Source organism: Pogona vitticeps, chromosome 1 (assembly GCF_051106095.1).
Source record: "Pogona vitticeps strain Pit_001003342236 chromosome 1, PviZW2.1, whole genome shotgun sequence".
Classification (NCBI taxonomy): Eukaryota; Metazoa; Chordata; class Lepidosauria; order Squamata; family Agamidae; genus Pogona; species Pogona vitticeps.
In genome coordinates, this window is record NC_135783.1 from 169,580,799 (window position 1) to 169,641,746 (window position 60,948).

Below are 60,948 nucleotides of genomic sequence, written 5' to 3' on the forward strand. Positions count from 1 at the left end.
CCAAGCCAGATGCAACTAGGTACTCCGGCCAGATCCTAAGATCATAGTGGGGAGACCCAGAGCTAGACTGGAACACGGCCAGGTGCTCCGGCAAATCCTAAGATTATAGGAGTACGCTTAGGCCAAAACAAAAAAGAAAAAAACCTGGATGCAAGGTCCAAAACAATGTAGGCAGAGTCATTTATGCAATCCTAAGATTGTGAAATGACCTGCTCAACTTGGGTGCAAGCACTCCAAAAATAAAGGACATGCATCTTGGAATTTCTTCACTACAACGTTGTAACAACCTGCACATGCCTACTGATTAAATCCAATTGTTTCCTAACAGTTTGCTTGTCCCACTGGGAATCTCTTTCTTAAAAGAGCACCCCAGATTCTAACACACATTACCACAGCCTGAAGATTTAACACCTCTCACCACAGCCTTTAGATCCAACTGCTGGCAAACAGCGTTTCCTAGGAAATTACTGTTTACACCCAGGGAAGCACCTAGCTCCTTGAAGCCTCAGTGTCCCACTGCAATCAAAACTTAGCTTGTGGATCAGAGTCACTCAAGCTGCCAGATAGAACAAAAATTGGTCATCCTGAGGTACTACAAAACCCAGCACGTGGTCCATCGCGCAGCTGCCACCATGTGACGAACACGGGTTCGAAAACACACGTGTACGCTTGGACAGAGAGCAATCAAGAGTTTGCACATGCTAAAATGAGCTGAAAGAGTCCAATTCAGCCAGCCATGCTACAACACTCCTTCTCACAAGTCTGCCCACATAAGAACACCCTGGTACTCTCAGATATTATTATGAAAAGGTCAAGTGGGCTTTGTAGTCCTTAGACTTAACTTGCACCACTGACAGGACTCTAAGTAAGCTAGGCCGAGGCAGCACTCTCAGATGACCCTATGACAAGTGTACTGTTCAGGTAACCAAATGAGTTTTATAAACTTTATTTTATTAAAGAAAAAGCATGTTACTAGATATTCAAAGCCAAATTAAACCAAAACAAATAATCTAGCATTGTGCTGTTTAGTTACACAGATGTAGTGAGGCAAAGAAAACATGAAAAATATAAAAGAGTTCAAAAATCCAAAAAGCCATTAAAAAGAATACAAACAGTTCCAGTCCAGGAAATCATTAGTAAACAAAATAATCCAAGTTGGTTATAACAAGGCTATAGTCCTCAGTGATACTATAGAATAAAAATCCCTAAACAAAAGTAAAAATCCATTATATGTCCCATAGTCCTTAGAAAAGAAAAATCCAGTAAATATACCATAGTCCTTACTAAATTACAAGGGCATAGTCCATATGGAGTATTCCAAGAAAAGAAGTCCATAAAGAATATTCCATAGGTAACAGTCCATAGAAAATAGTCCATGTACAGTCCTTAGGAAAATCCCATAAGTTCAAAAGTAATCCAGCAAATCATAGAAACCAGTCCATGTAGGTAGGCCACCAAACTCTCTCTCAAGACATCAGGGTAAGTCCCATATGGCTGAAATGTAGGTCACGAATCACTGAAAGGTCGGTCTTGGAAAGACAAAGTCCATAGGTAAAAAGTTCCTTTTTCAAGAGTAACTGGCAAGGGCCTAATGCACCTTCCCACGATGTCATCCAATCAGAGTTCGTTACTAGGCAAACAGTCCTGTTACATCACATGAATTCTTTCTCATACACACCAGATGGTATTTGGGTTACGGTGGTGTCTCAAAGAGTCACAACAAATTCCATCTATCTTATCACACAGAGTCCTTCTCAGGCCTTCAGAATAACATGCTCTCAGCTCGCCTAGAAAACAACTTGTCAGCACAGCACAGATATTATATACAAAGAAACAAAATGGAACCTCTCTGGCTCACTTCATAATTACAAAACCCATATGCCTTTAAAAGATTTTAACTTAAAAACCCATCTCATCATGCTATCTTATAATTACACTAAACTGAAGAGATAGTCCTGTAGACAGGAAAAATTATAACCAACCTGAGTGGTAAGTTTTGATATGTTTTGGTTTCTGTGAGACTTGAGCTTAAGGATTTTCAAATCTCTTGGCAGGTATTGCAAAATTAGAAGAAGGAGATGAGCTTCAGCTTACTATACCACGAAGAGAAGCCAACATAGTCTTAAATGGAGATGCTACTTTTTTTGGAGCAGTCAGACTTCTGTAATTCCCTTTGCTTGATCCTTCATTTCCCAACATCTTCCTATTCTCCAGTTACACACAAAATTGTTTTTTTTTCCTTCGTCTTTAGTTAGTTGAATTGTTCATTGATTTTTTTTTGTTTTATTAACTTATTCAAAACAGGAAACTGACCAGATGTGTTTTTGTTACACCAGCCTCCCATATGGATTACCAGAAATGAAACTGTCTTTAGGAGAATATAAATAGCAGCTGTTATGTAAGAACCTAAGACAAATTGTACTGGATCTGATCAAGGTTTCATCTAGTACAGCAGCCTGTTCCTGACGGGCCATTCTAGAATCAGGGCACAAAGGGAAAGAGCCCTCTTTGCTCAAAGTGGCTACTATTGGACAGAGATGGCTCACAGTTTTAACAAGAAAGAAACAGCATTCATGAACTCTGTATAAGGTGTTCCACAGTAGTCAATTAAACTGTGAACTCTTGCTATTAGTGTATTGTCTTCTTAGGAAAATATAAGCACCAATGGTCACAGTCTATAACTGTGGGTTGCAACCCAACCTAGTCATACTTAGAATGTACTGGTTTGAAATTGATGGGACTTAGATGCGACACAAAGTAATCTCACTGATTTCAAGGACCCCCAAGTACTCTTTAAGTTTGGACTGAACTCATACTTATGTTAGACAAACATGCTTATAATTTATACCATAAAGATTTGCTTATGAATAAGTTGAAACAATTCCAGTGAGGTTTGCATACAAGTAACTGAGCAAAAGGGTGCACCTTTAAACTAGAAATAGTTGGAAATGTCAAAAAAAATGTTTTTTAAAAGTATGTATGTTAATGTATGCTATTTGCTACAGTAGTTGCAGATGATTATCAAAGCTATTCAGATATATAAGATGAAAATGCTTACTCACTTCCTGGTGGGTTTTGAATATCTGTATTGAAATTCTGCCACCCTGTTTTATTCATATGTTTTCACATTTGTACAATGAAATATAAACGAACAGAGAGATCCCGTTGCAAGTTGTCAAATTCTAATGTACATTATCCAAAGGTAGACTCAGCCCTCTATAGCAGCGGTGTGCAATCTGCAATCTTATCCTAAATTAAGATTCAAAAAAACCTTCCCCTAAAGCCTAACTTGATCAGCTGGGTTGTGGGTTGTCGTGTGGGGAAATGCTGCTTCTTGGCTTCCAAAAACATCTGTTAGTTTTATTTGCTTGATACTTATTTATTTAAAATATTTATACCCCATCTTTCACCCAAAAAGTACCTGAGGCTGGCTTACAGTATTAAGAAATAGACAATATTAAAAGCTAAGACCCATAAATTATTACAATATTAAAAAAAAAGAATTAAAGAATTTTCTCTACCTAACTAGTAGGAAAAAAATTACTGAAAACAATATAAGAACAACACAATAATCCAGTTTTAAGAATCCCCTCTTAGATAACCAGTCACTGAAATAAAGCCTGCCTGAAGAGGAGTGTCTTTATCTGCTTGTGGGGGAACAGCAGAGCTTCCCAGAACCTGGGAGCAGCAACAGAGAAGGCCCTCTTCTGGGTTCCCACCAAACACAACTCAGTTATGGCCACTGTCACTAGCGTGCAACTTGACGGCACATAACAACAACATTGATGAATTACTTATAATGCAAATTAAGCTGCCCAGATATGAACTAGAATATGGCAGCCTTTGGAGTGGGGAGGAGAGGCTTTGACTGTTAGGTCTACCTTCATGTTTCATAGCATTTCTACCAGGGCATTTCAATGGCAGTGCTAATTAACTGTGAGGATGGACTTATCGACTTATTAATTTAAAATACCCCACACTTCCTGCTTGAGAGGACCCAACATGCCTTACAATACTACAGTGCTTGGAGGGAAAGATGCCCTGGGGACGCACCCAGACCCTCAGTCGGCACAGAGAGAGGGGCATGGGGTCCAGGGCAAAAGTGAGGCCGGTTGTTATCCCACGGTCATTAAAAAGGGGATAACGGAGGCCAGTTTGGATGGCCATTTGAGAACCTAAGGTGGAAGCCTGAATCTGCACTACAGCAGGACCCCCCCTTTGCCAAAGGATTGGCAATATTGATGAGAACTGAATAGAGTTTAATAAAGTGTGGCCCGTGTTTAACCCATATGCTTGGCCTTGCGTGGTTATTCTGGGGTAAGGGGGCAAAGGTATTTGCCTGGCTGTGGAAGGGCAGTAAAGATGGGGCTGTCTTATCCTCCCTTGAGAGGGAGTTCCAGAGTTTGGGAGGAGCGAATGCAAGGCCCTCTCCAAATGCAGGTGAGGGTGGCAGGATGGAGGGAAAGGCCACTTCCTATGATCTTAAAACATCATAAAAGGAGAAGTGAACTAGAGATTTAGTCTAGAAGTGTGTCTCTTTCCCTCCAGTCTTAGGCATAATCTGGACTTTCTGGGCTCATATGCCTGGATTAGATGCTACTCTTTTGGTTCCTATGCAGCTTGAATATGGTGTCAAGGTTTTGATATTGTAATACAGTTAGAATTTATTAAGACAAATAGATATTTGGTCAAGCACAGCAGGTGCAATTACTGAGGAAAAAGTGAAGAGTCAAGCTGTATAGGCAGATGATGCAAGACGTTGATCTAATGTCATTTGCCATTGGCTACTGTGAGTATACTGTATGTTTGTATGGATACATGTACAATTTGGTTCAGTTTGAGAGCCTATGCTATGCTGAACTCAACTGCTCTGACAGTTCATTTACTCAGATGCAGGGATGCTGCCAGCTTATCTGTTTGTCTTTGTATATATCATATCATAGAACCATAGAATCACAGAGTTGGAAGAGACCACAGGGGCCATCGAGTCTAACCCCCTGCCATGCAGGAACTCCATCAAAACACTCCCGACAGATGGCCATCCAGCCTCTGCTTAAAAACCTCCAAAGAAGGAGACTCCACCACACTCCGAGGCAGCCTATTCCACTGTCGACCAGCTCTGATTCTCAGGAAATTCTTCCTGGATTCAGGTGGAATCTCTTTTCCTGTAGTTTGAAACCATTGCTCTTTGTCCTAGTGTCTGGAGCCCTGGAAAACAAACCTGTCCCTTCTTTGACATGACTGTCACACCCCCCAGTTCCCCTGTTTGTTCTTCTACACAGCCCAGGTTCACTTTCGGGCATGAGATTTAATCTTCATTCTTTTCCGCTGCCACCAGTGGATTTCTTTTATCCACAATGTAAATTATTTCACTCAAACACTGGCTGTCAATCATTGAAAGTTTTTATTAAAATTACAGATGTTCTTTCTTTATTTACTGAAAATCACCATCATTGAAATGTCTTCTTTTGTTTATTTATTTGCCATTTAATCAACTTGTGTACTGGAAGATTCTAGAGCTAAAAGTAACAATTTTATGGTGTGATCCTCCACGAGGTATATGCTCCTCCCACCCACCATCTTCCCCAGTTCCTTTTTTCCGCCGAGCTGAACGGTTCTCAGGAAAGATTGAGCGCTTCGCTATTTGCCTTTTGGCTATTTTTCTAGGCTCTTTTGAGCTTTTGTTCGCTTATCTCTATTTAATTATCTACTTAGTGATCCTCCGCATCTTTTTGTTTGCCTAATCAGCTTCCCGCAGTCTTTTTATTCCCTTCCCCTTTCTCCTCCCCCCCACTAGTCCTTTGCTTATGGCCTTGCCGTCTCCTTTTAAATGTTGTAAAACTTGTGCAAATAAAATCGCACTTTTGGACAGTCATAGCCAGTGCCTTTTTTGCCTGGGCGAGGAACATCTGACCCATTCGTGCCCTGCTTGTAAGAACTTAACCAAGCCGGCACTTAAACACAGGCTCCAAAGACTTCGGCCTTACCTTTGGCAAACAGCCATGAATCCTCCTACTACGTCTTCAGAGGCGGCTAGATCTCCTGCCCTCTCAGCCGATAGACTTCCAGCGGGCCAGTCTACTTCTGACTCTACCTCTGTGCTACCAGCTAAGGACACTGCTGAGAAAACAAAATCGTCTGGTAAGCACAAGTTGCCCTCCTCTCAGAAGTCTTGAGCGCACGATCCAAGCTCGAAGAAAAAAAACTAAACCTGCTCCTAAGAGGCTTAGAAAGGACAGGCTTCCCTGCATGGAGCCCCCTCAGCCTTCTCTGCCTTCCCCTATCCTCGAGGAATCATCCAGAGAAGCCCCTGACTTAGCCTCGGATGGAGATGAAGCCCATGATGTCGGGGCTCCCCCCATGTTGCCGCTCCAAAACCCGAGCATTGGCCTCAGTGTGGCTGCACCACAGTCCAGCCCGGCCTCAGCCCACTCCAACCCTGACTCAGGGCAGGCAGCTGAAAGCTCGGCATCTGATCTGGAGGTTCCCCCTTTCCCTCCACAGAAGAGAACAGAAAAACGAAAGCACCTTTCCCCACCGAGGTCTGTGCCATCGCAAGGCGATGTATGCCCCTTTCCAATTGTACCATACCATTTTGACCCCTTCATCTGGCAAACCCTGTATGAAAGGTACCAGCCTGACCAGGCTAAACAGCCCCGAACGATGCCGGAACTCCTCCATGCCATCCCCTTTATGGACTCGAATCGCTTCCACGCGTCCACTTTGGCCCCGGCAGTTTCGGCTCCATCTGTACCCCTCCTACCCCATCTAAGCCAACTCCACTACCTCAGATGCGAGACAAGGCTCACAAGGCTTTACCCCTACGTCCCGCACCCTCGATGCCGGACCCAATTACATCTCAAGACCCTTTTGAGGTCCTGCCGACCCAACTGCACCAAGCTCCCCTGACAGACAGCTTCGGTCCATCAGACTACCCTTCATCTCCAGGCTCCCCTGCATATTCAGAGGCAGAACACTGAGTCCTCCCATGAGCCCGAATTTCCCCCTCCAATCCCAGATACGAGAGGCAGCCATGCTTCGTCCTCTTCGGATGACTTCTCCTCATATTCTACCCTTATTTTCCAAATGGCTCAAGCCCTGAATCTCGACACCGAACAGCCCTCGTCCGCTGATGCCGATCCAGTGTTCGACGACATCAACCAGGAGCGTCCTGTTCCTTTGAGTCTTCCCTTTAACAAGTCTATCCTTCAACTTATTAAAGACACTTGGGCAAAGCCTCCTTCCACTTTGCAGATCTCTTGCCGCACCGATGGCCTCTATAGGACCCACGGTGTCGATGCCGAATTCCTTAACAAGCATCCAGTGCCTAACTCTATCATCGTCGAGTCCAGTCAGGCTGGAACCCAGGCTAGATCCAAACCTACCCTTGCCAATAAAGACGGCAGAAAAGTTGATACAATGGTGAAACGAATTTACTCTCTGCAAGCTTTTTTGCTCAGAAGTATTAGCTACCAGGCAACTATGGGCGCCTTTCAGCGTCATCTTTGGAACCAAGTCCTTCCTCTGATTGACTCAACCCCTGAACCCATGAGATCTGATCTCATCAACATTCATTCACAAGCCATTTCTCTGGCCAAGTACCAGAGGATTGCGGTGCGATACTCCACTGAGACCACTTCTAAGACTTTAGTTACCTCTATTTCTATTCGACGCCATGCCTGGCTCAAAAGCTCAACAATCTCTGATGACACCAAGTCAAGAATCGAGGACTTGCCTTTTGATGGCGCCGGCCTGTTCAGTTCTACAACCAACGATGCCATGGAGGACTTCCATAAGAAGCGCAAGACTGTGCGCTCTTATTCTGCTCAGCCATCTACTTCCTATCAACGGCCCTTCTACCGTTCGGGCCAGTTTCACCCTAAGCAGTACCAGAATCAAAGGTTCCAGCCTTACAGACAGTATCGCCCCCATCAAACCGACAGGTTCCTACCTGCCCCTCAACCTCTGATGGCATCGTACCGGCCTCAAAGCCTACCTCGTCAACGTTAACCCTTTCATAAAGTACAGCGAAAGGGTAAGCAATATTGACAACTACCTTTGCCTCTTTTTCCTCACATTCCTCTTTACTCACTGAACTGTACCAGACTGGCCCCATTTTTCCATCATTGGCAAGCCATTACAGTGGGGTCTTGACTTAAGAACGGCTCGAGTTAAGAACATTTTGACTTAAGAACCACTCTCATAGGAAAATATTGACTTGACTTACATACTTAGATTTGAGTTAAGAACTGAAAAAAAACCATGTGGGAGGCAGGGAAAGTGCAAAATTTGAACTTTCAGTTAACTGTTGGCCAGTGAAAAGGGTGCCTGTCTGCTTCCTCACTCCTCCCAGCATTTAGAGAGTGGATTGGGAGACAGTCCTCAGACTGCCTGGTACTGTACTGCCTGGACTGTATTTTCCCTGCCTTCCCTGAACCTTTCTTGACCTAAGAAAAAAAGAAACAAAATATCCCCCTCTAGTGGTCGAAGGCAGAATAGCAGCTTCCCATTAGTTTCTATGGACGGAAAAGAGCAGATACGGATCAAATGGTTTTCAATGCATTCCTATGGGAAATGCAGATTTAACCTGAGAACTTTTTGACTTGAGAATCGCCTTCCAATATGGATTAAGTTCTCAAGTCAAGACCCCACTGTACGTCAGACAAATGGGTTCTATCCATCATAGCATCTGGCTACCTCATAGAATTCTCCGATTTGCCTCCCTTGGGGTTCATTCGGTACACCCCCTACTCCTCTGCTCTACAGGATGAGGTTACCAAACGTCTCCACAAACATGCTATTTTTCCAGTCCCTACTTCGGACTTCCTCAACGGTTTCTACTCAAAGTACTTTACTGTTCCTAAAAAAGATGGAGGCCTCTGCCCCATCCTTGATCTCACTCACCTCAACCGTTTCATATCTCCCCGCAAATTCCGTATGCTTACATTGGACTCTATTATCCCTTTGCTTTTGCAGGGAGACTGGTTCATAATTATCGACCTGCAGGACGCATATTTCCACATCTCCATTCATTCAGACCACAAAAAATTCCTCCGGTTTCATTTCAACGGCACCGCCTTCCAACACCTGAACCACCTCCAGATTCTCCTTCCACAGCAGACAAGCTTCGGGCCAGGCTTCAGGAAAGACTTAGGACAAGAAGATCAGAGGAGCGCTCAAAGGCTGTCCACAGAAACCTACGTTCATCCAGTCCTGAGTATTAACAGGATAGAAAGCTTTCCAGCAGCTCAAGGAGCTATTTTACTATAAAACAGCTCCCAGTGAAGCCAGAAATTCTGTGGAAGCAAAGAGTCAAAACCTTGGCTTGCATCCACGCTTCTTGAACCGTGTTCCTGACTCTGAACTCTGGACTCTGCCCCTGGACTACGCTGGTATTGGACTTTGGACTCTGACCCTGGACTACGCTGTGTATCGGACTCTGGACTTTGACACTGGACTTCATTCTGTGAGTTGATTTATGGACATTGGCTTTGCATTCTTGGTATCCTTGACCCTGGACTGGTTTATCGGACTTCGGCTGTTGAAACCCCCGGGAACGTGACACTGGCTCAGTCGCCTACCAACGAGGACACACGAATGGACTCTGAACGATGTCATATTTCAGCGGCTATGCCGACGATGGTGCACGTCTTCAATAGACCTCTTTGCAGCTGATGCCAACAAGAAATGTCTCCGATTCTGCTCCAGAGCGGGACGGGACAGCAACTCTCTGGGAGACGCATTCCTGATGGACTGGTCCCAAGATCTCCTTTACGTATTTCCCCCTCTACCTCTCATCCACCTGTAATCGTTCGTCTCCGACAGGACGAGGCCAACGCAATCCTGATAGCCCCGTACTGGCCCCGCCAGCCATGGTTCACTCACCTGGTCTCGATGTCGTCGGACATGCTCCACCTTCCTCTCCACCCAGATCTCCTCTTGTTCGACCACGGCCTCGTTCTTCACCCAGACGTCGCCTCTCTCAGTCTTGCAGCATGGAGGATACTCCCGATGTGATGCAGGTCCTTCTTCAAGCCTGAAAAACTTCCACTACTCTTCTATATGAAAATAAATGGAAGTCCTTTCTAAAATATACTCATGACAATTACTTACCTGCTCTACCTGTCTCTTTGAAGACTTTACTCACTTACCTCCTGCATCTCTTCAGTTTCGGCCTTTCCCAGTCCACACTGAAGGTCTACCTATCAGCCATTATGGCCCACCAGCGGGACGACTCTCCCTCCTCCAAGTTGTTTTTTCACCCAACTGTCAAGAACTTCCTCAAAGGCTCAACAATGTATCACCCCCCAGTGGTCACTGCAGCTGGTTCTTAATGCCTTAATGCGGCCTCCATTCGAGCCCATGGCGTCCATCGACCTCAAGTTCCTGACCCTTAAATCGGCCTTCCTTGTTGCAATCATGTCAACCAAACGAGCTAGTGAGCTCGCCGCTCTTCAAGCCGACCCTCCCTTTCTCCAGTTTCACCCTGATAAAGTGACTCTTTATTTTGACTTTTCCTTTCTCCCGAAGGTGGTCTCCGACTTCCACCTCAACCAACCCATCATACTGCCCTGCTTCTTCAAATCTCCTTCATCACCCCTGGAACATATGCTCCATAATCTCGATGTCAGACATGCCCTGGCTTTCTACATCAAAAGGACAAAAACCTTTAGAAAGTCCAATAAATTTTTTCTTTGCTTTCACAGCCCAAACAAAGGGGCCCCAGCCTCCTCTCAATCCATAGCACACTGGATTGTACAGACTATCTCCCTTGCTTACAGCTTGTCGGGGAAATCCCCTCCAGAACATTTGACAGCTCATTCTACCAGGGCGCTGTCCACCTTCACTGCCTTTCAACGTGGCAACGAGGTTCCTGACATCTGCTGTGCCGCTACATGGTCCACACCGTCCACGTTTGTCAAACACTACCGGCTCAACATCAGAGCACGCCAAGATGCTGCATTTGGCAGAGCTGTCCTGTCATCCTTCTTACTGTGACAACCCACCAACCGGTAAGTGCAGCTTGCTAGTCACCCATATGTGTGCATTCACAGAGGCTACGAAAAAGAAAAAGAGGATACTTACCTATAACCATAGTTCTTTGAGTGGTCCTCTGTGAATTCACACAACCCACCCATCCTTCCCCTCTATCCGTCACGGGTGAATTATGTAATTAATTAATTCTTTCCTTCATACCCAGCGGATAAAATTCAGGAACTGGGGAAGATGGTGGGTGGGAGGAGCATATACCTTGTGGAGGATCACACCATAAAATTGTTACTTTTAGCTCTAGAATCTTCCGAGACAGCGCAGGCGCAGACAATACCCATATGTGTGAATTCACAGAAGACCACTCAAAGAACTATGGTTACAGGTAAGTAACCTCTTTTTTGTAAGGCTAAACATTCCCAGCTCCCTAAGCCACTCCTTATAGGACATGGCTTCCAGACCTTTGACCATTTTGGTCACCCTTCTCTGGACATGTTCCAGGTTGGCAACATTCTTCTTGAACTGAGGTGCTCAGAAATGGACACAGTACTCCAGGTGAGGTCTGACCAAAGCAGAATAGAGTGATACTATCACTTCCCTTATCTAGACACTATACTCCTGTTGATGCAACCAAGAATTGCATTGGCTTTCTTGGCAACCGTATTACAGTGCTGACATGTTCAGTTTGTGGTCTATCAAGACTCCTAAATCCCTTTCACAGATACAATTGTCTAGGCAGGTGTCTTCCATCCTATACCTGTGCAGTTCATTTTTGTTCTGCCTAGGTGTAGGACCTTACATTTCTGCCTGTTGAAATTCATTTTGTTAGTTTTGGCCCAGGACTCTGATCTGTCAAGGTCATTTTGAATCTTAATCCTGTCCTCTGGGGAATTAGCAACCCCTCCCAATTCGGTATTGTAGCGAACAGCCCTGCCCTCACCTGTCCGTCACTGCGGAACATTGGAGAAGGAGCCTATGAGTGGACAGAAGGCAGAGCCAAGGGGGGAAGGAGCTGGATATAAAGACTGGTGTATGGAATCTATTGATATTAAAGCATCTGGTGGCAGCGACGAAGAAAGAAGAGCGAGAACCTTGTGAAGGCCTGGAGGGGATAGGGACTTTGGAGGAGATCACCACAAAGTGGTGACCAGTGGCAGGATCCAATTTAATCCAGTAATGCCTAAGAACAGAAAGGTTCCCAGACCAGAAAAATATATTTTAGTCAGGGGATCTGAAGGGAACAGAGTGGATAACTCCCTATAGCTTTTCAGGGGGAAAAGCTTAGTAGGAAGGCTCCTAAGCTCAGATTGGGGGTCTAAGATAGGGATAGGCATTGAAGAAACCATTTCTGGCGTAAGTGTACCTCAAGCAGAAACTGGGACCAGTTGGCTAGCTTGTCCTGAGCTCAAAGGACAGAGTTCTGAGGGGACTAAGTGGAGGCCAAGGTCAGAGAAGCTGAGGTGACTCAATCAGCAAAAACTGGAAAGAGTTAAAGCTGATATTTCTGTTTATTTGTTGCCTAGAGGCAGGGAGAAACTTTGTCTCAGGCAAAAAGGCCTGGCTGGGAGCCAGAGATCTAAACACAGTGTCCTGACAGTGGATGATCACTGGAGAGGCAACTTTATTGCACAGACTCTCACTCACAAAAGAGAAAGAGAGAGAGAGAGAGAGAGAAAGTGTACCTTTTAAATCCGAGGCTTGTAAATTGAAGCAGAAGCCTAAATAAATAGACATGCCTTCCACACGGGGGAAAAAGGTGGCAGGGTTGCCTCATGAGGGATCAGATGCCTCAGATCAGGAGGGAGAGGAAAGTCAAGGAGGAATTACCTCAGAGGGGGAAATGGAGACCTCAAGGGAAAAGGACTCTAGAATTTTAAAAATGGAAATTAGAGAAAGAACAAGAAAGGGAATAGAAGCTAAACCAACTAGAAATTCAAGCTCGAGCTGAGGAAAGACAGCTGAAAATTAAGGCTAGATCTGAGGAGAGACAGAGAGAAATAGACAGGGATTTAGATTTAGAAAAGGAAAAGATGGCTTTAAAGAAGGAAAAGGAAAATATGGCCTTAGAGAAGGAAAGGGAAAAATTTACCTCTAGAGAAGGAAAAGGTTGTCCTAGAAAAGGAAAGTATGTCTTTTGAACTGAGGAGGTTGGAGCTGACAGCTCAGATCAATAATAATAATAATAATAATAATAATAATAATAATAATAATAATAATAATAATAATAATAATAATAATAATAATAATAATAATAATAATAATAATAGCCAGTCTAATTCAGAAGAACGACATTTGTCCAAGGCATACCTTAAAAGAGTCCCTGTATTTAGAAAGGATCCTGAATCTTTCATTATTCTATCTGAGTGTGCATGCGAAAATTTTGAAGTGAGGGGATCAGAACGTATGATTGTGATGAGGTCCCAGATAAGTGGCGAGTTAGCAGGTATATACGCCCAGATGTCATTGGATTTAGTGACAGATTTTGAAGAATTTAAAAGGTTGGTATTCTCATGGTATGGCATCAATGCTGAGCATTTGAGGCGGAAGTTCAGGGCACTGACAAAAAAACCTGAAGAATCCTACTCTCAATTGGGGGCAAACTTGATCAAATATCTTGACAAATGGCTTCAACAAGAAGGAGTTGAAACTGTACAAGATATTAAGAACCTCATGGGTTTAGAGCAGTTCTATTCACTTCTACCTGGAGACTGAGGTAACTAGTGAGAGATAAGAAGCCCAAAGACGTTCAAGAAGCTGGAGGGGTCGCAGATTTTATTTGACATATTCAAAACCCAAATTTTTCTGAGATAAAAATGGGAAGAAAAACCTGGGATGACAGTGAAAAGGAGCCCAAGGGTTATTTCAAGAACCAGCAGGCAAGTGGTGGCTGTTTTGTAGGCAAGCCCACAGAACTGAGCCAGTATAAAAACAAGAACTGAGAAGGCAGGGGAGATAAAACTCTTAGTTCAGAACAGAAAACCTTCAGATCTTATTTTGGTTGCGGAGAGAAAGGCCATTTCATTTCACAATGTGCTAAAGCTAAAGAAGGAGGTCAAAGGGCCAATTTACTCAAGCCTAAGTCAGTGTACTGCATACAGCAAAACAAAGTTACATCAGAGAATGGCGAAACAGTAACTCATAATACAAGTGCAGCTAAGGCAAAGTGTCAGGAACAGCAAGCAGGACAGCTGCCTGAGGCTGAGATTCTCCATTGCTATTTAGTTGAAACCAACCAGGAGCTGTTTAAAAGTTCTGGAGACAGCATTTATGTAAATGGGACAAAATGTATGGATATCAAAGACTCTTGCTCTCAAGTTATTTTGTGCCATCCAGACATAATCCCTCCAGAGTACATATTGAAAGGTGAAAGCCTGACAGTTAAAGGGATAGGTGCAGAACTAATTACCATGCCAGTGGCTGAGGTACCTATAAGATATCAATGGTGGAAAGGAGAATAGGCATAGCTGATCGATTGCCTGCACCCTGTTTGATTGGGATCGATCTCACTGAGCATGTCAAAAGTGTTTTAGTGCAGACTCGTTCCCACCAGAAAGAGGAAGAAAAGGCAAAGGAGAAATGTGAAATTCATACAGAACTGGTGAGAGGAGAGGATTCAGCAACTGAATTAATACCTATTAAAGTTCCCCTAGAAAGTACATTTAAAAGAGAACAGAAAGCAGATCCCACGTTGGATCAATGTTGTGAGAAAGTTGACGAAGGTCAGTTAACCCCCGAGATTCCAGAAAGGATCTTCCTAGAAAAAGACCTTTTCTACAGAGAGACCTTAGTGAATCCCAGAGGGGGAGGGGGACTCACCTCCAGCAACTGATTATTCCTCTCAAAGATCAAGTGGGGATAGAGGAGCAGGGGCACACTGGTACCTTGGCAGCTCTTTTAGGTATCACAAATACTGACCAAAGATTAGTTCAAAACTTTTCTGGCTTGAAATGGAGGGGCAGTTAAAAGAATTCAGCCAGAGGTGTGAAGGAGGTCAGAGGCAAGGGGATGACAGTGACATAACTGACGCCAAGCAGTGTCCTTTACCTGTCATTTTGAACCCAGTCCAATGCATTGGTTTAGACATACTTGCACTGTTGCCCAGAGTTACCCTGAGGGGAAACAGATTCATTCTGAATATCGTTGACTGTGCAACACGTTATTCCGAAGCAGTTCCCCTGAGAAATATTGAGACTCAGACCATTGCAGATGTGCTGCTGATATATATGGGTAGCATGGGGTTTACTTCTGAGTTTGTCACATTTTTAAGAACCTGTTTCCTGTCCAAGATGCAAGTAACCTCCCAAGTGAATGAGGTAGATTACATTAAACTGTTGGAGGGAAAGGCAGGCAAGATAGTGGACCAGATGAAAATGATCAAGCCCTACTATAGAAAGGAAAATGTTGTCTTGCTGGCATTGACAGAAGCAGACATTGAAAATCTTGAGTTACCTTATGGGGAAGGGAGGGGAGGGCCCCAATACACCCCAGAGGAGGTCCAAATCAGTCACTCACTTTCCCCAGAACAACAAAAAGAAGCTAGAGCCGTGCTTATGAAATACAAGCAGGTTTTCTCCACCAAGCCCGTAGCCAAGCGTGTAGTGCACAGGGTTGACACTGGGGATGCACACCCACAGGCGGTTACATCTTATAGAGTTCGGACCTATCTTGTTAAACTTTGGGGCCAAAAAGCGAAATTTGGTCAATATAAGAGAAGGGAAGAGCCCAAGAGAAAACATGCATGGCTGTATTGGTAAGGCAGAGGGGGTGACCTATCGAAAGCTAAATAGGTTGAAACGTAGCCTAACCCTGCCAGTGGTGCAAAATGCAAAAGGATTGAGAGGCTCGATCTTGCTAGGTCCTATCTAAAGGGTTTAACCAAGAGCATCACAATATCAGCTCCAAAGGAAGAGGTGAAACTCTGTAGAGCAGCTAAAATAACATGGTGGAAAGAGAGATGGAAGACCGCGCCGGTGGCAGTCTGCGTACGGAGAGGTCCCGAGTGCCAGAAAGGCTTAACATCACAGAGGAGTCAGGATTCGAAACAGGAGCTGTGCCGAGCCAGGCGGATGACTGCAAGATCTTTCATCCTAGGACATTCCTGAGAGGGAAGCTGCAGGTTGGTGAGAGACCCCAGCCATCAGTGATTCGTGAGTATCGTGAAGGTTCTGAGGGAGTGGGACTTCACCACATCTCAAGCCGTGCCGGAGGGTAGGACAGTTCTTTTATAAGCACTACCACCCCACCATGACTACGATGCTGGACTTTCGAAAAGGACAAAACCGTGTTGTGGAGAGAGAATTCTAATGCCACAAAACTTGGACTGAAAAAAAAAATGGAACGAAAGAGACTCAAAATGTGGTAGCAGTCTGCTGTAGACTGAAGACGAAGGGAATGGACTTTGATTAAAATGGAGATATCCTGAAGTTGCCCATGTACAGTGGTGCCTTGCAAGACGAATGCCTTGCGGCACGAAAAACCTGCTAAGACGAATGGGTCTGGCTAGGGTTTTGGGGCCTCGCAAGACTAAAGTTCCTATGGCCCTCCTTCGCAAGACAAAGCAGGGCCACTCCCCACCCAGCACCGCTTTCAGAGGTCCCCCTTTCAGAGGTTCCCCGCCAGTCTTACCAGCACCATCGGAGCCCGGACCCAGCAGGGAGATGACAGCCATTTTGTTCTCTTCTCCGCTCCCTCCCGCCTCACAGCTGATTGGCGCTGAGTCTTAGAGGTTTCCGAAAAAGAGCTGGAAATAAAAAATTTGTGCTTTCTCCCTGCCCCTGGGGAAGCCTCTGAAAGCCATGGGGGGTGGGGGGGAACTATTTCCAGCTCTTTTTCAGTGCTGGGCAAGCCCAGGGAAAGCTTCTAAGACCCAGTGCTGATCAGCTGTGAGGCAGGGAGGGGCGGGAGCAGAGAAGAGCACAAAATGGCTGCTGCCTCCCTGCTGGGTCCGGGCTCTCAGCTGTTTGGTGCTGTTTTCCCTGCTTTTTGGGGCTACAAAGGCACTGTGAGGAGCTGGGCTCAGTCTACAGTACCTGGTAAGTGACTTTAATTTTTTTTTGGACTTTCCCCCCCATAGGAATGCGATAATTAAATTTCAGTGCATTCCTATGGGAAACCATGCCACGCAAGACAAACTTTTCGCTAAACGGCATTAACCGTGGAACGGATTAATTTCATCTTGCGAGGCACCACCGTACAGCTAGTAGTACCTGGACAGAAGATTTGGCAGATGCACTCCTTGAAATGTATTTCTATTAATATTTTTTAAAAAAACATATCTGCTTTTATTTATTAATTTTATTTATTTATTAAATTTATACCCCACCCCTCTAGACCATGTCTACTTTTGCATATATACTGTATCTTCATAAATTACTACATGCTATTTGGTGCAAACCAGTGTCCCCTGTGTGTGTGAGGCATGTTCTCTGTTTGGTGATGTGTAAGTAGCCACTCTATTCCTATCTGCTTCTGCTATTTTCATTATACTACCAACTTGTAGTGGAACATGTGGATAATTTTTCCTAAATATCTTCCAAATTCGCATACTGTATCACCCTGTTGTTTCATTTGAAGCATTAAGAAACAAGTTAACTCGGCCATTCTACATCTGCCTATTCAAAAGTAGGTCTCACTGTTTCAAAGGGGCTTATTCTCTGGTGATTATGTATAGGATTGTAGCCTAATTTATATAATTTAATCAATATCAGTGAGCCTGTAAAAATGATCACCAATTTGGAATTGCCCAAGTGGTCTGAGACATATAACATTTTTCCCAGCCGCAATTCTGTTTGTAAAATAGAATTGAATTCAATCTATCTCAGAGCAAGATTGTGAAGGTAACTATATAAATGGTTTAAAAACAAATCTCTAAATACAAATCTAAAGTTTGAAATACTGTTTGTAAATGAGTTGATAGTTAAAAGTGGCTTACTGTCACTGAAGAAAGCATTATAGTTGCAGTTGAATTGTTGAGTTTTCATGCCCTTTCTCCAAGGATAATAGTAATTTATCTTTTAAAAATCACAGATATATGTATAGAGCTGCCTTGGAGCCTCTTCAGGGAGAAAGGTGGGCTGAAAGTAAACTAAAGTAAATAATCCGTGTTGAGCAAATGAAAAGAGAGACCTATTTAATTCAACATTGTGATATGCTTCATGCACAGAATTTTATTTTATAATTATTACTCAGCAACCAAATGATAATTATACTGTCAGATCAATAAGCACAACAACCAACCTCTTGCTGTGCTCAGTGTTGTTTCACAGGAACTCCCTAAGGAGGCGCTTCCGCCATCAATCCATTTGGCTCCATTTAGGAATGAGAACAGGAAGGCAGTTATTGCACAAGATTAGTTTCCTGTATGTTTCGGTTGGCAGCAAGAACAAAACACAGGATTAATGTGTTCGCTTGGAAGGTCACTTAATAAAAATCAGATCATACCATTCGGCCAGCTGCTTGCTTCATATGGGATTTATTGTCTCTAAATGAGGTGAAAATATTCTTTGCGTTCATTGCTCTGAGGCTTGCAGCTAGCTAATTGTTCAGTCACTAGGGATTGGACTTGTGTGTGTCCAAACACAAAACAGGCTCTTTTATTCATTTTTGTGTTCTTTTGTCAATTATTGAAAGAGAGCCTCTTAAACATGCATGATTTGTATTAACAAAGGTTTAATAGCTTTTCCTGTTTCCCCTGCTTTCCTTTAACCCTTTGTAGTAAAGGACTATTTGAACACAGATTCTAAATCTGACAGCAAAACTTACAAATTAATATCCTGCTGGATCAAAAACAATTAGCTTCCTCCCTATCTGTTTGGCAAAGACTTATGTTCTAGAACATTCTGAGTCTATATGGATGGAACTGGGGAGGAAAAATGTAAGTTATTAAACTAAAATACAGTTAATTTCCAAGGCAGAACTAGTAAGAATTTATGTAAACCAAAGAAAGCCAACATTAAAAAAAAAACCCAGTTACTCTGGGGCATTAGCTGCCACTAGTGATGGAAATGGGACCTAAATTGTCATATTGGAGATTTAAAAATGATACTTTCATAAAACAAATAAGAGAAGAGATGGATATATTCTTCAAACTTAATATGCTTCCAGAAACATCAATGGTAACAGTATGGGAAACAAGTACAGTGGTGCCTCGCACAACGAGTGCCTCACACAACGATAAATTCACACAACGATGGCTTTTCCTGAAAAATTTGCCGCCTCACACAAGGATCTTTCTTATGGGGAATTTTCGCACAACGATGTCCCTTTTCGCTCCTGTAAAAGTGCCTTAAACTGGTTGAAAAGTGTTTTAAATGCTTGCTGTCGTTAGCCCACCTCCTGAAACCTATGCAAACTTAATTTGGTGTTGTTCTGAGGCGTCCTTAATTTTTGGTGATTTTTTGTTTTTTCTCTCATTGAACTCTATTGAACTGTCCGTCCAATGCATTTCAATGAGAGAAAAAACAAAAAATCACCAAAAATTAAGGACACCTCAGAACAATACCAAATTAAGTTTGCATAGGTTTCAGGAGGTGGGCTAACGATACCAAGCATGCAAACCCATTCAAATGCATTGAGTCGGCTTCAATGCATTTCAATTGGGGAACCGCGTTTCCCTCAACGATGTTTCCTATGGGGATTTTCGCTTAAGGACGGCAATTCGTTCCAATTGGAACGGATTAACCGGTTTTCAATGCATTCCTATGGGAAATGGTGTTTCACAGAACGATGTTTCACAGAACGGTTTTTTTTTTGAACCAATTAACATCGTTATGCGAGGCACCACTGTAAAGCCTTTTTTCAAGGCTTAATAATAAGAATTGCAGCAAGACAAAAAAAATAAAAATAAAAGAGAGAATGGCAAAACATACAGAACTGGAAAAGTCTTCATGTGAAAAACAGTTAAAGCAAAACCCAAATATGATACAATTGAGGATGAAGATAAAATTAACATAACATAAACTGAATTGAATTGAATTTATTTGCTATGGTCGGGATACCAGATAACATCAACTGAATGTCTTGACAGAAGAAATCGCGAAAAGGACAACATTTGCAAGACAAAATGCTTTTGAAAATGCAAACAAGCAAGGGAGATGGCTGGCATATAAATTATGAAATGGAAGAAGAAAATCTATAATCCAAGATCTGAAAGATGAGGAAGGAATGATGAAATATAGACAAGAAGAAATAAAGAAGATTGTAGAGAAATTCTATAAAAATCTGTATTGGGAAAAAAAAGATCTCCAAAGAGAAACAGAGCGACTATCTGGGGAAATATAATAGCATCAAGTTAAAAAGTGAAGAGGAAAAGATTTTGAATTAACCATTTTCACTTAATGAAATAGTGGAAGCCTTTAGGAAGCAAAATAATGAAAAATTCCCAGGAAGAGATGGGATCCTGTAAGAATGTTATAAAACCTTTGAGTACATACTACTTAAAGCATATTAAAAAAATTACAGGGGTGATAGATCAAGAAGGCACAATGCCACCAACATGGACAGAAGCATTAATTACTACTATTCATAAAGAAAGAACTGACCCTATGGAAATTAAAAATTACAGACTAATATCACTCTTAAATGTGGATTATAAAATCTATGCTACAATATTAGCAACTAGACTGAAAAAGGTCCTTTCACAAGTAATCCAACCCGGTTTCCTTCCAAAAAGACAAATGAGAAATAATCTTAGGAGGATTTTAAAAATACTGGAATACTATGAAGTGCATCTGGAAAAATCAATGGCTATGATTTTTTCTGGATGCAGAAAGGCATTTGACAACCTGAATTGGAATTTCATGATACAGCAACTAGAAATACAGTGATGTCTCACAAGATGAATTCCTCGCGCAAGGGAAAACTCGCAAGACGAAAGCGTTTTGCCATTTTTTGTGACTCACAAGACAAAATTTTTTATGGCCATGCTTCACAAGACAAATAGGAATGCAGTAATTAAATTTCAATGAATTCCTATGGGAAACCGTGCTTCGCAAGATGAAATTTTCACAATACAAAACGACTCATGAATGAATTATTTTTGTCTTGTGAGGCATTACTGTAATGGAAATGGGGGAAAGATTTATTAGGTTAATAAAGACTATATATACTAAACAAAAAGCTAAAATTAAAATTAATGGAGACTTTACAAAAGATATTCAAATACAGAAAGGTACAAGACAGGGCTGCCCATGGCCCTCATTACTATTTATACTTTCAGTGGAAGTCCTTAATGAGCAAATTAGGGCTAACAAAAACATAAGAGGGCTAAAAATAAGGGGAGAAGAATATAAATTACAGTGATTTGCTGATTATCTAGTTTTTATTTTGGAATAACCCAGTACTGATGATAACACAAACTTTGGGGAAATGGTGGCAATGAAAGTGAATCGACCAAAAACAAAAAAATTTAGGCAAAATATTTGAACAGAGGAGATTCACAAATTGATAAACATGACAGGCTTCCAAGAGGAAAAAAGAATTAAATACTTGGGAATCCAAATAACAAACAAGACAAGCACATTAATAAAGGACAATTATATGAATCTTTTTAAGGAGATACAGAAGGATTTGGAAAAGTGGGATGAGCTACAACTTTCATTGATGGGAAGAAGAGCTGTAATTAAAATTAATGTTTTACCTAAACTGATCTTTCTTTTTCAGTCAATGCCAATGTTGTTAAAGCAAACACTTCTACAGGAGTTCAATAGAAAAATAATGAAATTTGTTTGGCAGGGGAAAAAAACCCAGGATGAAAATGAAGGCGTTACAAGACTCTAAACAAAGGGTGGGTTTTGGTCTTCTGAACTTCCAAAAATGATTATAGGTCTTGTGTACTGGTATGGATTAAAGAATGGATTACTCTGGATAATGAGAAACTGCTTAGATTGGAGGGACATGACTTTAAACTAGGATTGCATGGTATCAAAAAGCTAAAGAGTAAAACATAATAACCATATGATAATAAAGTCTTTGTTATGGACTTGGAATAAGATACAAAAACAAATATATAATACTATTCCAGGCTGGGTGTCACCATTGGTAGCATTCACACAGCCTCCTTTAATGGGCTCAACAAGATATACAGAGATTTGCTTAAGAAAGAGGGGATGTTAAAGACTAGAGAGGAGTTAGAGGAGCAGAAATTTGTTTTAGATTAGTGGATGAGATTACAATTAGACCCTAGGTAGGTACCACCACGGTAGGAAGGTAATGGTGTTCTGTGGCCATGTGACCACGGAAACTGTCTACGGACAAACGCTGGCTCTACAGCTTGGAAACAGAGATGAGCGGTGCCCCCTAGAGTCAGACATGACTAGACTAAATGTCAAGGGGAACTTTTACCTTTACCAATGCAGAATACAAAATAATGGGTCTTCATGAAGAACAAATTACATTTGATAAACTGCTGCTAGAGATAAATGATAAAAATAATTAAAAGAATGTATGAATAACTGTTCCAGATATAAAAAAGAAGTTATGTCCCTTTACTTCACCACTAAAATTAGTGACTGAAATAGAACATTTTCCAGTAAACTTGAAGGGTTTAGCTGATTTGTTTAAGGATAAAAAAGTTGCCATTGAAGGATTGGATGATTAAAATGAGATCGAAGGATCAGATTATAGTTAAACTTCAAACTATTTATTTATTTATTTATTTATTTATTTATTTATTTATTTATTTATTTATTTATTTATACCCCGCCTTATATCCAATTAGATTGTTGGACAAATGAATGGTTGAAGACTAATGGCAAATGTAGAGAATATACTAAGTATGAACAATTTCTATAATCACATGAAGACATGCAGAAAGATGCTTTGAGGAAGGGAGTAGTAAGTAGAATTTATAACCTAATTTTTGAACAAGAGGAAAAAGAGACTGAAATAGGTTTGAAATAAATTTGGGAACATGATTTAAAAACAGAAATTAAAACAGAGGATTGGACAAAAATTTGGAAGATGAGGGTTTTAAGATTAATGTTGGTAAGAAAAAAGGAAAATGTTTTTAAAATTAGTTTAAGGTGGTACATGGCTCCGGTGAAATTGAACATAATACATTCAGACTATTCTAAGGTCTGTTGGAAATGTGATGAAGAAATTGGCACATATTATCATATGTGGTGGGAGTGTAAATTAATTCAGAAATTTTGGAAATTGATTTTTAAGGAAATATGTGATATATTTGGAAAAGATATTGAATTCAATTCTAAAATTGTTTTGCTGTCAATTTTTTATAAGATATAACTTGATTATTGCTCAAAGGAAGTGATTTCTAATTTTATAACAAGTGCTAGAATATTAATAGTTAGATTCTGGAAAGATAAAATGATATTAAATTAGAAGATTGGTATAATGAAGTATGGGACATTGTGTTAAATGATAAATTGACTACTGAACTTAAAATGAGAAGAGGGGAAATAAGTTTAAATATTTTTTATGCTATTTGGGGTAGATTTATTGAATTTGTATTAGTGAAAGGAAAGGGGAAAGCCTCTAAGCAACAATCAATAAAATTTTGGAAAGGAGGTTCGTAATAAAAGTATTGCTCCAAAGCGTCCTGTGGGTATGGGGGTGCACTGTGTTTTAGATTGTATTAGTAAGTATTCTTGTATTTGTTTTGGATATTAAAATAATAATAATAAAAGAATGTATGAATAAATATGAAAATAGAAGATGAAGTGGTGAAAGACTGTATGATAAAATGGCCCCAAAATGTTGGTCATAATATTGACTTAGACACTGGGCACAAATTTGGCAGAATAATATTAAACTTATAAAACCAGTACATGTTGAAGAAAAAAAACAAAATATGTTTTATAGATGGCATATGACTCCAACTAAATTGTCTAAAATGTACGAAAATACCTCCAACAAATATTGGAAATGTAAAATGCAGGAGGGTACTTTTTACCATATTTGGTGGACATGCAGGGAAGCAAAAAATTATTGGTGATCAATACATGAAATGTTACACAAAATCTTATCTTACGTGGTAGCATTTAAACCGGAATTGTTTTTATTCAATATTATGACCAAAATTATAGATAAATGAGATATTTTATAATACATGTAATTAGGGCAACGAGGATACTATATGGAAAATATCGGAAGAAAGAAGAGGTACCATCTCTGGAGGAACTGATAGAAAAGATACTGGAAGTGGGGGAGATGGATGTACTAACAGAAGCATTAAATAAAAGATGTCAAAGACTCAAAAATTGGGAACACTTTTATAACTGGATCCAAAATATGGACTGGAAAGTATAGATAAAAGACATATGAGTAGATCCAAAGGAATGGAGAGAGTAGCAACAATAGTCTGGAAAAATTGTTAAATTGTTTACTTATGTGATTTCCCTTTTTAACATAATTATGTACGTTGATGTAAGAATACTCTTTCGCTCTCTGGAATTTTATTCTTTCCCCATCCTTAATTATCCCTTCTTTACCCCTTGTACCCACACCCCAATCCTTAACCTTATTGAAAATGAATACATGTTTTTAAAAAATCTCAATATTATTGGGCTTGAGGGCACATTTTCCAAACTATCTTTTAAAATGCAACATATATGGATGTTAAAATTCAACCAGTTTCCCCCTGTTCACAGGCCCTGTGGAGCTTTGCAGCAGAGGTCTTGAGGGACAGAAGGAATAGTAGGAAATCATGATTTTTGTTGTCCTGCTGACAGAATCCTTCAAGTGGCAGACGAACACTATGCAGATTATCACACACATGCACACATACACTTCAATAATAAAGACTTGTTAATGTTTTCCATTAATAAAAATTTATTAATAGAAAGCTGCATTATAAGAAAAAATTGATTTTTAAAAACCTCTACAAAGAACAAGCCTTCAAAGACATTATTTCTTTAATAAATAACATATTTTATTGCATATGGCTATTAAGGAGAGCAGCCAGGATCAATAAAGACTAAATACATAACTATTCTAGTTCCATGTATTCTCTTCCCTAGCAGCATCATTGATTACTCCTATACAGAGTGTACACTGGAAGACACAGTAAGATAAGTTAAGAGTTTTGCCATATGACAATGGCAAGAAATATATTTAGTATCTTGATTCCTAGAAAGAATTTTATATATCTGAAAGAAAAACTCTTTGTTTATAACTATGAATGTTACATAAAAATATTTTAATTTTAAGGTAAAATCAGGCATTTCCCCCCACAAGCCTAACATTTATATATTTTGGTTCCACATTTTGTAAACTAAATTAAGGATGTAAATATTTGCATATGCCTTTTGTGGAAGGTGTTGTATTGAACAGAACTCAGTATATATTCATCTTCCTTAACTTTAGATGCCATCTGATTGAACTATGTATAGTGGCACCGGGAACTAATTATTTTTTCCTCAAATTGTGTGATATTAACAGTTGATCAATTCAGTGTTCTCAGGAACTTGGGACACCATAGGCAATAATCTCTGTTATATCAATTGAGGCAGAAAAGTCATTTAATATAATAGGACTGATACTTAAGTTTTGTTGCCACTTCAATAATTTTACCAGCATATTCATTATTATGATATTATCCTCTCATGCCCTGAAATGAACACTTAGTGGGAAGAGACTACATTCAGATATGTCTTATTATACAATCTTCAGCCCTATATTCAGCAGAATTACTTTGCATTGTGATTACTTTGCATTTTGAGCAGCAGGGCCCTGATTATTTTGTCTCCTCTAATAAAAATGTAAATCAGTTATTTCTGATGATGCATGTACTCACTGTTTGTTTATTAGTCACCTTTATATTCAACCTTTGTTACAACATCTCCCTACCCTGTGCTATGTCTTCACAATAATCCCGGATGCATGTCAGACTAAAACCCTCTTCAGGGGTTTTGAAATGTCACCACAGCTGCAAAGGAGAGGCTAGCCTTGTTCCCTCCCTCACGGCTTTCCCAAGACAACCTGTGACATGTCTGAAGAGAAGGGTCCTGCTTGCATGTCGGTTTACATGTTAGCAAGAACCTAGATTATCTGGGGCTCTTGCTCATGTGTAGATCTTGCAGAGGAATTTTTCCTTATGAGACTTGTCTCCGGCTGCGTGATCAACATGATGAAGGAGGGCCTCTCTCACCTTTAACCACGTGGATGCTTCCAAATTTCAGAACCTGAGAGAGGGACACTGGTTGTGACCACCCAGTCAGTGAGCTCTGGACTCAGTGGAGACTTAGCCAGCACTCTTTCCAGGACAGAGAATGCTCAAAGAGGGAAACCTTATAGTTTACCGTTTCTGTTAGACTAGACTTCAGGAATATACTCATGAAATATTATTTTGAAGTCTCCTTAATCAAACACATATTAGAAGCAACAAGAGGAAGAAACATGTCCTAGCACAGTGTAAACTTTGGGAGTGGTTGAGCTGAGCAAAGCTGATTTTTCTTTTTCTCTTTACTACAGTTCCCATGCCCCCCCCATCCCTAAACAAGGCAGCATGGTCTCTAGTCATGTTGGCTGAGAAATTCTGGGAGTGATGATCCAAAAAAGAAACTCTGCCATGCTCTGAGAGCAATGCACAGAAAAACTGCAGTCATTATACTGTTCTCTTCAAAATACTGAGCACATATGTACTGATCACAAATTTCTAGGAGAAAGATTTAAGTTTTATCCTCTCCCAGAATGTGATACTTTGCCATTTTAGGGGGATTTCATTCCTGGCAGAAGGAAACTTATCAGATATCACTGAATTCCATCCAAAACACAAATTTTCAATCTGTTTCCCAACCATTATTATCCTTCTACTTCTAGCAGCTTGATGTGGTTTTTGGTTACAAGAAATTCAGCTAATAACAGCATTATGTGACAAATGTAAGCCTACACATAGAATTAAAAGTCTTTGCACTCTGAAGTAGTTAAAAAGCGAAAGAGACAATTATACAAATACAGTATATCAGAGGTAAAGAATGACATCTCAATACAGTTTAATGATGTTAAGTTCAGTTGTTTCTATTAAATATTTTTATAACGACCATAAATATTTTTAATAGAACTCTAACCTATCAAATTTCATCTTGGCTTAATTTTTAAATTATCATCCTGATGTCCACCTGATAAATAGACAGAGCAGCCAGTAACTGAGAAGCAATCCACCAGCAGCAGGATTCTTGACAGGTCCAGTAAGGCTGATAACTGCACAAAATTCAGTACTGAGATCTAGAAGGTGCCAGCTACTGCACACAAGAAATACAAATCCGGTTCCAGTTGTAACTGAGGTAGTGCTGTAGAGCAGTGGTTCTTAACCTTGGGTTACTCAGGTGTTTTTGGACTGCAACTCCCAGAAGCCTTCACCACCAGCTGTGCTGGCTGGGGTTTCTGGGAGTTGCAGTTCAAAAACACCTGAGTAACCAAAGGTTAAGAACCACTGCTGTAGAGGTTTGAAAGGATGCCAGTAAACACTAGGTTTGACTGATGAAGCAGGTGAAAGCAGAACTTCCTAACATGCTGAGAAATAAATATTGTTTCTCTGTTCTGAAAAGGTAATGGCCGTAATGAATCAGCCAGCTGAAAAGGTTCAAAGGTCTGAAATCCTAAAGGTTTATGCAAACAGCAGCAAAGTTCTGCAAAATGCCCAAGTAGATCAGATGGGGTGGTTCCTCTCCAGTACAATGAAGAACTGTTTTGAAAGCTACATGAAAAAGCAGATCTTAAAGTAGCTCAAGATTCAATTCTAAAAAATCAGCGATCAGTTTTCAAAATGGATTCAGGAGTCACAAGGCTGAAACTGGTTTCTTCATTCTGGAAAGAAAAATACAAAAATAAAAAGGTATCAGTAGCCTTGCCCAAAGGATACAGCAGATACAGTCACCATTGCAATAACTCATCTACAATTAAATGCATGGCATACATTCCCACCAGCACATCTTACCTACATAGGGAAGAATAGCCATTGGTGCAATTATTTTCTCTCCCTCATGGATGTCTTATAGACAGGCTCTCACAGCTGGAAGGAGGCCATGTGCCTTTTTTACCACCAGTTACACTGTTTCCCTGAAAATAAGACTTAACCTGAAAATAAGCCCTAGTATGATTTTTCAGGATGCTCGTAATATAAGCCCTACCCCAAATAATAAGCCCCAGTGAAGTGAAAGCCCACCCTCCACCACTGTGCAGCAACCAGAAGAAGATGACCTGACTGTATTTGAATAAACCTTGATGGTTGCAAGGTTAAGGTAATGGTTCCCCTTGACATTTAGTCCAGTCGTGTCCGACTCTCTAGTCGTAGAGCCAGCGTTTTTGTACGTCAAAAAAATAAAATAAGGTGAAAGATTTATACGATCTGAAGAGAAACCAGAGTAAATAAAATAAAATAAAACATCCTCTGAAAATAAGCCCTAATGCATTTTTGGAGCAAAAATTAATATAAGACCCTGTCTTTTTTTTCAGGGAAACATGGTAGATGTCCTTGTCAATACAAAGGCACCTAAGATAAAACCAAAGTAATACTGGGAATTTTATCTCACAATGAATTTCCAAATCCCAAAATGGCTTGGCAGTTGTAAACACAGTATCTTTTAGGCCAGAGGTCCCCAACCCTTGGTCTGTAGCCTGGTGCCAGTCTGTGTCCTGAGCCGGACCAGGCCGCAAAGATAGACCTCCCACCCCACTCCCGCACACACTGCCCCACATAGCCCCTTTGCGCATGCGCATGCACGGCAGCATCTATGCAGCCATTCCCCCACCCTTTTGCACATGCGCCCACACACTCTCGAGTGCTGCGCCATTTGCGCATGTGCATGAGTGCCTATATGACTGTGTGCCACCATTTGTGCATGCGCACAAGCGCCTGCACGAGCACCCTCCCACTCCTTTGCGCATGCACGAGGGGTGCCCCGCCTTCCCCATCCGGTCTGTGGGTTAAAAAGGTTGGGGATCTCTTGTTAGGCAATGGATCATGTTCTTGGTTTCAAGCCTGGAGCACTTTAAATGTACAGAAAGGCAAAACCTGTCACCTCCAATTTAAGGGATTACCAAATACAGTAGCAGCTCTTTTTCCATCACACATATCTTAAAAGCAGCTTTAGCACAGAGCTCCCCAACCCCCTGTCCGTGGCCTGGGCGGAACCACGGAGACAGCTCTCTCACCCCCCCAAACATTCCCCCCCCCGCACAGCCCCTTCGTGCCTGTGCATGAGTGCACCTTCTTGAAATGTGAGTAAATCTGTTGAAATCCTTTGTGAAAAGTTCAAGCAGAGATAGAAGTGCTTTTTAAACTGTAAAAGCCTGGCTGCTTATCTGGGGAATGCACTTTCATTTTTGCTCGGAAGAACACCAGTGAAAGTTGAACAGCTAATGAACTGTTAAAAATTACTTTGTTTTCCTGTGCTATGAATCTTTTGCTTTGCTTATGAGAAAAAATAAGAGATAAGATTTCTAAAAGTTGGACACGAGAGACATCAGAGAAAAAAAACCATCAGATTGTAGTCTCAAATGCTGAAGACAAATAGAGGTGAATCCCCTGAACCTAAAGAAGTTTCTAAAGAGACTCAGGAAGCTGCTGGAAAGGAGAGGGGGGGTTCCTCTCTGAGCAGTCTTATTGAAGCCAGCATGGAAAAAAAAGATTGCCGAATTAACAACTGGAATGATATGTGTTTTTGTGTGTTCTTAGAATGGTTTATGTAGTCATAAGATTGTCTTAATGGCATCCATTTTGAATCAATGTCTGTGTAAGGAATTTCACATGCTATTTTCAGACTGCCTAGCTCTTAGTCCTTATCTGGTTGCTAGGATGGCCTGAGAGCTGAACTTCTTGTAGTCATAACACATTCTAACACCTGCAAACTCTCATGAGAAACTTAGGCGGGACAAGACACTTTTTGCTTGTTCCTAATTGGTCATCCTGTGGAGGAAGAAGAAGGGGGGTAATGGAGTCGTAAGTTGTAAAATGGAGTGTTGCTGAGACAGAGAGAGCCTTTTTCCCAAAATGGATTCTAATTCCTGAAATGGAGCTTTTTCCTAACATTGACCTGATGGACTACAATTGGACTTTGCAGTTCCTGATGGACTATGGATTTCTTGGATACATAAGAATGTAGTTTTCTTTAAGAAAAGGATGGCTAGGCCAATCCTTTACAATAGATTAGAATGCATTTCTTGTTTTATTTTTCGTAGCTGGAGTTTGTGAAGTAATCTAATGTCTTGGTTGGAAATGTTACTAAATGCCTTACTTTGCAATAAACTGAATGCTGAGTAGAACTATATTTCTTAATAAAAACAGTAATGTTTAAGATCTTATGTTTTGGTCTCTTGAGCAGAATAGCCTGAATAATTGGCCATGAGTTTGCTATCATTTGAGCCCATCATATACCTGAGTTGTAACTCATGGTTTGTGTTGTGTTTCTTTCTTTTCTTAACAAAGGGGATAGACTTGAAGAAGGAGATTTAGTGCAGTAGCCTGGCTGAGTTTTAGTGCTCACCTTAGCCACATAGGCTAATTTCGTTGTATGGTATACTGTGTATATACTTACAATGACAATAAATTATATTATTATAGGGACTGACTAATCTCTGGAATCTCTCTGTTCCCGGCTCATCTGATCTCCCTGGAGACGGGTGTAGCTTACAACAACTTGTGTGAAAGATCTGGCTAAAGATATATAATGTCAGATTGATAGAAAACTGGAACGTTCTTTCCAAAATAGACTCTTTAGTGAAGGAATGTCAACAGATGGGAAAGGACATGAAAGCAGTCCAGAGAGAAATACAGGGGATGAAGGCAAGCATAGTAAAAATGGAGGACAGAGTAAAGCAAATGGAAGACCTATCAAAACAGAATGAACGGAAAAGAAAGGCACAACAACAGAAGATAGATGATTTGCAAAAGAAAGTGATTTATCTGGAAGATAGCTCAAGATGCAACAACATCGAAATAATGAATTTTGAGCTGCAAAAAGGAGCTGACCTTAAGCAGGAACTTATGCGTACGATCTGCGAGATAAGTGGAATAACCATCAGTTTTAGTACGGCCCATCATCCTCAATCTCATGGTATGGTGGAAAGAGGTCAACAAACTTTGCTTAGGATGATTAAAACCTTGACCCAGGAATATGGAAACATTTGGGATGAACTTTTGCCTTTTGCTTTGTTTGCTTACCGTAGCTCAGCTCATTCTCCGTTAGGTGGCTTTTCTCCAAGTGAGGTGGTATTTGGAAGAAATCTACAAGGACCATTGGACTTCCTGAAATCTGATTGGTAAGGTGTGGTTAAAAGTAGTACTGTGCCAGTTGCTGATTTTGTCAGAAAACTTCAAGAGAAACTCTTGGCTGTCCAGGAGTTGGCCAGAGACAATTTGTTGGACACTCAAGCAAGTCAGAAGTTCTTCCATGACAAGAGATCCAGACACAGGGAATTTTCTGTGGGTGATTTGGTACTTGTTCTGAACCCACTCAGACCTTCTAAGTTAGAAGTTGTCTGGGAAGGTCCAGGTGAAATTGTTCAAAAATTGGGAAATGTCAATTATCTTGTCAAAATGTTGGATTCTAATAAGAAACCTGTTCTTTACCATGTCAATAGTTTGAAACTGTACAAAGATAGATCTGCAATGATTTTTCAATGTCATGCTGAATATTTTCATGCTGCAAATGAACCTATTGATATGTTGTCTGAATTGCAAGATGCAGGTACATGGTCTGATAATCTTGTTTTAACAGGTACCGTTGATCATAAAGAAAGGTTATTTCAAATTTTAGAACAATACCAAGATGTGTTTTCAGATAAACCAGGTTACACCAATTTGATCAGTCATGTGATAACTACTGAGAACAATGCCCAGCCCATACGGTCTAGCCCATATAGAGCAATTGGTAATCATGCTATCCAGATTGAACAAGAGATACAAAAGATGTTATCTTTGGGGGTGATTGAACCGTCATTCTCCCCTTGGGCTTCTCCAGTGGTACTGGTGCCAAAACGTAACGCTCTGGGTGAAATTCTCGAGGAAGTAAGATTTTGTGTTGACTACAGAAAGTTAAACAGTGTTACTGTTCCAGATCCATACACATTACCTAGAATGGATGATTTAATTGAACATCTTTCAAAGGCTAAGTTTATCAGCATTCTCGATCTAAAGAATGCTTATTGGCAGCTCGATTTGGCCGAAGATTCACGAGATAAGACCGCTTTCATCACGCACGTGGGAACTTTTCGTTTCCGACGTTTGCCATTTGGTTTGAAGAATGCTGGTGCTTCATTTCAAAGGATGATAGACAAACTTTTACAAGGTTTACCTTTTGTAAGTGCTTATCTTGATGATGTTGCCATTTTCAGTTCTGATTTTGATTCTCACATGTCTCACATTGAAACTGTTTTGTCCAGACTTCAGCAAGCAGGACTGACAGTCAAAGCCAGCAAATGTCAATGGATGCAAGGAAAAGTTATGTACTTAGGTCATTTGATTGGGCAAGGAGAAATTCAGACTCTGCAAGCCAAAGTGCAATCTATTAATGATTGGCCTATTCCAAAAACTAAGAAACAGGTACGCTCGTTTTTGGGCCTAGTTGGCTACTACAGAAAATTCATTCCTGATTTCAGTCATTTGGCTTCACCTCTGACAGAGCTCACTAAGAGACAGCCTGTCAAGGTAAACTGGACACCAGAGTGTCAAGGTGCCTTTGATGCTTTAAAAGCTAAGCTTATGGATGCACCTATACTGAAATCCCCTGATTTTGACAAACCATTCATTTTACAGACAGATGCCTCTGAATTGGGCCTTGGTGCTGTATTGTTACAGCAAGGAGAGGATGGGAACCTTTACCCTATCTCATACTTCTCTAGAAAACTCTTGGAAAGAGAGAGAAATTACGCAGTACCTGAAAAAGAGGTTCTTTCTATATTTTGGTCTCTAAATTTACTTAGACCTTACCTATGGGGGCGTAAGTTTACACTCCAAACAGATCACAGAGCTTTAGTTTGGTTGCAAAAGATGAAATCTCACAACCACAAATTGTTGAGATGGAGTCTAGCATTGCAAGACTTTGATTTTGAAGTTCAACACATTCCTGGAAAATTGAATGTTGTGGCAGATGGTCTTTCTAGAATGTACTGTGAAGATTCTTATGAACCTGAAAGTTGAAACAATGTATTCAACAGTGTGTTATGTTTCAGTATTGCCATAGTTACTTTTTAGTTGAATTTTGATATATAACCAGTTAATTACTTTGAATTACTTTTTAGTTACTTATGCTTGATTTCTTAAAATTAGATCAGATTAACTGCTCTGAATTTTAACGATAATCAGAGGAGGGCATGTGATGATTTGTGTTTTTATGAGATTCTAGAATGGGTTTTGTAGTCATAATATTGTCTTGACAGCATCCATCTTGATTTAAAGTCTGTTCTGTAGTAGGAAAGTTTTTCATGCTGTTTCAGAGAAGCTTCGCTCTCTGGTTATCTCGTTGCTAAGATGAGTAGAGAGCAGAGACTTTCGTAGTCAAAATAATTCTGCCACAAAACATGATAAAAACTCTCAAGCTCCCATGAGAAGGTTAGGCGGGACAACAAGACCCAGGAGGGGGTGTTCCTTATGAGGAATTCTGGGAAGAAGAAGGAGGTTGGTAAGGAGTTGGAAAAAGATGGAGTTGGACTGAGAAAGGTCAGACATGTGCTTTTTCCCAAAATGGATTATATCTTTGGTATGAAGCCTTTTTGTCAACATAGACTGATAGAGGACAATTGGAATCTACCTGACCTGTTGGACTATGAACTGTGAAATCCCTGGAAACGTGAGAATGACTATGCTTATGCATTATTCTAGTTTAGAATGCTTTTAATTATTTTATTTTTTCCAGCTGGAGTGGTGGGGGTGATCTGTCTGCCTTGTTATGAAAATGTTTCTAACTGAATTACTTTGCAATAATCTGAATTCTTTTCTGAACCATCCTTTTTTAAATAAAACAGTAATGATTTAGAATTGCATGTATTGGTTTCTTGAACAGACTAGTCTTTCTGATTTGGCCATGTGTATTTGCTACCTGATATAGAGCCCAGATTAGCCTGAGTTTAAACTCATGGATTTGTCTGTGTGTGTGTGTTGCTTTTCTTAATAAAGGAGGTGGATTTGAGGAAGAAGTGTTAGTCAGGGCCTAGCTGAGAGTCTTGGGCTCATCTTAGCTCCTAAAGGACTGACTAAACTTTGGAATCTCTCAATTCTCCGGCACCCCGTATCTCCTTGGAGATGGGGGATTGCTGACATGCGGGGCACCACTGTAATCCAGAAAGGTTAATTTGGTGGAAAATGGAATAATCAGAAATACAGGTGGATATTGAAAAACATTTATTTGGTATGATTAAGAAATATAAAATAAGTGAAATTAATAAACCGTTTTTAAAGACCATGTTTTTCCCCCAGCCCCATAGCATTCCACTGGGGCTGGCTGTGGTGGTGTGTGTGTGTGTGTGTGTGTGTTTCAGCTCCAGCACGTTCCTATGGGGCTTGCAGTGTTTTATTTTTATCCGGCCGGAACGGATTAATGGGGTTTCACTGTATTCCTATGGGAAATGATACTTCAACTTACGAATATTTCGAGTTACGCCCATCTTCTGGAACGGATTATGGTTGTAAGTCAAGGCACCACTGTATTGGATCAAAACCTCTACAGATATGTTATGTATAAGTTTTCCAAAATACCTCCTTTTGCCTTTTGAAATAAAAAATAGGAAGAGGTTGGAGTTAGCAAAGAATGTCATTGGAAACCAAGGTCAAAACCATGCATATTATGTGAAAGGAAGATAGTGAAGAAATGTCAAGCCATTTGAAATGTGCTTATAGCAGAGATACTAAAGTAGAAAAGTGGGTGCTCAATCAAGTCAAACCTGAATTCTCACTCCAGCAAAAAAAATGAGTAAGCTGAATCTACCCTACCATGCACATATGATGGAAATGTGAACATTCTAAACAACTGAATTATTTGCATAGCATAGCATTGTGACCAGTCAGAATGGGTCTGGAGTCATGATTTTTGTGTTCTATGGACACAAATGGGGCCTATGACTGGACAGTGGTTTGGGGATTATCGTAGTAAAAAATCATGAGGAGCCATGAGGATCTGTGCATCAGATGCATGCTTTGGCACCACTACAAAACCATGTGCTGGGGGACCCATTATTTCTGTGGTGTAGTCTGTGAGCATGGATGGGCCCTATGAGTGGATAGTGGTTGGCAGATGATCCTATGTAATTTTAATTATTATTTATCCATGCCTTGGACTGGTGTTTTTGCACTACTGCAAAGCTCAGGGAACCATGATGTTGTAATCTATGGGCACAAATGGGACTTATGATTGTTCAGTAGTTTGGGGATGATCCTGCATAAAAATCATGTGGATCTGTAAGTATTTATGCCACTGCGAAGCCATTTGCTGGGGGACCCATGATTCTGTTTTGTAGTATGTGGGAAAAGATGGGCCCTATGACTGGATAGTGGTTTGCTGATGGTCCTGTATAAAAATCATGTGGATCCAAAGAATTGCTGGATAGCTCAGTAGTTTAGGTCTCTGACTGCATTTGGGAGTTCAATTCTCTACTGTGCCCTCCTTGTCAGGGGCTGGACTTGTTGATCCATAGGGTCCCTTCCAGCTCTGTAGTTCTCTATAGGTGGTGGTGATTGTCCGTGCCTTGGATAAAATCATGTGAATCCATAAGTACTTTGCACCACTGGAAAGCCATTTGCTGGGGGACCCATGATTTCTGTTTTGTAGTCTGTGGGCACAGATGAGTTTTATGACTGGACAAGAGTTTGGAGGATTAACTCACCTAAGAATCAAGTGGGGATCTGTGCATTTTGATCAATATTATTGTTCCACTCCAAAGCCATGTTCTGAGGAACCTTTGGTTTCTGTGGTGTAGTCTGTGAGCACAGATGAAGCTGATGATTGTTCAGGATGATCCTGCTCAGGATGATCCTGCATAAAAATCATGTGGATCCATGAGGATCTGTATGTCAGATCCATATTTTTGTGCGACTGCAAAGCCATGCATTCGGGATCCATTATTTCTGTTTCATAGTCTGTGGGTAGAGATGGGCCCTATAATTTGATAGTGGTCTGGGGATTATCTTATGTAAAAATTATGTGGATCCATGAGGATAAGTACGGTGAGGAACTTAAAGTCAATAGATGCCATAGGTTCGAAAGGGTGTCGCATAAGGGCGTTGAGAACCAGTTGCAGCGACCACTGGGGAGTGATGCGTTGCTGAGGGGGGCGCATGTTGTTGAGCCCCTTGAGAAACTTCTTAACAGTTGGGTGGGAAAACAACTTGGAAGAAGGTGAGTCATCTGGCTGGTGAGCCATAATCGCTGACAGATAGACCCGCATCGTGGATTGGGAGAGACCAAATTTAAAGAGATGAAGAAGGTAAGTAAGCACAGTCTTTAGGGAGACGGGTACAGAGGGTAAGCCGTTGTCGTGGGTGTATTTGAGGAAGGATTTCCACTTGTTCTCATATAGGAGAGTGGTAGAAGGCTTGCGGGCTCAAAGGAGGACCTGCATCACTTCAGGAGTATCCTCCAAGCTGAAAGACTGAGAGAGGCGACGTTGGGGTGAAGGATGAGGCCATGGTCGAGCGAGAGGAGATCTGGACGGAGAGGAAGGCGGACCATGTCCGACGACATCATGATCAGGTGAGTGAACCAAGGCTGGCGAGGCCAGAACAGGGCTATCAGAATCGCGTTGGCTTTGTCATGCTGGAGGCCAAGGATGACCCTCTGAATGAGGGGAAGCGGGGGGAATGCGTAAAGGAGGTCTTGGGACCAGTCCATGAGGAATGCATCCCCTAGGGAGGCGCTGTCTCTGCCTGCTCTGAAGCAGAAGCAGGGACATTTTTTGTTGGTTTCGGAAGCAAAAAGGTCCAGTGAAGGAGTGCCCCATCTGCGGCGCAGCTGTCGAAAAATGGCATCGTTTAGAGTCCACTCGTGTGTCTGTGTAGGGAGTCGACTGAGCTGGTCCGCCAAGGTGTTGTCCATGGAGATGTGGAGAGCAATGGGAAAAACATGGTTGGAATAGCACCACTCCCAAAGGTCGACAGCTAGGTAAAGGAGAGAAGGGGAGTGTTTTCCTCCTTGTTTGTTGACATAGAATAGTGCAGTGGTGTTGTCCGTTGCCAACTGCACTACTCGGCCTCGAATGAGGGGAAGGAAGGCATGGAACGCTTTGATAATGGCTAGCAGTTCCAGGTGATTTATGTGGAGCGGAAGCTCCTGTGCTGACAACAGTCCATAGACCTTGTGCTGTTGGCAGCGAGCTCCCCACGCCGAAGGGCTGGCGTCGGTTGTGACCTGTATCGACAGTCGCAGTGGGTGAAAGGACCTGCCGATGAGATTGTGGTGGGAAGTCCACCAGTCGAGTTGGGAGGCCAGTTCTGGCGTCACGCTCAATGGGGAGTATGGATGGTCCGTCACTGGATCGAACAGGGAAAGGAACCAGGCCTGCAGGGATCTCATTTTGAGTCTGGCGTGCTGGACAACCGTCGGCGTCGATGCCATGAACCCGAGGAGGTGCTGGGCATGGTGCGCGGAGACGAACTGATGGTTTTGAAAGGAGTGATTCTTTCGAGGGGTAGGAGCACCCGTGCTCGAACGGAGTCTATCTCTATGCCGATGAACTTTGCTGTTTGTTTTGGTATCAGATGCGATTTCTCGGTGTTGACCCTGAGACCTAGGGCATACAAGGTGTAAAGTGTAATGTCCCGGGCTTGTATGGCATTGTGGTACGATGCTGCCACAATAAGCCAATCGTCGATGTAGGGATAGACATTTATGCCACGGAGCCAGAGGAAGGCGGCTACCGGTGCCATGCACTTTGTGAAAGTCCGGGGGGCAGTAGAGAGCCTGAACAGGAGTGCGGAGAATTGGTAGGCTATGCCGTTGAAGTGGAACCGGAGGAATTTCTGATGGTCCAGATGAATGGAGATATGAAAGTATGCATCCTGCAGGTCGATGATAATGAACCAGTCTCCCTGCGAAAGCAAAGGGATAATAGAGTCCAACATGAGCGTGCAAAACTTGCGGGGAGAGATGAAGTGGTTGAGATGAGTGAGGTCCAAGATAGGACAAAGTCCCTTGTCCTTTTTAGGGACGGTAAAGTACTTAGAGTAGAAGCAATTGCGGTAGTCCGATGGTGGGACTGGAGAAATGGCGCTCTTTTGGATAAGCTTGGTAACCTCGTCCTGCAGAGTAGAGGAGTATGAGGTGTAACGAATAAACCCCAAAGGGGGTAAGGTGGAAAACTCTATGAGGTAGCCACGTGCTATTATGGACAAAACCCACTTGTCAGAAGTAATGGATTGCCATCGGTGAAAGAAGGGGGCCAACCTGGTAGAGGTCAAAGGGGGCCCAAGATGAGGGTGGCAGGGACGGATGTCAGTACTGCTTACCCTTTCGTTGTCCTTTACGATTGCATGGAAAGGACTGGTGCTTGTATGATGCCATAAGGGGCTGCGGGGCTGGCAGCGATCTGTCAGTTTGTTGCGGGTGGTATTGCCTATAAGGCTGAAAACGTTGAGATTGGTATTGTTTACAGTAGACCTGACCCGAGCGATAAAACGGTCGTTGGTAAGAGGTAGACAGCTGGACCGAATAAGAACGTGTGGTCTTGTATTTCTTATGAAAGTCTTCCATGGTGTCATTGGTCGTTTGGTTGAAGAGACCGACACCATCGAAGGGAAGATCCTCGATTCTGGACTTGGTGTCATCTGAAATTGTCGAGGATTTGAGCCAAGCGTGGCGACAGATGGAGATGGAAGTCACCAGAGTTTTGGCAGCCGCTTCGGTGGCGTGTCGGGCCGCGACCCTCTGATACTTGGCCAGGGGGATGGCCTGGTCATGAATGTTAATGAGGTCAGTCCTGACAGGTTCAGGGATTGCATCGAGCAATGGAAGGATTTGGTTCCAGAGATAACGCTGGAAGGCGCCCATGGTAGCTGATGCTCCGAAGCAAAAAGGCTTGTAGGGAGTAGATTCGTCTGGACAACGTGTCCAACTTTTTGCCATCCTTATTGGTAAGGATAGGTTTGGCTTTGGTGTGAGCCCGAGCTTGACTCAATTCTACGATGATGGAATTTGGCACTGGATGCTTGGTAAGGAACTCAGCCTCGACACTGTGGGTTCTGTAAAGGCCATCAGTACGGCGAGAAATCTGCATAGTAGAGGGTTTTTTTCCCCAAGTGTCTTTAATGAGACAAAGAATAGACTTATTAAAAGGTAGGCTCAGCGGAGCAACTCATTCTTGGTCGATGTCATCAAACACGGGATCGATGTCAACAGGTGGAGGCTGTTCTGCATTGAGATTCAGGGCTTGTGCCATCTGGAAAACCAGCTGGGTGTAGGAGAAAAAATCATCTGAAGAAGACGAGGTGTGACTGCCCCTCGTGTCGGGAGGTGGAGGGGGCAAGTCGGGCTCATGGGAGGACTCGGGAGTGTTGCGGCTCCGAAGAAGCTGGTGAACCTGGAGAGGAAGGGTAGACAGATTGGGCAAGGCCCTCAGTTGCGGGGGCTTGATGCTGCTGTATAGGTAGAGTCTCGAAATGATCCCGAGCGGGGATCAGGTCTGGTGCCGGAGTAGGGCGCGAGGCTGGTTCTGAAGGGGCCGCAGGAAGGCGCGGGGCCGCTTTAGACAGTGTGGCTGGGCGCGGTGAAAGCATCAAGGCCGTTGTAATAGGGGCCAATGTATGAGGCCGGTGGAAATCCATAGAAGGGGCGGCCAAAGCGGGGTCCGGCATTAGTCGGGGACACTTAGCCTGATTGGGCTGGTACCGATCATAGAGGGTATGCCAGATATAGGGGTCAAAGTATTGGAACGGCCCCATTGGGAAGTGGCAGAAATCACCCTGGGGCGTGACGGGCCTCGGCGGGGAAATGTGCTTTCGTTTCTCCGTTTTCTTTTGCGGAGGGGAAGGGGGAACCTCCTGTTCTGATGCCGAGCTTTCAACTGCCCACCCTGATTCTGGGTTGGAATGGGCTGAGGCCGGGCTGGACCGTGGCACAGCCGCATTCAGGCCAATGCTCAGAGTACCAAGGGGAACAGAAGAAAGGCTCGCCGGTTCATGGGGCTCGTCTCCATCCGAGACTAGATAGGGAGCTTCCCTTGAGGACTCCTCGAGAATGGGAGAAGGCAGAGAGGGTAGAGGGGGCTCCACGGCAGGAGGCTTCTCTCTCCTGGGCCTTTTGGAAGCAAGTTTTGGTTTCTTTTTCGAGCCCGCATCGGGTGCTCGAGTTTTTCCAGAGGAACGCACTTTGTGCTTACCAGATGGCTTTGTTCTCTCAACAGTGTCCTTAGCTGGTAGCACCGAAACAGGATCAGAAGTGGATTAAGCTGGTGGAATTCTGTTCGCTGAGAGAGTGGGAGATCTGACCCCCTCTGAGGACACAGAAGGAGCATTTATAGCCGTTTGCCAGAGGTAAGACCTGAGCCTTTGGAGTCTTTGTTTAAGTGCCGGCTTGGTAAGGTTCTTGCAAGCAGGGCATGAAGAAGTCTGGTGCTCCTCTCCCAGACAAAAAAGACACTGATCGTGGCCGTCGGAGAGTGTGATTTTGTTCGCACAAGTTGTACAGCGCTTGAAAGGCAACAACGAGGCCATGCGCGAGCTGGAGAGGCAAACGGAAAAAAAGGGGGAAGGGGAAAGGAGGGAAGAAAACCAGCGGGAAGCCAATCTAGGCTAACAAAAGACTAGGAGGATCACTAACGAGGTAATAAACTGCAAACAAAAGCTCAAAGAGCCTGGAAAAAAATAGCTTAAAGGCAAAAGCGAAGCACTCTAGTTTTCCTGAGAACTGTTCAGCTCAGCGGAAAAAAGGAACTGAGGAAGATGGTGGGTGGGAGGAGCATATACCTCATGGAGGATCACACCATAAAATTGTTACTTTTAGCTCTAGAATCTTCCGAGAGAGTCAGCGCAGGCGCAGACAATACCCATATGTGTGCATTCACAGAGACCATGAAAAAGAAGCACGAATTAAACAGCTTAATTTACAGCCATGAATAGCTCAATCATTCTGGGGGAAAAAAGCCAGTAAAACAGACATGTTCTTTTTCAGGTGTGCAAATTTTGTCTTATCAATGTATTTAGCTATAGATTTATGGTCACTTGTACAGGGGTAAGACACAAAATCACAACTTGGAAATCCTTTGCCCAAATGCCCCCAAATTTGGCACAGAGCAAGAGCAGACTTTCTGTACATCTGTGCCAAATTTGGTGTGAACTCATGGTCCAGTTTCATAGTTATACTTTTTTGTTGGGGCATCCCTATTTTTTAGTTTGCCTTATAGAATGCTTTCTGATCCCAAGATCCTGGTGCAACCATAATATCTAAAAATATATGAACGAGTCCTGTGCAGTTCAATTTACCTCTTCAAAGGCAGGAATATAATTTATGGAGATATCCAGAAGCTATAGAGAGTTTTTATGGAGGCTGGATAGCTCAATGGTTTATGCATCTCATGGTGGAGCCATAGATCGAGAATTCCTTGTTGTACATGCTAGAAGTTCCAGTCTATGTGGCCTTGGGCAAGCTGCACAACCCCTCCCACAGAACTAGAGAAAGGTAATCAGTTCTGTCTATTCTTCACCTAGAAAACCTTAAAAAGGGTTGCCACAAATCAGAGTTGACTTGATGGCACATAATAATAATAATAATTATAGCAGGTTTTAAAAGATGCAAACAATTATTTGTATTCCACAACTAACAATAAAATTGTCAAGCTGTGGACAGATCTCCAGAAATCACATTTTCCCTTGGGATTTATTTCTAAGGATTTGGAATAAGATCTAAGGAGGAGTGGTTTGTAAGAACCCTAATCTAACAATTTGTCAAATACAGAGGGACACTCAGTGGTTGGCGAAGATGAATAGAAAAATGTTTTAGCTATTTCATCAAGATAAGCAACAGAATGAAATCAAAGTTCTGCACTATCCTCATCATATGTAAAATTAGACTCCTTTTTGAAAACATGTCAAATGTATGCATTTATATCAGCACCTTGTTATATACAGTCGTGCCTTGCTTTACGATTGCCCCACATTACGAGGAAGCCGCATTACGACGATCTTTTTGCGATCTAAATGGTTTTGGTCCATTTTGGTCTAAATGTTTTTTTCCGCTTTGAGATGATCGGTTCCCTGTTTCGGGAACCGATTCTTCACAAAACGACGATTTTCAAACAGCTCATCGGCAATTTCAAAATGGCCACCGGGAAACAAAATGGGTCCCCGCTGTGTTTAGGGACGGATTCCTCGCAAGACAGGCAGCGAAAATGGCTGCCCTATGGAGCATCTTCGCTGGACGGTGAGTTTTGACCCCATTGGAACGCATTAAAGGGGTTTCAATGCATTTCAATGTGTGTTTTTTTGCTTCACGATGTTTTCGCTTAACGGCGATTTTCCTGGAACGGATTATTGTCGTGAAGCGAGGCACCACTGTAGTAGAAAAATGACATACATACTGCAATCAGCAGAGGCAGCACTCGATTATTTTTAATCAGCTCTGGAGGGATCATATTTATTTCAAGGGGCCTTCCCTAGTTTTAATGGGGCTATGAGCTTTTTAACTTACAATGACACTTACATTTTAAAGTCACCATAACTGGAGGCCAGGTAGGAAGATTTTCTAGATCAGTGTCCAAGGAGAAGGGATAAACTAACATTTTTATATATAATGTTTAGAAATCCGCAGAAATGTGACATGACATGCTTGGAACATCTGCTTGAAAGTTACCTGCTATGATTTGCCAGAAACAGCAGTTTCTCATCAGATCATATAAATCTTTCTGCGTATATTTCTACACAAAAGCAATTTTTGGGAAGTACAGTAGGTACTCCAACTGTTCTTCATTGCTGCCATCTAATGGAATTAAAGTGAACAGATATTCCTTTGCTACAGAAGGAAAGTTAGAAACAACATCTGTTATGCTTATATTATCATTATCTTTTTTACGTAGTGAGGTATTATTCTCTATTTTAAATTGTCAATGTTAGGTGAGCAGGATAAAAGTCATGTCCTGGTTATATCATGTGCTCTATAGATAAGATTAGGCTAGTGTTTATCAAATTCTATGCTTTTTCTACAAAGGTTACTATATAAAAATGTTCAGGAAAACTGCTTTGCTAGCACCATAATGAAAACAATGATATCGGATTATTTAATGGGAGTTAGATCGAACACAGACACAAGACCTGAGGTGACAAGTATTACTAACTACCTCTTTTTTTCTTTTTAAGCAGAAAAATAAACATGATGGGAAGATAATATGAGGATGAAGGAAGATAAGATCATGAACACGGTACAGTAGGTGAAAAAAAAACCAAAGAAGTGACTAAATATGCGCTGCCTGCTGGGTGGACAAGGCCGGAAGAGTACCCACACTGGAGGGGGGCAGGGCTCTTCCAAAACTCAATGTTCTAAGCTAGGAAGGTTCAGATGCACTGTTGGAGGAAAACCCACATGAGTCCAGAGAGACCTCATTTTGTAATTTTTAACTTTTTTTGGCAAGTCTGAGCATTCTGAACTTTAGCTATTCTGACCTTCTTCCTACAAATACTGGCTGCTTGTTCGTACCCTTCCTTGGTGATTTGCTTCCCTTCCATTTGCTAAACATGTCCTTTTAAAAATCTCAGCTCATTTTAAAATTCCTGTTGCACTCATCTCACTTTAAACATCTCCCACTTCTCTTTCTCAAAGGAAGTCTGGGACTCATCTTCAAGAAATGACCATTGTGAATTTCCTTCTGTTCTCAATCATCGCAGAGTGCAGGACATGCAGCAATGAGCTCAAGTTACAAGAAGCCATATTTCGACAGAATATATATTAAAAAACCTTCCCGTTAGAGCAATAAGACACTGGAACGAATTACCTGGAAGCATTCAAGAGAAACTTAGACAACTACCTGGCAAATATCCTTTGATTTGTATTCCTGCATCGAGCAGGGGGTTGGACTTGATGGCCTTATAAACCCCTTCCAACTTTACTATTCTGTGATTCTCTTTGACTATGGGATATGACCCAGTACTTCTTTACACTTACTGACTCCAGTTTTCTAAAGCACAGCATGCACATTATGCCACTCTCAACTTTCCTTTTCCTCGATGTAGTGGTCAAACTCCTGATACTTAATGTAGTAAATCACACTAGAGTAGGATCATTGAATCAATGGGAATTTAGTGAGACAAGCCCTATGTAAGTTCCACTGATTCAAAAGTAGGTCCACATAAATCAATGGAACTTATGGAGCAGTTGTCTCACTAAATCTCAATTGATTCAATGGACCTACTCTTATATGATCCACTATCTAAGCAATAGGATTTTGGCCAATGAATCCCAAGAGAGTGTGGTCACATATACACAAAATTCCCACTATTTTCATCTTATTCATCCTTTATTCCCTGTTGGTGAGGCCCAGTATAGCTGATCTTCTCGTCACTTTTTCCACCTTTTGGAGATGAAGTTGTCAGCAGGGCAAGAGAGAAAATTGTTAGACCTTACTGTATGTTCTTGGAACAGATGGATTTCCAATGGATATCAAGGTAGCTGAAGTCTTCTGTTACTACTATATCTCTCTTATTTACCAAATATTCAAGCTCATCTAGGAGGATATCATCTAGGTCTTCAATCTGGCTAGAAGGTCTGTATCCTACAGGTATGTGACTGTAACTAGTCTAGGAAAAGAAAGGCCTTATGTGAACCCTTGGAATCCTTGTTGGTCTCTCAAGAAGTACTCTATCTACAGAACGAATAAGATATAAATGTACTCTCCTAGCTCACATAACTTAATACATCTATCCACTTCACACTATGGTATTAAGGGCACTTTCACTGTAAAGTCCTATTCATTTAACTGTAAGAAGGAGAGAGAAGAGAAGCACTTGCAAAACAAGATTCCCCTCACTGTTAAACACACAACCTATGTTCATTACAAAGCAGGTTAAAAAGGAGGGGGATTCTATTAGTCTGAAACAATTGTCTATGTTTTTCTTCTTTTTCCTCTTGTATTCTCAAATAAATATTAGGTACTACATCTGAACACAACAGTTTTCAAAACCAATGCTAAACTAGAAGACTAAATTATTACAAAATATGAATAGGTGTAATATGAGTATATAGACAGAAAATTTGTAGCTATATCTGCGGTAATGCAAACCTGGAAAAACCAAAGAACTTGTTAGTGAATGAGAAATCACTGTCCAACCTCTCTTTTCTTTAAGAAATATATTATTAAACAGCACACAAACACATTCAAAACACAGAGAAGCTAAGTAGGAAAGAGTGACACAGTGAGCTGTCAGATTCATTTGATCGCTCTACCAACACTCATAGGTAGGCAGAAAGAGTAGAAAATGTCTCAGCCCCTAAGACTGCTCACTTGCAAAGCACTACAGTGAACTAACTCACCAGAACAACAGTCAAGTCAATTCTATTTACCCTTTACTACAAAGTGTATATCCACATTCACTCACCAAACACTGCCACTTTGTGTTCACCCCAATCACTTCAGCTTTCGCAAGAAAATGTTTTTTCACCTTTTCAGTTCCTTTTTGCAAAAGCTGCTCCTCTGCTTGAAATAAAATGGTCTAAATCCAGCTGCCAGTCAAACAGACTCACTGAATCAATAGGAGAGAGATTACGTCAACAGTTGTCTAAATCCCTCTGTTTCAACAGGTTTACTGTAATTTGAGACTAGCAAATGGATTAAGGCTAGTGACGATATCTTTTTCATCCAGATGCAAAGACAAGTAACCCTAATAAAGTGCCATCAGAACGTGAGTCTGTAACAGTTCATGCAGCAAGCTCATTTTCTACAACCCAGTGTACAACCACAGACAGGACATTATAGCAGAAGCATACAAACTGCTACATTCATGTGGATGCGTCCAGGGTCCAGCTTCTATCCCAGAGCATACTACAAAATCTGTTATCTACAGCCAAAGCCCTATAATACCACTAAGCTTGTTCAGAGCTCCCAAACTGGAATGTGAGGACCTAAAGCAGGGTCTTCTCAGACTACAATAGTCACCCTGTTAAGGGGGGGGGTACATTGCCAAATTAGTACCCAGAAACAGTTCACTACGGAACACAGCCCAAACAGATAACAGAAGAACATCAGTTGCCACCTACAGTTCCCAGCTAAAATTATTTAAATGCATCTTGTGCGATCTATAAACCATTCTGAACAATACTCTATCATAGCCCATGGGTGATAGGCCTATATTTCCTTAGGCAGTAGTCCAGTTTAAATACTTATAATCAACAACAGAACTACAGACACAGGACCTAAAAGTATTAATTCAAGAGTTATTAATATCATAAATAACATCAGGGTTTCATACTCCTGCTCATCATCCAATGGGATACATACTACTATTTGTCAGCAATGTTTTACTGCATTTTATGCAAAACAAGAAACACATTTCTTTTCACGAGTGCTAAAATCAGTCAAGTTACAGCAGTTTCCTGCATTCAACATAGTGCATACCAGTTTATCAACTTTGACAAAATTGACAATTTTCTAAAATTACAAATGAATGGTTCAAGTATTCAAAGCCACCAACAATGCAAAATACACTGAATCATAAACTTTATAATAAAAGGAAATCAGAAGCAACATTTTAAGTGTAAATTTGGGGGGGATTTTTATTTCAAACTGAAATAATTCTAACAGTAACTTTCAGAGAGCAAAAAAGTTTGGAGAGAACAGGAAATGAAAAGTGCACCTAATCAAACTGGTTTCATTGCTGAAACAAGTAACAGCATCAAAAAGTAAATTAAAATCCACAATTTTAAAATACAAATATTCGATAAAATATTTATTAAAAAAAAACCACGCACCATTATTTTCATTTTTTAAAACCTTCATTATCTTGCACTGCACTGGTAATTTAATTATTCAATACGCTTATGCACAATACACTTATGCAGTTAATTACTAGTTACTAATTACTAGTTTTGATGCTTTTAAATTAAATACATCAAATAAGAAGTATACATTGAAACAGTATTACCAGAACTTACTAGGATATCAAATATGTTAACTATCCGCTAGTTAAGTTAAATTACGGTATGTAGCAATAATAAAAATAATAATTACAGTGGGGTCTTGACTTGCGAACGGCTTGACTTGCGAACTTTTTGAGTTGCGTACCTCTCCGTCCGCAAAAATCCATTTTGACTTGCGGACGGAGACTTGAGGTACGTACCAAAAAGTTTAGAAAAAAAACCCCGGGAAATTTGCAAGTCAAGACCCCACTGGTTGGTGGGCAGCCTGGACGCTCCTCGGCAGCCCCAGCTGGGGCTCCTGCCTCCTTGCTCCCGCGCTGGAACAGAGCTCGGCTGCGCTTGCCGCTGCCGCTCCTGCTCCCCACCGCCGCCTTCTTCTGAGAGCCACCCTGCTGGACGGACGGCCGATCGCTGGGGAGGAGCCGGGAGTGAGGCAGGAGGTCGCCGCTCGGCCCACGCGAGGAACGGCGGCGATCCTGCTTGGCAAAGGGTGCCCGGGGGAGCCGGCCCTTGCCCTCCCAGGAGCGGCGAGGAAGGATCCCTGCAGCATCCGCCCAGCCCCCGGGGGCTCCCGGCTTCCGGTGCCTCCGCTGGCCGAGCTCTGTCCCTGTGCGGGAGCAAGGAGGCGGGAGCCCCGGCTGGGGCTGCCGAGGAGCGTCCGGGGCACAGGGCCCAGGCGCGGGACAGCACCGGCAGGCTCCACGCCATGCACGACCTGCCCTTGCGCCGAGGTCCGGGCTGCCCGCCAACCCGCCCCCTGCCCGCTTTCCTTTGGGGCTGCCGAGGGCCACGGGAGCGGGAGTGACTCGGCTTCCCTGTGCGAGGGCGGATGCTCTCCGGTGCCTCCCCTTCTTCTCCCGCCAAGGCCGCCACCACCGCCGGGACCTGTGGGCCGCCGCCAGGACCTGAGGTAATGAATGCCCTGACTGACGGCACCCCTTCCCTTCCCTTCCTCAGGGTCCCGCGCCGCCCTATGGAGAGCGGATACGGATCAAATGGTTTTCAATGCATTCCTATGGGAATGCAGATTTTGACATGCAAACTTTTTGACTTGCGAACTGCCTTCCAATACGCATTAAGTTCGCAAGTCAAGACCCCACTATATCTTGGAACTGCAGAGCTGGAAGCGACCCTGTGGATAACCAAGTCCAGCACCTGTCAAAGAGATATAGTGGGGAATTGAACTCCCAACCAGATGCCTTAGCCATTGAGCTATCCAGCAGTTCTACTATGACTGAAACATCTCAGACATTTAGTCACTGCAGAATCTAGAAATGAGATATTAGTGCTTAGAGATTTGGCAAGAGTGTACTATAGGTTCTTAACAGAGTGAAGGAATTGTCAAAATTTGTTCCTTTAAGTGAACAAGGGGTTAAATTTAATATTGTAGTGAGAATGCAAAATCATGCCTGTAAACATCAAGTCAATGGATGACTGATGGCTTGCAGCTGGAACAAGCTTAGATAATGCTTGTGACGGCTGCGATGACGTCACCTGCCTATCAATGTTATGCTGGAGCTCAACTGCCTATAGCAGGGCAGGAGGTGGAACTCCAGGAGGTGGAGCTATGTATATAAGGGGGGAGTGAATGATATGTGCGAGATTGAGCTAGGATGAGAAGATAGAGTTAGGAACCAGAGGATGAGAGTTTCAGTTTGAGTTAGGGCATGTATGTTATGAAGTACTGTGTTAGATAAGGTCTGAGTGATAGAGTGATTGAAGGGATTCTTTATTTTAATGATTGACTTATTCAGTTCATATATTGATTTACTATATATTAAGTTGTACCAATAAACTATAATTTTTATTTTTAAAATCCATACCTTTGTCTGAGGAGTCAGATATATGTGTGTGGTTGGTGGCAGCGTGTTAAGAGAAAGAAAGTGTGAAGTGGCGTCCCCCTCTGTGACGTATGAGGAGGCGGCCACAATAAAAATTTGGTGGCAGCGGTGGGATACGAGTTGTCCAGTTGTCCAGTTGTCCAGTAAAGCCTTGGCTAGAGTGACCAGAGCAAAAGGACTTCAGTTAGTGTCACCTGGAGTGAAAAGTGTGGGTAACTCTTCAGGATTTGACTCACGGGGAGCAAATGTAGTGGAGAGGCACTTAAGCTTCAGAGTGGACAACTGATTTATGAGCTCTGTAAGGTCAATTTTGTGAGGGAGATTAGCCCAAAAGCAGAGGCTGTGGCAAATTGGTCAGAGGGTCCTGAGTTAGGTGAACTCTGAGAGGACAGACCAAGCGCAGCAAAGCTGAGGGATCTCCATTTTGAGCATCTCCTGTGAGTGGGCAGAGCTGTGATGAATATAAAAGCAGCCAAAGGCAGTAATATAAAATAAAGTATCCTGAATTTGGCAAGAGGCCAGTGAATGGGGAAAAGAAGACGCTAGAGAAGCTTGGTTACAGTTTCTAGTGTTAGATCAGTTGGAGCACACTGCTAATATATATATCAGACCTTAACACAGGAAAGGGAGAAAAGTATTTTACACAGAGGCTTGAAAATAGTAAGGAGCCTTTTGTGCAAGTAACATGCCTTTAACGCGCAGTAAAATGGCTGAAAGTGAGCCAAAATCTCCAGAGATGTCTGAAAGTTCTGGAGATAAGTTAAATGGTGAACATATATACAGAATGAAACAAATAGAAATAGAAATGGAGAACTCAAAGGGGAAGGACTCTATTGAGTTTAGCAAATGGGATCAACAGATAGATCCAACCTTGCAGCAGTGCTTTAAGATGGTTAGCAATTGTCCAGTAACCCCTGAGAACCGTGAGAGATATTATTGTGAAGAAGAAGGACTTTTATGTAGAGAGATCTTAATAAACTCCAAGAAGGAAAAATTGCTTGTAGTTCCTTCTAAATATAGAAAGAAAGTAATGGAAAAATGTCACACAGACACCCTATCAGGACATTTAGGGATGGCAAAGACTAAGCAGAAAATATCCCAGAAGTACTACTGGCCAAAAATGGGAAAAGAAATAAAAGAATTTTGTCAAAGCTGCACCACTTGCCAAATGAAATTAAATAGTGAGGAAAAATCCAATAGGGATGATGACTGGGATAGGTATATGGAAGAGATGAAAAATACTGACAATATATTTAAGCAAATGGAAAATAGATATATTGAACAACTGAAAGAGAAACAGAGGTCTGGGTTTACTCTATTAAGGCAAGTTTTTAAGGATGCATACGGCATAGATGAGTTTTCTGAGGGAAAAGATTTACAATCCAAAGTGGAAGTGGATGAGGTTTATGAGTGTGAAAGAAAGATAAAGCCACAAACTATTCCGAAACCAAAAGAAGGCACACAGGTTAAGGCGCAACTTCAAAACCTGAATTATTCTGAAGAAAACATGAGGGAAACATGGGAAGACTACCCTAAGTACTCCAAAGGGTTAGTTCAGAGCCCGCCAAAAATGGGCGGCCATTTTGTTGAAAAGCCTTCAGGACAGAGCCAGGCCAAGAGCCAGGTTTTGGAGGGAAAAGAAAAATCAGAAAGATTCACTAACAAAAGCTCATGGGGAGATAAAATTTGCTTTGCTTGTCAAGGGAGAGGACACATTGCTTCCCAGTGTTTTAATACAAAACAAAATAAAGAAATTTCTCCTCAGAAAGTGAATTTAAAAGAGACCAAGTCTGTATATTGCATACAGAACAGTCAGATGACTCCCTCTAGAGGTAGCTCTGTAGCCATAGAAACGAAAGCAGAGGCAGCTAAGCTCTCTAAAATTGATACATTTAGAGGGAAGATCTCAAGTTATGATGAAAATATTCCCATTGCTGCTGCATCAGTTCTTATAGGCACTGATCTCTCAAAACATGTCAAGAGTGCCTTTGTGATTACACAATCACTGCCAGAACAAAATGAGGCAGCAGGAAAGATTACTGATTCTCAAGAGGAAATTAGAAATCTACCCCAAGCTGGGGCAATTCCTCTGGAAATACCTCAGGAAAATATTTTTGTCCAAGAGCAGCTAACAGATCCTATTTTAAAAGGCTGTTTTGGAAAAGTGGCTGGCAAAGGATTATCCCCTAAACAAGGGTTGCTATACAGAGAAAAACAGATAAATATTTCAAAAGGGGAACTTGAGATTAGAAGCCAGTTAATGGTACCAGATAAATATGATTCAATAATTTTGGAAAAGGGACATTCAGTCTTAGTTAATGCACATCTGGGTATAATTGAAACCAACCAGAGAATAACCCAGAAGTTTCATTGGCCTGAAATAGAAAAACAGGTTAGAAATTTCTGTCAGAAAGTTGGTATGTGCCAGAAACAGAGTTATAACAGTGACCAGACTGAGGTTAAGATGTGTTAGATAAGGTCTGAGTGATAGAGTGATTGAAGGGATTCTTTATTTTAATGATTGACTTATTCAGTTCATATATTGATTTACTATATATTAAGTTGTACCAATAAACTATAATTTTTATTTTTAAAATCCATACCTTTGTCTGAGGAGTCAGATATATGTGTGCGGTTGGTGGCAGCGTGTTAAGAGAAAGAAAGTGTGAAGTGGCATCCCCTCTGTGATGTATGAGGAGGCGGCCACAATGCTTGTTAACCACTTTCAGCTGCTATGTCTGCAGTGATAGGCTGCTCTCACTATTTAAGCAAGAGAATAAGAGCAGCACTTTGACACTCAGTTGTGAGTCTGGTGTCATTACTTTACACCTGTGAATGTTATGTTGCTCTATGCCTATGCATATAATGCCATGTATATATGTCTGACCAGTGCTAATATATCAAGTCTAATATATTATGCTATAAGTCTTATCAGAACTCTCTTCTTATAAAGGGGAAGATTTGAAGTTACCAGATAAGAGACTCTGTGTAACTTGTTATCTTGGGCTCCAAGGTTTGTTTTCTCTAGCAGAGTGCTCTTGGAAGTTTCCTTATCCAAATCTGACTCCAAGCTTCTGGAGAAGCAGACGCCACATCCACCTTTGGGGTTGGACCTATGCCAACAGGAATTTGAAATATATCCCAATCTTGCTAGAACGTTTGAGTTTTCTTGCTCCAGAACACCTTGCTTTGGTGAACAAACACTATATTATTACCCAATTTTCAATGAAATAGAATACACAAAGATCAACAAATGTGAAATTAAGATATTCGATTTAAACAATTCTTTTGCTTTCAAATGGAATCCAATTTTGTTTATCTGTAAAGGTCTTCAGCATTTGAGATGCAAATGTTTTTTTCCAAATATACAAATTGCACAGCAAAAGACTGTCAAAACAAAGGACTACTTGTTTGTTCATTACCTCAACTATGTCAACTATCAATGTAATCAGAAATTGTATTGATGATCTTATGGACTTCTTCCTGAGTCGGCCTTACGACAACATCAAGACAATGCTTGTGCAATGCATTAAAGACATAGATCTCCAGTACTCACTAGCAGGTGCAGACAGGACCTGCTCACCAACGTACTTTGGTATAAATTTTAACTTTCCCAAGTTACCAAACTATCTATATCAAATCAATGTACCAAGGTATCGTTTTGCCTTCTCAAGGGCTAGGTTCAATTGCTTTCCCTCGGCCTTGTTAAAAGGGCGCTTTAATAACATTCCTTATGGAGAAAGGATATGCCCCTGTGGGGAAGAAACAGTTGAGTCCTTGGCACACACCATTCTAGAATGTAGTTTATATGAGTCTGAACGTACCCGTTACCTCTACCCAATAATGTGTAAATGCATTAGTATACCTCCCGCAGACTACCTTAAGTTTCTGCTGTCCGGAGAGAATCAATTAATATCACAGTCAGTGGCTAAGTTTCTGTTCTCAGTTTTAAGAATCCGTAAAGTGTTAAGACAGATGCATAATTCAAGTTTTATATTCCTCTTATCTTCTAATATCTAACTTATTTTGTATATTTTATGTAATGTTTTTATTCTTGTATTTTTGGGTCTATGACTGTACAATAAACTCAATAAACTCAATATTGACGATCTGCCTATTTATGGGGGAAATTGAGGTAATCCATATAACCACTGAGTTATTATTTATGTATTACAACAATTTATTGTCCTCCTCTTTAGGATATAAATTTTCCACAGCTAATTTTAACTAAACATAAAATACATTACCACCATGAACAATATCAAATTATAGCTAATTTTCAGGATTCTTCCTATAGAAAAAGTGACAGGAAACAGCCCAGGGGAGCTGGGGTTGAGTAAAGACATTAGTTGTAGAGCAAACTCTGATCTTTTGCTCCCTTGGTTTTCTTCCACTGGGTGATTAACAGTGAATGGCTCCGGGGCAAACGACATAGCCCTCGTGATAAAAGAAGCAGCACGTGGTGTTATCCAGCCCCCAGGGTTTGTGAATATTTTGGTTTATAAAAGCATTTCACACACAAGCAATTTCTTACAAATAAAAGGATTCCACAAGAAAATACCATGAAAGAATGAAATTGCTTCCCCTTTTTTTGACTCTATAGTCTACTTGCATATCAATACAACCAGAAAGGAAGAAAAAACACATATGTCTGAGAAAACTCCTAAGAACACAGAGAAGTATTCACAACCCTATTTTGGATGTCTTTCTCTCAAACAGATCTTATAATAGTAATATTTTTTGTTTTATGACAGGGCTCCTGCAGAATTTCTTAAGAAAAAAACCCCAGTCTTAGTTAAAACTGTTCTTGTGCCACTTTTTATAGTTTCTCAGCAAATATTTGGCACAAGGTTTTGTGAACTGCAGCCCACTTCTTAAGATGCAGGCAATTCTACATATCACTTTGTGCCCCTCAGTGGCTGTGGTAAAACTCTTAACAATTTTTATAAGTAACTGGAACAGCAGGGCATTGTGGAGATAACAACCAGCAGATTACAAGAAAACAACGGAACTCTGCCCTTGGTATCTATGCTCCTCATACCAACAAACAGTACCACACTTTATTGTCGATCTCACTAACCTGATCCTGTTAAGATACACACAGCAGTGCCCTTTGTCCAGACACGTAAATAAGTGGCCTTTAAAGTTAGGTCCATGGCTAACGACGAGGCTGCTGCAAACTGAGTCAGATGGACCACTTTACCATGTACTGAAGAACAACACAGAATGGTATTCTTGCATGTACTGTGTTTCCCCAAAAATAAGACCGGGTCTTATATTAATTTTTGCTCCAAAAATGCATTAGTTAGGGTTTATTTTCAGGGGATGTTTTATTTTACAGTCATGCCATCTTCTTCTGATTGCTGCACAATGGTGGAGGGCGGGGTTTCACTTCACTTGGGTTTATCTTGGGGGTAGGTCCTGAAAAATCATACTAGGGCTTATTTTCAGGTTAGGTCTAAGACAATACTGAGGAACTCAGTCTTGTCTTTTTCCTCACTACAGCACATTCTCTGTGCTAAACACTACTGGTTAACAAAGACAGGGAAAAGAAAAGAAGGAAAATGAAACTCACCTTTCACCAGAGAAGTTTCCTTCAAATTGTGGGCCAGGAAGTCTACTGTGGTGTACGTACCACTGATACTCCCATTCAAGGGACTCCCACTTGCATGTTTGCCTTTCAACGGATGGTCTCCATCCAACACATTAACAGCAATGTAGTTGAGGCCATTCTGGAAACCAGCAGAAGTCTCTCGGCACATGGGACTACTGTTCTGTTCTTCCACAAAGTCTTCACTTTTCCTGAGGGACACGTTTTCCACAGAGGCTGAATTGTGCCACTTGGAATTGTGTGCAAAGGAAGGAGAAACAGGGGTCACCATAGTAGTGGAGGAGAAAGTCTCCGAGCTGTGCCTCCGGCGCCCCTGAGGATCAGCACGGATGACTTTGGCTCCATAATTGGGGTCAGGGGGAGGACTGGCAAAGAGGAAAGTCTCCATCTCAGAAAGCGTAAGTTGCTTCAGTCCAGTAATTGGGCTGGTTGCCTGAGTACTTTCTGGCTGATGTGAAATCGGCTGGGGTGGAGGAGTGGCTGTTGTAAAAAGCATCTCTGTATAGTCACTGGCCTCAGAAAAGGAGCTGGAAAGGCAAGTCTCTTGCATGCCTCCCTTTACCTCACGTTTGTCAGGCTGTCCAGAACTGGGGCTAGATCCTGACAGAAGTCCTTCTTCCAAGGAGCCCACAGAAGTGGCACCTGACTGTAACCCCTCAAAGTTGAGGTTCATATAGTCAGAGAAACGGGAGCGATGATGCCCTTCCATGCCAGTGCCAAACAAGGAGGTTGAGCTGTCACTGACTGGTGGTACCTGCGAGTAACCAATGTTAACATATTCCCCACTAGAAGCTCGGGGTTCATTAATGCTGGGCAAGAAGAGTCCCAGGAAAAGGGGGCTGGGCTGGACACTATTTGCTGGCTGGCTGAGGGAGCTCTCTGTTCTGCTGTGGCACATGGGCAAAGGCATTGTGGTGTTGTTACACACTGTATGGTTTACTGCCAGTGAATTCATAAATACATATTGGTCACTGTCCTTACTTTCACCTAGAAAGGTTGCCCTGTTCCAAAAGGCATGGGAAGGGCTTGACTGGATTCCAGGCCCCAGGGCACAAAAACCATTAGAAGTAGAAGAGGGCACTGAAACTGGGGACATACTGATATAGTCACCACCACTGGTTGATCTCCCCTCAAGATTCTCCCCAGAGAGCCTGGAATTAGTACCCCACATGTGCATGTAGCTGCTGTCATCTGAGCTCTCACTGCCAATCCTGGAGGGGACAGGGTGTAAAACTGACTGTGGAGGTGACATGCTGGTGGGGCTCATAGACATGTAACCGTCAGGGTCACCCTGCAGTGGCAGGACTGAAAGTATCCTAGGGGCCATGGGCATGTAGCCCTCCTCTTTGCCAGCACTGTACCCCAGATGGGAGCTGCTACTGCTGCTGGTGCCCCCAGACCCAATTTCCACATCACAGTAATCCTCGGGATAAGGAATAGAGGCTGCTCTAGGGGAGCAGCCTGCAGGAGGTAAGGTGGCCCGCAGAAGTGTGTAGTCATCCAGAGAGGTGGAGGAATGTGGAAGTGGCAAGAGGTGCTGGTGTGCCGGTGTCGTCAGAGAGCAAGTGCGTTTCCTGGGACCCATGTCCCTTCCAGCACTTTCACAACGGCCAGATGAGTAGCACAGGTGTCCCCGATCCATGGCAATGTAGCTGCTGTCAAGGTGCTGGCCAGGAGGAGTGTCAGGTGTGTGGATATTGTTGGCAGCAGTTAGAGAAGAGGAGGGCCGCGGATTGCCAACAGGACTGGAATCCAAGTCCTCGAAGGCCAAGAAGGCAGCAGCAACATCACTGGGGGAGCCAGAGGCGCTGGAACCTGAAGGCCGGGGCTGGGAGAGGGCAGCACCGGGGGCCTCCCCAGCCACCTTTGACACCCAAGAGGGCGCCTGTCCCAAGGGCAGGGAGCGACCCGGGGGCAGGTGGGAGCGGCTGGGCGGTCCGGAGTCAGGGCTTAGGGGGCTGCCGGAGCCCGACAGTGAGGCCACTCGGAACCCATCGCCCTCACTTGCTGTCCGGGCCCGGGTATTGGTGGTGGTGGTGGTGGTGGCGGCCGCAGCGCTGAGGCCGCTGGCCCCGGCCAAGATGTCCGTTCGCGACCTGCGGAGGAGGCCCGTCTGGCTGGGGGGCAGCGCGGTGCAGGGATGGCGGGGATGGCGGCGGGGGCCGGGAACGGAGATGGGCCGGCTGCACATGAGCGACAGTCCCCCACCACCTCCTCCTCCTCCTCCTCCTCTCCCCGTAGCGGCGGCGGAGGCTGCCGCAGCGCCGCCCGACGACGAGGACGAGGACTGGCTCTTGCTACGCGGCCGAAACTCGGCCAGTTCGCGCAGCGCCTTCATGGCCTCCAAGATGGTCTCGTGGATGTTCTGCGCCACCACCGAGTCGTCGGCTTGCATCCAGAGCTCGCCGGGCCCCGTCGAGGCCGAGCGGCCGAGCTCCATGAAGAAGAAGCTGTCCGAGTGGCCGCACCGGCGGATGTTCATCAGCTGCAGCGTCACGCAGGGCCGTTCGCAGTTGAGCCGCACCAGCCCCACCGTGCGCGCCGCCAGGCACAGCCGGTGCACGCCCGTCAGGTGGCGGCTCTGGCCGAGGCCCTTGGGCTTCAGGGTCACCTGCCACACCTCCCGGTAGGCGCTGCCCCCCGACGCCCCCGCCCCCGCCCCCCATCCGCCGCCGCCGCCGCCGCCCCCCGGGGGCCCGTAGCCCGAGTCCTCGCTGCCGGCGACCGTCGCCTGGAGGGGATGCCGCGGGGAGCCCGTCGCCGGCGGCGGCGGCGGCTGACTCTCGCGGAGGAGCTCGGCGATGGCTTGGTACCAGGCCTCTTGCTCCTGCTCGCTCTCGGCCGCCAGGGCCACGTACTCGTCCCGCGTGTAGAGGGCGACGAGGTGCTTGTGCTTGGCGTCGGCTCGCTTGTGCACGTTGAGGCCGGCGTCGAGCGCGATGCTCCGCTTGGGCGCCCCGGACTTGCTCCGCCACTTCTTCTCGCTCTCGTAGTACTCCAGCCGGGCGGGCGGCGATGATGATCCCGATCCCTCCGGCCCTCCGGCTGCCCCGCTACCCGCGATGGGCGCTCGGAGGACGAAGAAGCGCTTGTGGCCGTGCTTGTGCTTGCGCAGGTAGCCGCACTTGCGCACGCCTGGAGGCGGCGGCGGCGGCTCCTGAGGAGGCTGCTGCTGCGGCGGCGGTTCCTGCTGCGGCGGCGGCGGCTGGTTGTTGTTGTTGTTGTTGAGGTTGCCGGGGCCGGCTGAACACCTGCCGGGAGGCTCCGGCGCAAGGGGGCTCGCCATCCCCCGGACCAGGACGGCTCTTCCTCCGGGGGCTCCTCGGCACCTGTGCCCGGTCCTCCCTTGGGTCGGCTGGATTGGCCCGGCGCGGCGTTTCAGGACCACGGAGGACGCCCAGCCGGAACTTCTCCCGCGCCGCCGCCGCCGCGGGGTCTCGGCGAAGAGCAAAACAACACGTGACCCTCCGGGTTACCAGACGCTCGCCTTCGGAGAGGCGGGGGTGGGGTGGGGGTGGGGGGGCGCGAGGGAGGGGAGGGGGGTAGCCGGGAGAGGCCGCTCCTCGTCTTTCATCCTACCGCGTTCCGCATTGGGCACCCTGCCCCGTAAAAGACAGGGCGCTCCACCAATAAACCAGCAGAGGGAAGCTCCCGTCCAGAACTCGAGGCTATGATTGGATCGTTGGGCGTAGCGTCGTCTCCCGGCCCCGCCTGCCAGGTCTTCCCTTGGCTGCCACTCACCTGTCCGGCGGCGGCGGCGGCGGCGGCGTTTCTTCCGAAGCCGCCGCGCCGGGGACACCTGGCCGCCTCCGTGGCTTCACAGCCGTTCCTTGTCGGGTCCTCGGCTTGGGAGCGCTGTGGAATCCACGTTCTTGAGGGATTTACTTCGTCGTGCGTATGTGTGTGATCACTCCGTCCATGGGCAGGTATATATACAGTATACTGTATATGAGGGAGGACGCCCTCGGCCCCGCCTCCACCACCGTAGGCAAAGGAAGCCCAGAGTCATTGCCGGGAAGCCGTGCCAAAAGGGCCGGGAGCAGCACGCAAAAAAAGGGCAGGAAACGGACCATATTGCGGAAGGGGGGGGGATGAAATCAGCCCCCAACGGCTGCGGATCCTTGCCCTGCTGACGCCCTGCTTGTCGTCGTCGCCGCCGCCGCCGCCCCCTTGATCCCTGTCAGTGTTTGGATAGCCAAGGAAATCCCTGGGCAGGTGCAACAGCCCCTCTCTTCTACTTAACCAGCTGGTTCACGAGTTAAAATAGGCACCGCGGGGTTGATTTTTTACGCATCTCCCCCTCTACGCAAGTTGCTGACGTAGCTTCTCCCATCCACCAGCGTCACCTGACTTAAAAAAAGAGAGAGAGACCCTTTGTGATTAGAAATGAAGAAAGGAAATCGGTTTATGTCTTATACCAGATCCCAGTCAGGAAAAAAAAAGGAAGGGCAGAATAAAAGAGAAATAAAAAGAGGAGGAGGAAGAAAAAAAATGCAAGTGGCTTGTATAGAATCGGCAGCCAGGCCGAACCATTAAGCAGTGGAACAGCTTGCCTCTTGGTGTTGTGGGTGCCCCATCGCTGGAGGTTTTCAAGGAAAGATTGGACAGCCATCTGTCCAGGATGGTATGAGGTCAGGGATGGTATGAGGGCTCCTGGCTTGGGCAGGGAGTTGGACTAGCAGACCTCCAAGGTCCCTTCCAACCCTACGACGATTCTATGATCATATAATTCTATGATTTGCCAACATTTTCTATCCTGGTATCAGCAATGCAATGGTAAATTTGGAAGTGTGGGTGCTCATTATGGTAATTTTCCATGGCTAGTCTTCTCCCAGAAGGATAGTCTTATAAAATGCGAGCAGCTGGATTGAACCATACCAACAAATAAGGATCAAGTCCTTTGTAAATTTAATGGCTCTTTCTTGCCAGGCCAAATCATCCTTCAGTACTTTGCAGGGACAGCTGTGATTTCAGTTCTTCCTGCTGCTCTAAGAATTGTAGATGTGCAATTTGAATGTGAAACAGGAAACATCCCGAGGCCAGGATTCCCAAGGGATACAGTTGTGGGATGTGTCCCATGCATACTTTGGTCCATGAGGAAGGGCAAGCTGGTGTGTGATTGTGGCCAGCCCTGCTCTCCCCCCACTTTCTTGGAGCTGGAGAGCTGTTATCAGCAGACTCAAACATTTGCATATGGTTCCCCTAACTGAGCCCACCTGATTGCTCCTTGCCACTTCCTTGCATGTGATGCCAACCCTCTTTCTGTGGGATGGCCCCATGTTATTCCCTGCTGTCTCCTAGCTCATGATCAGTGGCAAGGATAGTGACTACAGCTGTACAGAGTTGTACTTTGAGCAACAATTCTTAGACTGTGCTTTCCATGGATCATAGGGACTGTAGTCTATCTTGACACTACACAGCTCATCTGACTTTTCTGTTGTCCACCATCCTGCCCTCTTTTATGGTTGGGTCATGTGCAGAGGCTCCACTTGGACTCTCCCTTCCCTTCTTATGACTGAGTAACCTTATTGGGTCCTTCCCACCCCATCAGCTTTGTGGCTCATGTTGGAAGAGGCAGCTAGAATCTATCCCGCTGTCATCCGAGCCCCCTCAGCCTGATGGGTCGTGATTTGACAGCCACCGTGGCCTTCTCCCAAAGTCAAGGCATTCGCCCAGCTTGTGATTGGGTGGCAAGGCCTGCATTTACTTCCCACCTCCACCTCCTAGTTGAAGGCAGGCTAGGGATCACTCCCCACCCTTCCCTTGACGTTATGAATTAAAATGGCAGGGGGGTGTTCTCATTTTCCTGCAACATTGTTCCCTAAGAGAATGGCCCTGAGCTTCCTCGAGCAGGATCAGAGGGGAGGAGCTTGAAAAATAGTGTGCGTGGATATTGGTATCTCCCCTCAAAAGCACCTTTGTATCTTAGACAACTAGATTATGTTTAAAGGAAGATTTTTAATATTAAATACCTTACAAACTGTTATTGAAAATATTTCCATATTGCTGTTTGATTGGCGTCCTCACTTGCAGTTTTCTTTGCTTTTATCCGAGCATCATCAGCTGTGTGATTTATCCTTAACCATCTTTGCACTGTAGGAGTAGGATTCCATTCCTTTAACAGTAGGCCGATTAGACTGATAATCATTATGTTTGATATACTGGAAACAGGCGACTTCTCTTCTCAGAACATATAATGTTCATCTTTGAAAAACCCCTTTCTGATTCTGCTGAACTTACAGCAATTGTTCTGACCATATTTTTAGCTCTTTGAACACTTTCAGGAATTGAATAGTTCTGGTAGTTTTTAAAAACATTTTCCACAAAATCCTGATACTCGTTAATATCAATTTGGTAATTGAAAAATGTATTAAATACATGCAATTGCTCTTCAGCTGCTTTCCATGGAAAGCCTTTCATGCATCAGTTAGCTAATGTAAGTAGCATTAATTATGTGTTCATTTATCTCAGGTTCTAATTAGTCAAACGCTTTGCACAAGATCCACCC

The 60,948-nt window shown here is 43.2% G+C and overlaps 2 protein-coding genes across 2 annotated transcripts in view; one reads left to right on the forward strand and one right to left on the reverse strand.

Annotated features, from left to right (window-relative positions):
* TNFSF13B (TNF superfamily member 13b) overlaps positions 1–4,288 on the forward strand; it is a 12,921-nt gene extending 8,633 nt beyond the window's left edge. The window contains exon 6 of the mRNA XM_020814838.3: positions 2,055–4,288. Within this exon, the coding sequence (XP_020670497.3) occupies positions 2,055–2,167 (113 nt within the window). The 3' untranslated portion in view covers positions 2,168–4,288. The remainder of the gene's footprint in view (positions 1–2,054) is intronic.
* A 20,471-nt stretch (positions 4,289–24,759) lies between these two features.
* On the reverse strand, positions 24,760–57,890 carry IRS2 (insulin receptor substrate 2). Its single transcript, XM_072976983.2, has 2 exons — positions 54,405–57,890; positions 24,760–27,753 (listed from the first exon to the last, which is right to left on the reverse strand). Exons 1-2 carry the CDS (start codon positions 57,724–57,726, stop codon positions 27,749–27,751), a joined length of 3,327 nt encoding a protein of 1,108 aa, XP_072833084.2. The 5' UTR covers positions 57,727–57,890; the 3' UTR covers positions 24,760–27,748.
* Between the last annotated feature and the right edge of the window lie 3,058 nt (positions 57,891–60,948).

Coding starts and splice junctions, on each gene's coding strand:
- IRS2 (XM_072976983.2), bottom strand. CDS start 57,726: ATGGCGAGCCCCCTTGCGCCGGAGCCTCCCGGCAGGTGTTCAGCCGGC.